Raw genomic sequence first — 72,089 nt, forward strand, 5'->3', positions numbered from 1 at the left:
CTGTGTCATCTTTATCGTTGAAGTCTTACCCTTTCTTATAGTCATTTGTTCATTCATGCATTCATTCAGTCAGTGAGTTAATAAGCATTTCCTTTAACTGAGCACCTACTATGTGCCAGGCACCATTCTAAATGCTGGAAGTGTAGCAATAAACAGAACAGCCAAGACAGCTCTCTTCCTGATCCTCTCTTGGCTTCCCCTACTCCAAACCCTCAAAGCTAAGAAGCAGCTCCCAAGATTCATTCCAGGAAGCTTCCAGAGCCTGGAACCTAATGTTTTCCAGTCTCCAACCAATCCTTAGCCCCCATCTTTCATCAGTATTTCTCCTTCAATCAAGACATGATGTGGGCATCCAAAGGGTCTAGAGGAAAGATGGACTCCAGAAGAGCTAGAAGGGGAGAACTGTGCTCTTTGCTGCCTTTCCCGCCAGGGTTGGCCTTCGCTGGCTAATGTATAGTCAGGCTTTCTCTTTGGGCCATCCCTAGGTGCTCTGGGTCCTTCCTCTGGCCATCCTGCTCTGTGCGTCCTTGATAGCCATCAGGCATACCTAAAGGAGGCTATGGCGAGGGAGCAGAGCAAGAGCCATGTATTCCACTTGCCATGGCTGGACCCTGGGCTCAGTGGAGCTGTGGGAGTGGAGAGGGGGATTGGGGCTCTAACTAGACAGCCTCCAGCCTGAGCTGGGTCTGAACTGGGAGAAGAAGACAGATTGAGGCTTCTCATTGCTGTGTCTTATTTCAGATGTTTCTTTGCACCCCCATGAGAAGGGAACTGCTGCCTCTAACTTCCTGGTTTGGGGTAAGGAATGAAAGAAAATCCGGAATGTAGGCCTTGTAAAGAGGTTGCCATCTTTCACCCTATTCTTCCCCTACTTTATGTCCTAGGTCCATATACAGCAAGAGTAATGATCTGTGGTAACTGTATTTCTTTGAAACCCTTTTTTTCCTGACTCTTTAGCTCTAGAGACTGCATTACAAGTCTCCTCACAGCTACACTAAGACTAACAGCTTTGTCTTTCAGTGAGGCTGGACTTTGGGACTCCTCAGTGTGTGGCTAAGGAAAGTCAGTGACACTGGTGCTACTTTGTGCATTATTAGGTGTGCTTTAAACCACAGAGGAGCTGGCCTGCTGAGGCTTGAAACTGAACAGGTCTCCTTAATATCAATCTCCATCATGTTTCCCAACTACTCAGACTTCCAAGAGTTGTGTGCATATTAAATTCAAATTTGTTTCTTGCTCTCTCAAGACTCACTGATAAACTCAAAGATTGATTTTGAGGCCGTCTCTTGCCAAGCCATAGCTAGATAACAAATCTCTGGGCAGCCTTTACAGCAATCCTACTTGACTCACATATAATTTGAGGTACTAAATAAAAAGGTTTTACTCTTATTTAGCTCTGTCTTGTGAGAAATAAATTGGCTAAAATCTAGAAAAATATTGCATTATTTTTCCCAAGGCATCATTAGGACCATACTAGTTCATTTCTTCACTCAACCAATAAAAAGGTATTAAAAGAGCACCTACTATGTATGTAGCCTTAATCTTGCAACAAGGACAGAAAGAATAAGACATTATCTCTGTCCTCAAAGTCGCTCAAAGTCTAGTGGCAAAAAGTTTCTTGGCTAGCAGAGTAATGGCCACAGTTCAGTTGGATAAGTGCCATAATAGTGCAAAGTGAGCACACAGGAGTATAAGGAAAACTAAGTTTTGAATTGTGAAAAGTTTCTTAGAGAGAGAAGTGATGAAGGGAAAAGGGATCTCCAAGCAGAGGGAACAGAGCGTTCAAAGAAAGTCACAGAGGTGTGGAAGCATATTATGCATTTGGGGCACTTCTAATGTTTCAGTGTGACTGCAGCAAAGGATTTGATGAGATAGAATGGTGGGAAACAAGGGTAAAGAGGCAGGAAGGTGCCTTGCATACCAGAATCAGTAGTTTGGACTTATCCTTAAGACTACAGTAAGCCACCAAAAGACTTTAATTAGGGAAGTGATTTGTGTTGTGGAAGTACCACTCTGGAAGCAATGTGGAGAAAGGATAAAAGAGGGGCAATAATGCAATACAGATATAGCAAAATCTGTGTAAGGAATGCTGAAGGTAGTAGTAGAAGGCACAATGAGAAGTACATAGAATTTAAAATCAACAACTGATTGCATATGGGCCATGACTGGATGTGGGGATGCAGGAGATGTTGCTAATATACAAGGATAAGTGGTGGTGGATGTATTTACAACTTAGTAAGTCTTCACATAAACAGGAAAAGAAAGTAGAGAGGAGAATTTCACCAAACCAAATCAATGAGATGAGAGAAAAGGAGAGAACAGATGGTCAGCAAGTAGAGATCAAGGGGCAAAGCTCTCAATAAGATCAAGGATCAAAGGTATGGAGGAAGTAGAAGAATGAGAGAGCTAGGAGAATAGCTAGGAGGTTGTAAATAAGTTCGTTTGTATTATTTCTTATATTCCACATATAAGTGATATCATACAGTATTTGTCTTTGTTGTTTCACTCCTTTGCAATTTGTTGAGACTTACTTTCTGGACATACTATGGCCAATTTTTGTAAATTCTACACATGTGCTGGGAAAAACTGTACTTTCAAGTTGCTTGGTAGAAAATAGGCATAGATGAAGATGTAGATGTAATTATAGCTATAGGTATAAGTATAGAAATAGATATTTAGATATAGGTGCATACAGATATATGACTCCATTAGGTCAAGTTTGTTAAATTGACTTTTTTCAAATATGTAGAGATTTTTCTAGTTAGTGCTTGTTACTGATTTCTAGCTTAATTCTACTGTGGTTAGAGAACATGCTCTGTCTGAATTCACTTAGTATGGCAATCTCTATGTCCATCCATGTTGCTGCAAATGGCATTAGTTTGTTTTTTTTATGGCTGAGTAATATTCCATTGTATATATGTACCACATCTTCTTTATCCATTCCTATGTTGATGGACATTTAGGTTGCTTCCATGTCTTGGCTATTGTAAATAGTGCTGCTATGAACATTGGGGTGCATGTATCTTTTCAAATTATGGCCTTCTCTGGATATATGCCCAGTAGTGGGATTGCTGGGTCATGTGGTAGTTCTATTTTTAGTTTTTTAAGGAACATTCATACTGTTCTCCATAGTGGCTGCACCAACAGTGTAGGAGGGTTCCCTTTGTAGCAACATGGATGGACCTAGAGATTGTCATATTGAGTGAAGTAAGACAGATAGAAAAAGACAAACATCATATGATATCACTTATATGTGGAATCTAAAATATGACAAATGAATTTATTTACAAAACAGAAATAGAGTCATAGATGTAGAAAACAATTTTATGGTTACCAGGGAGAAGGGGGGAGGGATAAATTGGGAAGTTGGGATTGACATATACACACTACTATATATGAAAGAGATAACTAAAAAGAGCCTACTATATAACACAGGGAACTCTACTCAATACTCTGTAATGACCTATGTGGGAAAAGAATCTTAAAAAGAGTGGATATATGTATATGTATATGTATAACTGATTCACTTTGCTGTACAGTAGAAAGTAACACAACATTGTAAAACAACTGTACTCCAAAAAAAACTTTTTAAGAATGTAAGAACAATCCATAAAAAGGAAAAACAATCGTAGCTGGATATTTTAACCTTCAACCCTTAGAAACTGAAAGTTTAAACAAACAAAAATAAGCAGCAATATCAAAGACATAGTAATAAATTTGTGCCAATAGACAATATAAAACTCTACACCCAACAAAAAGAGAACACAAATTCTTTGGAAGCACATTACCCATTTATAGAAATAAAATATGAATTAGGAAAAAGGAAGCCTCAATAAACTCCAAAGGATTAATATCATAAAAACTAGGCTCTCTGATCATAATGCTTCTGCAGAAGTTAATAATAACACAAAGATATCATTAAAAATCCAAAATGTTGGGACTTCCCTGGTGGTGCAGTGGTTAAGAATCTGCCTGCCAATGCAGGGGACACAGGTTCAAGTCCTGGTCCAGGAAGACCTCACATGCCATGGAGCAACTAAGCCCATGCACCAAAACTACTGAGCCTGCGTGCCACAGCTACTGAAGCCCGCACGCCTAGAGCCCGTGCTCCGCAACAAGAGAAGCCACCGCAATGAGAAGCCCATGCACCACAATGAAGAGTAGCCCCTGCTTGCAGCAACTAGAGAAAGCTTGTGCACAGCAATGAAGAACCAACACAGCCCAAAAATTAAATAAATAAATTTTATTTTTTAAAAAAATCCAAAATGGAAAATTGGTAGTATATGACTAACCCTTAGATTGAAGGAAATTAATAATTATTTAGAAATGAATAAAAAACACTCTATGTTAATACCCCATAAAGTTTTAAACATGCTTACGCTGAGACCCAGCAATACTACTGCTAGGAAAATCCCATTAACCTAGAGAATTTCATATGCACATGCCCTGGGGGACACGGCTCAGAAGATCCAAAGTGGCAGTGCTCTTAACAGTCCCAAACTGAACACAACCCAAATACCAAAACAAGTTGAATGAGTATACAAATGGAATATCATACAGAAAACTCAGCCACATACAACAAACTAGGTGAATCTTATGAACATAATATTGAGTCAAAGAAGCCACACACACAATATATACTGTATGAGGCTGTTTCTATAAAGTTAAAAGCAGGCATGTGTAAATAGGTGATACAAGTAATACACAATAACCAGGGGGCTGGTGTTGGGAAAGAACATGAGGGGATTCTTGGGGGCTGGTCATGTTCTCTTTGACTTAGGTAGTGCTTACATGAATACCCACCTTATAATTATTTCTTGAACCAGATAATTACATTTTATGTACTTTTCTGAAGGTATGTTATATTTCACAAAAATTGCTTTAGTATTGTGCAGTACTATGATACTCTCACAGTTGAATCCCTTTATTGGCCTGAGGTTGGGACTAACATGTTCCTTCATGCATTAGAGCAGGTTCTGTGTGAGTATGTGTGTTTTGGTAGAGATGGAAATATTGGAATTGGGTATAGTATGTGACATACCATTTTAAAATTTTTCTGATGAGAAAATGGTCTAAGAGGATTCCCATGGTTTGTGATTGACCCTATCCTTTAAAGAACCATGGTAGGCAGCTCTACATTCATTCATGATGGAAGACACATTCCAGAACTTTTCACTTGACAAATTAGCTATGGTCAATATCACTGGCTCTCAAAACTTAGTGCACACACAAATTCTTTTATGTGAAGATATCGTTAAATTGCAGAATCTTTGAATCCATTCCTAGTAAAGGATGGGGCAGTTAGAGGAAATCTTCATTTCAAACAAATACACCTGAAGATTCTAATGTAGGTGATCCAGGGACATGGGAAATCAACATTGCAGAACCTGATATTTCCTTCAGTTCTGGCTGCATGAATCAAGATGTCTGATCAATTCAGTCCCAAATGAGATTTGTTCATATGGACAACAGCACCAAGACAGTTGAATATTGCGTTGTTAGAGGGACTCAGCCACAGCCAATCAGTGATCCCAGAAGTACTCTCCCTGTGAAAAGTCTGCCTGAAAGCCACTACCATATCTGAACCAGAAAGAGAAGGATGAGAGGCTGAAGACAGATCAGGCAGCTGGAGGTTTAGTGACAGAAAATTAAAGGTATTCCCATTTAAAGTTTGGAGTTCTCTGTTCTTTCTGTGAAGTAGGAGCATAAGGTCATCTGCGGGAGAGGGTAAGCAGTGAGGATCCTGATGAAACTGGTGATTTTGAGTTTACAGTGATATAGTTAATGTGACAGTGGCTGGAAGCAATGAGCAAACAAGCTTTAGCCACATGAGGCCCTGGGCAGAGTTGGGAGACCGGGCATTGTCAGTGGTCCTGAGTAGTTCAGTTGATACCTGTTCTCTCAGTGGTCTTGCGGCTGTTGGTAGTAGGGGCTGAGAGGTTAGACATTGAATTCTGCCCTAGCTCCAAAGCATTTCACAGTCTCATGTTCACTGATACCATGGTTTCTGATTCTCTATCCTCCTGGCCTCTTCCCTCTCCAGAACAACCACCCCATCTGATTCCTGCAGGCCAATCTTCTCCTAATCAGTTCCCTGTCTCTCATTGGACAGTACCTTGTCTACCCTTCTTCTTTGCAGGTAGGATCTGTGGCTTATCTCTTTCTTTCTTCTATCCCAGAATGCCTAATGCTGGGCTGAATAAACAACAGAAGCTTGCAAAGTGGTTTTTTTTTTTGTCCCCTCAAAATTATATAAACCCAAATACTTTGTTTTTTTTTTTTTTTTTTTTTTACTCTTCAGATGACCAAACTGGACCAAGTTCATGGTTTTATAGAAGAAAATCCCAAATGAGCTGCAGAGCAGGTCATGAACAGTCCTTCTTATTGGATGCCTTTGATGTAATGACACTCATTACAGACACACTGTTCTGTACAGCTGTTCTTCACACTCCTTGCATATATAATTTCTATTTCACAATTGCAAGAATATTCTTCAGAGATTGCCACCTTTCTCAGGTGATTTGAGTTTTCAGTATTTGGTACTTTGCCTTCTAACACTCCCTAAACATCCCAGCAGTGTTCAGAAATGCCCATTGTCTTCCATTTCTTCTTCCTCTTCCTGAATTCCCAGCTATCTTCTCAATGTGTATGGGTCACTGCTTTTCTCTTGGATCCACTAAAATGATAATACAATGTCCGTACCCTCAAGTAACTTACAGTCTAGTGAAGAGAGACAGATGATGCACATGCGCGCATGTGCGCGTGCACGCACATACACATTCACATCAAATAAGCAAGATGATTTCAAAGAATGATGAATGCTCTGCAGAAAATCAAGAGAGCAATGTCAGGGAGTAAAGTTGGACTAATGTTAGAATACAAGGAAATGATTGGCATGAAGTGAAAATTTGAGCCATGCACCTATCTGGAAGATGAGTATTCTAGGTAGAGAGAACAGCAAATACCAGACCCTGAGGCAGCAGTGTGCTTGGTGTGTTTGAGGAACAGCAAGAAGGAAAGTGAAGTGAGACAGATAGCAGAAACCACTTTAACCCACTTAAACAGAAAAGGTTCAGAATTAGGTGCTGACAAAGTTGTTGAAATAATCAGAATAATATACTCTAGGTTGAATGTCCAGAACTGTTTCACTTAATAACACATAACTGGCACTATCAGGAAGGTGGAGAATCAGAGGACCACACCACCTCTGCTGAGATCACCACAAATCTTGACCACACTGCTTCATTCTCTTCCTAAATAAACGAAGTGGATACATCATGACCTGCCTTTTGATGCCCACAAAACTAGGAACTGCACCTTGAGACATCTGCTACTGCTCACGCAAAAGAAGCAAAAGCTTCCAAGACCATGCTCACTAGCAAAAACTAGAAATCATAGAAGCAGAATCGTGAACTTTGCCCCACTCATCCTTCCAAATTGCATGCAGTTTAATCTGCTTGGCAGAGACTAGGTCACCTGTGGAATCCAGGCTGTGAGGGATTTCTGGAAATATAGTCTTTAGCATTCCAACCTCTATCATTTAGTGAGGTATGTTACAATTGGGGTCGCAATGAGGTCAAGTGAGCTAATATACGATATTTGCTACAGGAGACAAGATCAGAAGTAGGGAAGCCACTTAGAGGCTGTTATAGTAGTCCACCTGAAAGATGACTTGAACCAGAGTGAAAAAGGTAAAGGTTTTGAAAGATGGTTGGATTTAATATTGTACTCTAAATATAGGACTTGTTTATAGATTGGAGCAGGAAAGATGCAAAAGATATAAAGGAGTGTACATTAAGACTTCTAGCCATCCCTGCCCCAGCCACCCTTGAGGACTTTTCCTGAATAATTAAGCCTGGTTTAGGAGACCCTCTTATGTATATCACAGCATTACACAGTGTTGGAATCCCTTGTTTTATCATCTGTATTTCTACCAAATTTCCATTTCCCCACCAGCAGAGCATGTGTCTGATAGTGCATGGCACTGTGCCTGGCACATTGAGCAATCTCAATAAATACTGTTCTAAGAACGGATGAAAGAGAGGACTGAGCTAATTCCTAAAAACACACAAACTACCAAAACTGATTCAAAAATAAGTAGAAAATCTGAACATACCTGTAACAAGTGATATAATCAGTAATTAAAAACAACCCAACAAAGAAACGCCCAGGACCAACTATCTTGACTGGGTAATTGTACCAAGTATTTAAAGAATTAACACCAATCTTTTTCAAGCTCTTCCAAAACATAGAAAAGTATGGAGCACTTCCTAATTCATTTTATGAGGTCAGCATTACCCTGATACCAATGCCAGACAAGAAAAGAAAACCATAGGCCACTATCCCTTCTGAACATAGATGCAAAAATCTTCAACAAAATACTAGCAAACTGAATCCAGCAGCACATTAAAAGGAGTATACATCATGACCAAGTGGAATTTATCCCAGGAATTCAAGGGTGGTTCTTCAATAAGTTACATGTAGATTTACCATATGACTCAGCAATTCCACTCCTAAGCGTATACCTAAGAGAACTGAAAAAAAATGTTTTCACAAGGCGTGTACAAGGTGAAAACTTATACATGAATGTTCAAAGCAGCACTTTTCACACTAACCGAAAGGTGGACACCACCCAAATGTCCATCAATAGATGAATGGATAGACAACATGAAGTATATCTATACAATGGAATATTATTCAGCCTTGACAAGGAATGAAGTACTGATACATGCTACCACATGGATGAACCTTGAAAACATTATATTAAGTGAAAAAAGCTAGTCACAAAAGGCCACATGTTGTATGATTCTCTTCATACAAAATGTCTATAATAGACAAATCCATAAGATCAGAAATCAGTTTAGTGACTGAAAGGGCCAGGGAGTGGGGAGGGAGAATGGGGAGGGACTGTTAATGGGTATAGGGTCTCCTTTAGGAGTGATGAAAATGTTCTATAACTAGATAGAGGGATGATTATACAATACTTTGAATATACTAAAATCCATTGAATTATACACTTTAAAAGAGTGAGTTGTGTGATATGTCAATTATATCTTAATAAAGCTGCTCTTTAAAAGAAAGAAAGAAAGAAAATAATGGATTAAAGAATACCATATCACCTTGAGTCCATCTATTCGGTGGCCTGGTAAACTTCTCTGTATTAAGATGTCATTAAGAGTTCTCACTCATTGCCAGTGTTGCTAGATGGGGTTACATCTTCCAGCATGCAATGTGAAATCCTTTGGGTAGTCAGAAACTGGAATTCAATGTCAAGTGAGGGGCATGGGATCCAGGCTTTTTCAAGCCAAGAAACACTATGTTGGGCTGATTTTGTCCTTTGCTCTCCATGAAGGTATTTGATCTTTTTAAGTACACTATACCTCATTATGCCAAACCAGAAATGAAAAGATCCTGTATTTTGCCCTTGTGCTTCATTGTGAACCATAGTCATATTCACATAGATAACTGAGATGAAGCTTCTAACAGTGGGGTATAAATGCTAAAGCTGCTGCTATAAAAACTGCCCTAGAAGAGCTTCTAGAAAGTAAAGGTGAAGCCTCGGTTAGTTCAACATGGATTGAGAGTTTTGAACAAAACCATATTTGAGACATTTAAATTGTATGACAATAGAACACCAAGTGAAATCATTAGAAATTCCAGGGTAAGATGATAAGTTTCATGTGACTTAGGTTTTTGACAACCCTACTGCATAAACCAGCAACTGTGTCCCAGGTACCCCAAAGAAAACCTATGATGAGTGGTCAGTTGCTTTGTAAATTGCCACATCTAAATTAAGAGGTAAATGAGTAGTTTTAAAATGAACTGTGATTCACTGAGGTTAGTAGTTTATTACTTGAGGTTCTACATTCTTCCTGGAGTCTGGTCCGTGTAGGAAAAGGCCTTTTCCTATCTTCTGAGATCCAGAAGCTTCAGGCTGGGGCAGACACATTTGGGACACATCCCAGGCACTGATTCCCCTGGCCTGCATTCTGCAACCCTTCTATACATCTGCTCCTGCCCCCTACCGGAGTCACATAGCTCATCTCAAGAACTATGGGTATAGTCAGTCTGCTCCGGTGACCGACATTTTTCCTTCTCTTCATCCCACTTGTCCTACTAGCTAGCTGGCAATGGCCACCTAACTCTAGAAGATCTCCCATTGCTTGCCCATTGAACATGTGCTTGGCCATTGTTTTAGGTATTTTCCATGGAGATGAGGAAACGGAGGCACACAGAAGCTAGGTAACTTGCTTGAGATCACACAGCTCTGACCTCCATCATATCCTCTCTACTCCTGGCTGAAAATCAGTAGCTAATTTGTGAGGATTAAATTATTATTATTAGTCCTCTGGAGCAGGGTGGCCCTTTCTGTCCAGTGGGCTTGGATTGGGAGTACATTTTGCAAATTAAGACCCAGACAGTCTGGAACAAGCATTTCCATCTATTTTAATAAACCTAAGTGAACCTAGGGTGAAGTTCTGCATAAACAGAGTTACATAATAATGCGTTTCACTGGAAAGGACATGTTTACATTTCATTACATTAACATGTTTACATTTAATGGAACACAAGAAGTGTCACTTTGACTTCATTTTCAAAGGTGATTCCTGAGTAGCATCTACAGCTTCACAGAAAAGCTTTCATACACCTAATAACTTGTGGAATAACGTTATGCACTTGAATATGTGCACACGCTGTTCTAAAAGCCTTTTCTCCCACTTTAGTAGTGTTGATGTTAGGAAGCATAGCCTTGGTCACTGTTCATCCATAAGGCATCTTGGCCCTTCCTGCTCCATCTCAACTCAATAGGCTCCACAGGAGAGAAACGAATCTAGAGGAACCAATTCACTGTAACGGGCAATGTTCCCATAAACAACATCAGGAACATGAGAGCTGTCAGAAGCACTGCAGTGGGTTTCTGTCATCATTTGATGGAAATTCATGCCACCCAAATAAATGCTATATTCACTTCTGGTTTCTATCCTGTGTAAATTCAGAGGATTAAATGAATTCAATATGTTCACATCCTGAAGAGCAAACTAGAGAATGGCTCAATTCATAAAAACCCCATAATCCCCAAGAACAAACCAAAGGCTTAAGATAGTCAAGCTAAGAAACTAAGAAATGAATCAAATAAATACATTAAGCAAACTTTCCCTTGGGTGTGTCATTTCTAAAAGAGAGAAAAGGGTGCCACGGGCTCAAATGTGGCTCCTTCTTGATTACTTAAGAACACTTAGGCAACTTTCAGTGGAATCGATCATTTGTAGCCTGAATGCTTTTTTTTTTTCACTCAGACTTCCACATTGTCAATTAGTACCTAAAACAACTTATGTAATTTGTGCTTTTAGAATGTCAGGCGTTAAATTATTTTTCAGTACAACCCACGCAAATCCTGATTGGGCTTATTTGTTTATTTGTTAAATGAGGTAGGGATTCAGGGGAGAAATCATGGTGGGCAAAAAGGGTTTGATTTTAAAATAAGAAGAGTTATAGAGAGAATACAGCTAATGATGAGAGAAGTGAAGCTTACAGACTTTTAAGGGGAATAAGCATACACAGAGCTCTAATAAAAGGCTCTGTGTGATCAGGGCACAAAGTCAGAGCCCTCACAGGTGGCTTTGTGGGGAAAGGTATATGGCCTTGGGTTTAAAAGATAAGTTGGATTTAGGCAGATGAAGGCAGCAAACTGAATATCCACCAAGAGGGAGTTAGTTGCTCAGGAAAAGGCCAGTAGCCCCTTTGGACAGGACCTGAGCATGCATGACAGGAAGGAGGGAGAGGAGAGAGCTAGAAGAGTCGGTTGGAATCACATAGTAAATGGTTTGAATACAGAATGGATTAAAGAGGGAGCAAACACTAAAGGAGAAAACCAATTAGAAGACTATTGCAAGAGTCCAAGTCAGGCAAGAAGGCAGGAACTAGGGGTGGGAGCCATGGTGTGAGGAGGACACTGTGGGGAAAAGCATCATGGAGATAGTCTCGAAGGTCAAATTGAAAAAGATATGGTGACCCACACAGAAAAGCCACGATAACCAATAAACACTCTTTCTCCCTGTACCAACTCCTGAAATCTTCTCCCAAATGGGAGTCAATTATGATAAATCTGCAAAGGAGTAAATGAGAGATCAGTATGGAAAGCCTCAGTTGACTGAGTCAAGGAATAAATGAACATGTAGTCGCTTCAGGGACTTATTTGATTATTGGAAAGAAATGTAGTGCTGAGGCAAGATGCCAGGTGTGCAGCAGCAGGCATCACAGCTGGCAATGTACTCTCAAATCTGACAGTACCAATTCCCCCCTGAACACTGCTGCACACACACACAAGTCCTTGGATAGCATGTATTCACATGCTTAGGACAATTGCTCTAAAAAGACCCTATCTGGACATAAGCACTCTACATTAGCAGAGTGGTCTCAGTACATACTTTTGTGTCTCCATTTCTATTTTGGGGGATTTTTAGAATTATAAAACTCAAAAATGGAAAAGACCTCAATTTTTTTCAGCTGGGTCCAACCATTAGTATTCTCTCCATAATATTTTCAAGAAGCAGTCATGTAGTCTGTCCTTGAACATCTCCAGCGATAGGGAGCTCATTCCATCTTTTGATTGCCCTGAATAGTGTGTCTCTTTTATCCACTCTTCCATAACAATTACTGTGTCAATAATTACCCTAGGTGCTTTACCATCTTGATCTCACTTAATCTCCACTTAACCCTCAAATTTTATAGATGAAAAACCTGAGGATCAGATAGTGTGACTGGTCCAAAGTCATACAGATGGTGAGTGGCAGAACTGGGATTCAAGTCCCTAAATCTGTCTGACTCTGACGCTCCCTCCATTAGAGCTAAGTCTAAGCCAAAATCTGTCTGCCTCTAAATACCCCCCACTGACAGAATTATAGCATCCCTTCTTGGAAAGAGGACTGTACCTCTTTGAGGTACAGTTAGAGAAAGAAATCTTCTGGGTCCCTTTCATCAAAATGAAAGCCAAACAATGGGGATATATGTATATGTATAGCTGATTCACTTTGTTATAAAGCAGAAACTAACACACCATTGTAAAACAATTATACTCCAATAAAGATGTTAAAAAAAAAGGAAAAAAATAAGAAAGCCAAACAAGGCCACAGAGCAAAGCCTGTTCCCCAACATGCGGTACTTAGGCTTCTTCTCTCTCAGGTATCATCTTTGAGCATTTCTAACCAATAAATATGATAGCCACTTCCAAGCCCTCATCCTGCATGAGCTCCGACTTTGGAGAAATTTTCTCCTCTGTTTATTTCTGGGATGCTTCTTTCAACAGACATCTCTTGAGTTCTCACTATAAAGGAGACTCTAGACTGAGTTCTAGGCAGCCACATGATGAATCAGAAACAGTACCGAGACTACAGGAGCTCCCAGTCCATCATGGAAGAGAGGTGAGAGGCAATGATGACAATATAGGAGGGAAATGCTGTTCTAGGGGACTGTTGAAGGCACCCTTGGAGCATGAAGGAAAGAGTCACTATCTCTGCCTGGCCAGTTGGAAAAAGCTTCATAACAGCTGGGCTTAGTCTTGAAAGATGAGTAAGAATTCATTGGGCAAAGAGGGGGGATATTATATATTTAAATTCCTACTCAACATTATTACTGAGGCACCTAATAGTCAAAGCAAACTTCTAATGTTCAAAACCAAATCCTTGACTTCCCACATACCTCAACTTCTTCCCAGAGTCTTACATAGCTCTGTAAATGGTAAGCCCATTATCCCCACTGGTCAGGCTCAAACTCTTGGAGTCTTTTTTGACACTCTCTTTCTTTCATATCCAGTTAGTCAGTGAATCCTTTTGATTCTACCTTGAAAAGATATCCAAAATCTGACCACTTCTCACCACTTCCACTGCTACTACCCTGGTCTGAGCCCATCATCTGCCACCTGCATTATTGCAGTAGCTTCGAAACTGGCCTCCCTGCTTCTGCCCTTGTCCCCCACAGAGTGGTTGGAGGGATCCCTCTAAAACATTAGTGTGATCGTGTTACTCTTATATCCAAAATCTACCATTGGCTTTCTAGCTCACTCCATGTAAAAGTCAAATTTCTTACAAGGGTTTACAAGGCCCTACATGATCTTGCCTCCCTGTTTCCATTTGGACCTCATCTCCTATTCCTGTACCCCTCACTCATTCTCTTCCAGCCTCATTGGCCTCCTTGCTGCTCTTTGAATACACAAAGCATACTTCTACCTTCATGCCTTTCCATTTGCCATCCTCTCTCCTGGGATCCTCTTTCCCCAGATGTCTGCATGGCTTGCATTCTCTCCTCTTTCCAGTCTTTTTTATTCAAACACTACCTTATTTAAAATAACATCCTCATCCTCCAACCACCACCATCCCACTCACCAAGGGTTCTCTCCCCCTCCTAGAATGTAATTTCCGTGGTGGCAGGGATTTTTGACAGGTTTTTATTTTTCCTACTATTATGTCCCAGTTCCCAGAAAAGTACTTGGCACATAATAGGTACTCAATAAATAGCTGATGAATGAATGAATGAACATGGGAGTGGAGAGATAGAAGGACATGGAATAGATGACTTCTAGGTCACAATCAGGTAACAACTGAATATTAATTCACAGGAATTGAGAATACCCCAAAATGACCATATTTGCTGGGAATTAGGATAATCTTGGAACACTTTGGATTCAAGCTACCTATAAAACATGCTGAGAGAATTGTCCATGGGCCTTTATAATAATAGTACAGGCACTGGGAGGAGTGTGGGAAAAAGAGTATATTCATCAAGATAGGCTAGGCTTTGCTGAAATAATAAGCATCTCCAACTTTTAGCAGCTTAGCATAACAAAACTTGATTTCCAACTCACACAAGATCAGCTGCAAGTTACCAGCTCTCTCTTCCACCTGAGGACTCAGAGTCTAGGTTCCCTCCATCTTCGATGTCACTATTTCAACACCTGGCTTTCAGCATCACCAGGGCAAAGGAAGAGAGAGCTTATGGATTATACACTGGCTTTTAAATGCCTCATCTGGGAAATGGTATGTGCCACTAAAGTTTGCATTTCATTGTCTAGAACTAGTCACACAGCCCCAGCTAACTGAAAGGGGCTGGGGGTGTGGGAAGCACTTGAAATACTTGGTGAGCTCTACAGACTCTGCTGAGAGATCATGGAGAAAGGGGCTGTTTTGAGAAATTTGTGCTCTGGGAGTCATATTTAAGAAAGGAGCCCTTCTTACCAAGAGCACCTCATATAGCCACACAACTCCAGGAGCTTCCTATTTACCATTTGTACAGGATCCCCGCTTCTCACTCCCTGGGAACAAGAGCAAAGGTGCCCAAGGCCAGACATCAGCAGCCCTCCTGAGGTACTGGGTAGCTAGTGGCAGCTAGGACCCCAGTGTAGAAGTAGAGGTTCATCCATTTGTGCACTAAAACCTCCTCTCTCAGAAGGACCTTTGCTCCCTGTGCTTATCACCCCTCTTTTTCGCCGAGCTGAAGGGTTTTTTTTTCGTAAATGTCAGCCTGGCTTCCCTGGATTCGGGGAAACAATTAGATATAGAGTCAGCCCACAATTAGACCAAGAGAACTGAGGACCCCTGGTGGCTACTAGTGGTAATGACCGCAGTCTTTTGAGAAGGAGATTATGAGAAACCTGATGGGGCTGAGGGATTAAGGGAGGTGACGCCCCAGAGTTAGGAAGTTGGGATGGACAGGGATTTCCCTCTGACTATATTGTTCCATGAACAAGTATGCATTATTATCACCCCATAGTTCAGATGAGAGAACTAAGTTTCAGAGGCAATGACACATGCCTAGGTAGCTGGTGACAGCACTCCAATCTAAATCTTCAGATTTGTAGTCAAATCCTTCTTAGCACACTATGCTACAACCAGTTCCGGGGGGAAAAACCCTTAGAGTTAGTGGATCATTCTCCCTATTCCTTCTCTTCTATGCAAAGGGAGTAAAATACTGCTTGAACATGCTATATATCAAAAGTCAAGTTTCTGCAGACTTTGGGGGGAAAGCTGTGACCTATGCAAATTGTGAATTCCCAGCAAAAGTGAAGAGAAGCCCTGCAAACTCAGAATCAAAATTCTAGCAACTTCTCTCTTAATATTTGATCAGAATTGGTGTTGACATATTGCATGCCACGAGTGAATGTTGGTTTATGTCTTCACTGTTGGACCACTTTCTGATTGGCTTGGCGTGAACCAATAGAGAAAGCTTTCTTGCTCTCACAAAATTTTCTCTTGGAGAAATGGTTTTCTAGGGAGGAAGGTCAAGAGGGTATATAAGAATGTTTGTCTGTCCCTCAAATAGAAGAAATACATAAAGGAGTTTATGCAAAAATACTTGAAATTCCTCTTAGAAGACATCATAGACAGATGTTTTCAGCTTAGGTTGTTGTCAGGGAATTTCAGAGGTGCGGCAGACCATAGAAACTCTGATGCTCCTATTTGGCCATCCCTGACAGGCTTTATATGAACAGCTCTAGTAACAAGTCAGGACTTCACTGTCTCAAAATACAGTCTATTGCATTTTTAGCTCTGTTTGTTCCAAATATAAACCCCTACAGAAATTCAACTGCAGTCCAGCCTTATGCAGACCAGTGAGTGAGGGCACATGGTCAGGCCTGAGGAATGTAATAAGACATCCTGGGAAGCACAGAATTATTTATTTTATATACTTTTCCTTAGAAACAGAGTGAAAGTTTGGGGGAGGGTAAGCAAAAGGAAGCCTTTCTACAAAGATTCACTTTTATTCTGCTTACTCTTAGAAAGCCTTATATAAGCACATTTCTCCAGCCTTAGAAATCAGCTGCAACCAGCATTTCAGACCCATGGAGCATGCTTGCCTCTTTCATGGCCCATGAGACAAGAAATACATACTTATAGGAAGATGGCCTTTCAAACATGACAAATGTGAAGCTCCTACCTGTCAGGTTGCTCTAAATAATCCAATTTTTAACAAGTATATTTTGTTAATTGGGAATAAAATGGATAACATTTTTATTAAATTGTTTTTCATGGAAAATTTTAGTAAAATGCATTTTGCAAGCCAGGGCCTAATGCCCATCCTCTTGTTTCAATCTCTCTTACTAGTGCCTTTGATTAGGACCTCATCTTTAACTTGAACCATTAGCATAGTTTACTTTGTCTCTGATTTTATGCACTTTCACTATGATGTCTCTAGGAGTAGAATTATTTTTATTTATTCTATGTAGGATTCACCAGGCTTCTTAAAACTGTGGATTCAAATTTTCAGCCATCTTCTTCCCCATTTCTCTCTCCTCTCTTTCTGGGACATCAAGTAAATGTATGTTAGATCTTCTCACTCTATTCCTTATGTCTCTTATCCGCCTTTTTCTTTTTTCCACATAATTTGTTTCTCCAGGCAGAATTGTGGACAGTATATTGTAACTCGCTCTTCAGTTGCATTTTGCCTTCTGTTAAACCCATTCATCCATTAAATTCTCAGTTTTCATTATTATATTTTTTAGCTCTAGTTCTATTTGATCCTTTTTTAAATCGTCCATATGACATTTTCTGTTACCTGAAAATATTTCCAAGCTTATATTTTATTTTTTGAAGTATGATAAATTAGTTATTATAGTCTATGTCTCATAATTCTGATGTCTGAAATGTCTGTGAATTTGTTTTTGCCATCTATTCTTTTCTGCTGGCTGTAACTCACATTACATATTTTTCTTTGTATGCCTAGTTTCTTCTATGTGCTGACATATTATTGAAAAATTATTTGTAAGAATGATTTCAGGCCTAGGATGACAGTACCTGCCTATAGAAAGTATTTTAATTTGCTTCTGACAAATGCCTGGGGAAACTACCTGTCCAACACTACTTTAATCCAAATTCAAGGCTTCAGATTCTTGGGACCATCAAGGTGATGGGTATCTAGGCTACAAGTCCATGCAAAGGCTGGTTGCTACTGGTTCACCATTATCCTGAAAGGGTAGCTACTCAGTCTCAGTTTAAAGTGGCAGGAAGTCTTATCAAATTTCCCACTTGTCCCCTTTTCTCAAGAGGGCACCACAACCAGAGCTCAGTTTCACAACTCTCTTATGATTCATCAAATGCCTTCAGGGCAAAATGACTTCTAGTGCCAGACTTCCTTCTCTGGGTTATTTTCTTCTTCTAGATTTTAGCCTCACTATTTTGGGGTGGTTTTTTTTTTCAGTTTTTTCGAGATATTATTGACATATGTAAGTTACATGAGGATTTGACACATGTTTATATTGTGAAATGATTACCACAATGCAGTTAGTTAACATCTCCAGCCCCCTCACAAAATTACTTTTTTGGGGGGGGAAGGGTGGTAACTTTCAAGATCTACTCTCCAAGTTTATAATACCTTATAATTAATTATAGTCACTATGCTGTACATTAGATCCCCATAAGTTATTCAATTTATAGCTGGAAGTTTGTACCTTTTAACCAATATCTCCCTATTTCTCCCCACCCTCAGCCTATGGCAACCACCATTCTACTCTGTTTGAGTTTGGGTTTTTTAGAGTCCACATATAAGTGAGAACATACAATATTTGTCTTTCTCTGTCTGACTTATTTCACTTAGGGTAATACCCTCAAGCTCCATCCATTTCATCGCAAATGACAGGGTTGCGTTCATTTTTATGGTTGAATAATATTCCATTATGTATATGTACCACATCTTCTTCATCAATCCATCAGTGAACACTTAGGCTGTTTCCATATCTTGGCTATTGTGAACAATGCTTCAGTGAACGTTGAAGTACAGATATCTCTTTAAGATCCTGATTTAATTTCCTTCATATATATACCCAGAAGTGAGATTGCTGGATCATATTGTAGTTCTGTTTTTAATTTTTTGAGGAACCTCCATGCTATTTTCCATAGTGGCTGCACCAATGTACACTCCCACCAACAGTGGAGAAGGATTCCCTTTTCGCCACATCCTTGTCAACACTTGTTGCCTCTTGTCTTTTTGAAGATGGCCATTCTAACAGGTGTGAGGTGATATTTCACTGTGGTTTTGATTTGCATGTCACTGATGATTAGTGATGCTGAGCATCTTTTCATGTGCTTGTTGGCCATTTGTATGTCTTCTTTGGGAAAATATTCAGTTCCTCTACACATTTTTGGTCAGATTGTTTGTTTTTTTGCTATTGAATTATATGAGTTCCTTATATTTTTTGGATATTAACCCCTTATCAGATGTGTGGTTTGTAAATTTTTTCTCCCATTCCATAGGCTTCCTTTGGATTTTGTTGGATGTTTCTTTTGCTATGCAGAAGCTTTTTAGTTTGATATAGTCCCACTTGTTGATTTTTGCCTTTGTTGCTTATAATTTTGATGTCATATCAAAAAAACAGTTGCCAAGACCAATGTCAAAGAGCTTTTCCCCTATGTTTCCTTCTAGTAGTTTTACAGTTTAAGGTCTTACATTTAAGTCCTTAATCCATTTCAGGTTAATTTTTGTGAGTAGAATAAGATGGGGTCCGATTTAATTTTTCTGCATGTGGTTAATCCAATTTTTCCAACACCATTTATTGAAGAGACTCTTATTTCCCCATTGAGTCTTTTTGGCTCCTTTGTCAAATATTAGTTGACCATATAGGCATGGGCTTTCTTCTGGGATCTCAATTCTATTCCATTGTTCTATGTGTCTATTTTTATGCCAGTACCATGCTGTACTGATTACTATAGCTTTGCAATAAAGTTTAAAATCAGGAATTGTTATGTCTCCAGCTTTGTTCTTCTTTCTTGGTATTACTTTAGCTATTCAGGGTATTTTATCATTCTGTATGAATCTTAGGATTCTTTTTTTGTATTTCTGTGAAAAATGCCATTGGAAGTTTGATAGGGATTTCATTGAATCTATAGATTAGACTCATTATTTTTAGCTTTTTAAGAAGCAGAAGTAAACAATACTCTCCTAACTACTGTCATCGTCCTCAGTTTCTCTTCCTTCCAGTTTCTCCTTCACAAAGTAACCAGGCATTCTTCCAAGGCACCGTTCTGATTGAGTCATTCCCTTGCACAATCCTTTCAAAAGCATACAGTTGACTCTAAAATAAAAATCAAATTCCTTTGTTTGGACAATTAGGTCCAAAACTCTCTTGCTCCATTTATTTATTTTACACTGAGTGTGGGTGCTCACTAGGCCAGGTTCTGCCTAATCTCTTGCCTCTTACCTCTCTTACCTCTTGTCTTACTCCAAACATAACCTACACTCCAGCCAAACTGGAACATTTACTGCCGTGTGGCAGACTTGGATCCAGAACACAGATGGGCTAACTTCCAGGTCAATGCTCTTTCTCCTACATCATGATCCCATAGGTGTAAGCCCATTCAATCTGGATATTTATGGATATTCTAATAAATTAACTAGACCAAAGTTCAACAAGTACTGATGCAAATTATAGTGGCATTTTTGTATTTCTTGTTGTTTTGTGGGCTATTTGTCTTGTGAGTTAGAAATTTCAACAAAGCATTACCTCTAGGGAGAGCAGAAGTCGGGGAGGACCCTCTGGGATGTAAGGCCTGGAAGTGAATTCTTCATCATCAACTTTTTGGCAATCTTCATAGTCACAAGGGCACCTAGGAATAAAACTTCAAGCTTCAGGCTTGTTTTCCCCTGACAAATGAGGGACCAATTGCCTGTGGAATTTGATTCCAGGATACTGGGAACATCCTCATCTAAATAAATTTACTCCCATCTGCTGGCAGTTGCCTGAATTTCCAGTGGACACTGAATCACACTAAAACAAAACAAAACAAAACAAAACAAAAAACATAATGTTTTGGAAGTAGTCAAACCTGGAAATAGGATTCTAGTTTGGGCCTCTACTGTTATGTGACCTCAGGCCAACCCCTTTTCCTTCTCTGGGCCTCAGTTTCTCCATATTACAATCCAGATGGTTGGACAAAATGACCTGGAATAGCCATTCCCACTTTTATCAAGCAAGGATTGTCTCTACAAGGATGCCTGGATGACCAGAGACAATGGGGGCAGAATTAATAGCAGTAGGGATGAGTTTTATTGATCCATTCCTGTATGTAATAGCCAGTGACATGCAGTTTCCACCATCTTCTTTTATTTCTACACTCATGTGAGAAGGAGACCATTTGCTGCAATAGTGGGGCAAAGGGAAAGGAAGGTGCAAGGGTGTTCTGCTCGTTAAAAAAGGCAGGGGACTATGAGACACATTTTTTTAAAGTTTGGTTCTAAGATGGTTAAGAAAGTGGGGATAAAGAGTTAAACACTTAAGTGTGGGAAACACTCAACCAACCAGGCAACTGGAGGTTTTCTGAGCACAAGTAGTCCCAACTCACTTCACCAAATACTGAGAGAAAGGAGAAGAGGGCTATATCTCTGTGTAAATGTTTTAGCTAACCAAGAGTGAACCTAAAATTCATTTTCATTGAAACTCTTCTCAGTGGCATGCCTTAGGAAGTTCAGCATTGGTGAACGTGACTGAGATCTATTTATCGATTGCCCATCTGGCCCATGTGCTCTGAAGGACGTCTTTCTGAACTTCATTTGTCAAGGATCTGAGAAGGGAAGGAAAGAGGGGATTGGGTGAAGGAATTTCCCTATCCTCTGAGATCCTTTTGTTTCATAGGAGAGTGTTTGAGGTAGTGGAAAGAATAGTTAAAATTCCAGGCTTTTCCACAGGATGGGCCCAAAATGCAGGAGCATTAGAGTTGCCTGCTCTCCAGGGACTAACTCCCTTGAATATCTGAAACACTGGTCTTTGCCTTCTTCCCCTTCCACGGTGTCAGCCCTGGCTATGGGACAGTCACATCTCAGCGTGATCCCAGTTGGTGAACCCTTCCAGTTCCCTGAGCTTTGTCCTGGGGACCCAAATGTGTCCAGCTCTATCAGAATGTAGATTCAGCCAGGGCAGTCTAATTACCTCACTCCCTCACCACAAAAAACAAACTCCTGGGCACACGGTCTTCCAAAAGAAACGCACATTTTGCATTTTTGCAGAGAGAAAGAGCAGGACCCACCGGGTGCCCTAGGTGCGGATGCATGCCCAGCCCCCCTGCAGCCGATTCCCCTCCCCCTCCCCCGGGCCGGCCCCGCCCCTGTCTGTGTCTGTTGCTAGCAGGGGGACGACTGCAGAGGTCTGAAGGGGCGGGGAGCGGGCGGTGCGCTGGCTGCGGGCGGAGGCAAGAGCGCGCGCCTTTTTGTGCGGCTCCTGGCACCTGCCGGATTGGTTCTGCCAGTGCTACCGTCGGAGTGGGCGGAGCCAGCCGGGCTCCAGGCTGGGTGCCCAGTCGCAGCCTGGAGCGGCCGCAGACGGAGCGCACCTCGCACCTGCTGGGCGCGTCCTGAGGGCGCTGCGTCGGGCAGAGGTACTGGAGGACTGCTCCCCCTGGGTTCTGGGCTCCGGTCCGAACCCCGCGCTCCCTGCTCCCCATACTCTCGCTACTGTCTCCTTAGAGGCGACTCCTAGCGACCCCCCAGCTCCCTCTCTCCCCGCACTGCCCACACCCCGTCCCTTTCCCCGGCGGCTGACGGCAGTCTCTCGCGCCCTCCGACCCCCGGAGTGCCGTAGCCATGGGCATCCGTGGGATGCTGCGAGCCGCTGTGCTTCTGCTGCTCATCAGAACCTGGCTCGCGGAGGGCAACGACCTCAATCCCACCCCGAAGTTCCACTTCTTCGAGCTCTCCTCCACCGTGCCCGATGTCGTCCTGGACCTCTTCAACTGGTAAGCGGGAGCCGCCAGCCTGGGCATGGCGGTGACAGGAGAGGATAGGCAGCCTCGGACCTCTTGGACGGAGCGGGCTGGGAAAGACCTGGACCCGGGCTCGCCGAGCCCTGGCGTGCAGGCCCTGCCTATAGGTCCCTGGAGGTTGGTGGGATGGGAGTGGGGGCCGCGGGGGGCCCTGTGCTTCAGCCCACCTGTTACTGCGGCGCCTGACCTGACAGAGCCCCGCGTGTGCCCAAACTGCAGCCCCAGGGGGTGGGGGGGAAAGATGCTCTCACCCCAAGGTCTGCCATCCATCCCCCGGGGACCAAGGCCCCTAGTAGCTTTTCCCAGTCACGTCCTTTGGCACCTGTAGGATTGGGGGAAGGGGGTACAGGGTGATGAGAAATTCACAAAACATAGACAGTAGAGACACCTGTTTGAGTCCGGATTTTTTTTCTATTCCATGAGGTGCGTGCGTGTGTTCCTGAATGCGTGTGTTGAGCAGTGAGGGACCTTTTCCGATGCTGCAGATAGAAATTATTGACTCAACCTCATCGTAGCCCAGACAGTGCGATCGGCGGCTGTATAGCATATAACCTTGTGGCCTGAGATGGGTGCATTTTTGTACTTGCTTCCTGTGAAAACATTTGAAGATTAGCTGTTTGATTTCAAGTTTGTTTGGGTCTGCAAATAACTGAAGAGATGTTAAACAGTCAGCCTTTACATGTAGATCACATGGAAATGTGTATTTGTGGTGGCCACAGATCCAGCATATGGATAATGTGTGTGTGGTCCTAAACAGGCAGAAATGCGTTGCTTTAATTCAGGAATCATGTCATTAAAGATGATGAGATTTTTTTTAAAGATGATTGAGAATAATTTTTAAAATGGCAAACCAGAAATGAACATGTATTAGGAAAAGGGGGCATAGTTGGGCAAGGTTCCAGCAGACAGCTCTGCAATGTCCTCAACCCAAAATACCAAACTGCGCTAGTGAACACACACATACACACACACACACACACACACACACACACACACACACACACACACGAGAGAGATTTGCAGAGGCTGACATTCCATAGTCAATGCATCAAAGATCCTAAGAGTCATAGTGATGCCCAGGGCCTATTCTCATTCACAAGCCCCTTTTGGGGAAAAGAGCCCCCCATGAAGGACTAGGTGAATTGGGAGGGCACATCAGAGACTTCTGGAAAGGCCAGCTCTCTGCGGGGTTGCGCTGGGTCCATTTACATGTGCTCACCCAAGACATGTCTAGGCTGGAAGCACATGCTTAGCCAAAGAGATCCCTGCTCCAAGAATACATGTGTTTTTGAGGACAGCCCTGAACCCCAAGAATCAAAAATGATGATTGATGAGGGTCATAAAACTCTGCTACATGAGCAAGGCTGTCTCTCTGTGTCATATGTAATATGCCAAGTCTTAGAGGTGTACAAAAACAAGATTCACATAGACGTGACAACAAAATGCTGGCCTTAGCCTAGGTAGGGGAAATGTGACTGAGCTAGAGAACATAGACTGGTGGGATCAGCTCATGGGAGTACTGAGGGTGAAAGATGACCTTTCCTGGGGCAATCAGGTGCCCCCAGAAAGAGGACTCCCACCAACCTGGAAAGCTGCATCCAGGCTGATGGTAAAGTGGGGCTCCTTAGGGGGCTGAAGTAATACATTATGTGAGGGCTCACACCTGCCCACACCCTCTTCTCTCCACTTCCCCTACAGTTTCCCCCCATCCCCCCAATTCTGCCTGGTAACAAGAATCCAGTCTTGAGGCCCCACCCTTTGGATAAAAGCTGGGGAGGAGGAGGGGGGAAGAGGAGTCTGCGTCGCTGCTGTGCTTCTGGCTGACTCACTGCAGGGATGGAGGGGAGCGGGGAGAGACGTGTACATGTATGACTGTATATGTCTGCATGTGTGCAGGAGGGAAGGCCCTGGCAAGTTGATGCTTAGGGTGCTCTTTGTTGTTTGTTTTCTGAGAAGCAGTGTGGCATTCACTGATGACCAATATTTACCAATGACTTCTCTTTCAGCAAAAGTTGTGCAAATGAAGCTATGGTTCACAAGATTTTGGACAGGGTGCTGTCGAAATATGATGTCCGTCTGAGGCCCAATTTTGGAGGTAAGACACGTCCAGATACTAGAGCTGAGATACAACAAGCCAGCCCCACCCAGTGAGCTGACCAGGAGCAGTCCTCTAGACCGGACACTTGTGCCTCTCCAAACCCCACCTTCCCGACCCTGCAGAGACCTGTAGCAGAGCACTCCCAGGCCCCCAACCCACAGGCCTTTCACTCTGCCCCTGGAATTTCTCCCATTTCTCCGCCTTCTAATGCAAGAGGCCTCTGCCCCCTCCACACTCCTTTACAGTGGCACGGAGCCTGAAGCACACTCCCTGGGGTGGCTGGAGAAGCACTAATCACAACAGGTGTGCTTCTCATGCTAGAGTTTTCTGCTTCATCTATGGGGAGGACACGTGTTCCACCTGTGAACACATTCTTTGCACCCTGGGCACTTACCCCATTCAGCTGGCTTATAACTAAGGGCATGGACTTCTCTGCCTAGTTTACTTCACCCACCTGGGTCCCAGGCACTTCTGCTTCTGCTCCCCCTCCCCAAGACTTCAGCTCCTACCAAGTTCAGTTTATTCAACACACTGCAGTCAGCATGATCTTTATTAATCCCACCTAACCACCTCAGGAACTTTTGATGGCTTTATTTAACTGCAAAATAAAATCTAAACTCCTTAGCCTAGCACTCAGATCTTAAACACAAAGGTGAGAAATGACAAGGAAACTGAAATACAAACCTCCAGGAAGCCAATACATCAATTTCTCCTCTTATTTCTGCCTAGCCTCACCTACCCCTACCCCTGGCTTTGGAAAGGGTGACTGGCTTCCATCACACAGCTTTAAAGTAACAGGCAACCTTCCCTGACCCCACAGAACAGGAATAGCATTCTCTGGCTGAGGGGACACCCAAGAAACCCAGACCAAGGACAGACAAGAGGAAGGGTGCATTAAATAGACATTAGTCACATTTTGGCTCAGAGGAAACAGAGAAAGAGCTAAAAAGTAGGGCGGCTAAGTCAGAGAAAGCACTCTCCTTCCTGCAGGTGGTAGAACTAGACACCCAATCTAAAGGGTTAATAAATGCTAATATTCACATTTGTACCTATGAATAGAGGTCTTCTGAATACACAAAGCCTCCACCCTAAAGGGCACACAGCTGTTAGCACTTGCCTTTGTGCTAGACCACTGGGGGGCTCTGTGATTTGCTTAGGGAGCCCCCTTGAAAACCAAGTTGATCGCCCTATGCCCTAAGGTTTGGAGGTTGGACATTTGACTGGTATCCCATTGGCTCCTTTGCTTCCTCCGAGTGTGAGGGCAGAAGGCCGTGCTGTCCCTGGATCCAAGGTGAGTGTGCACTGGGGAGTGGGAGGCTGGAGTGGAGAGGGCAGAAGGTAAGTTCTTTCATTATAGAAATTCAGGTGTTAGGGCACAGCCAGCACTCCATTGCATGACACTGGTTTTAGACCAGTTGCACCAAGCAACAGTGGGTGTCAAGGGTGTAGCTGTTACATTTTCTCAATTCATTGTTTTCCTGTTTCTCAGCAAAGGCTAACCAACAGCCATTCAAGTATATCAAGCACGTTCTCCTCGCTGCTTCAGGTTGCCATCTCTGCAGGCATCCGGGGCTATGGGGACAAAACAGGGGCAAGGACCACCCTCTGGGGATTGTCAGGTGTGGCTGGCCCATGGTATCTCCAAGGCACCTCACCAACATTTTTTGAGCTAACTTGGATTTGTTTACACCTGATGCCTAACCTCCTGGGTTACCTAAACTTTATGGGCATGCAGACCTGGGGAGTATCGGAATAGCTGGGTCCCCAGTTTGGCCAAACAGTAGATGAAGGTGGGAGAGCAAGGACAATGCAGGACCTTCTAGCATTTAGACAGAAGGAGGAACTACAGACTCTAAGTCTGGGGCTGTTTTATTGGGTTGGGGGGAGGCAGTCAGTTGGAGAGCTGGGCCAGGGGGTTTAGAGTTGGGGTAGTCCATGACTCCCACTAGACACAGAATCAAATTTCCCTCTGTGTCTGAAGTGAAGTAGAGTTTCAGAGCTTAACACGCAGGCACACATGCCCCCCACATGCAGAGACATGACCTAACTGTGGTTGGGTTCAAATGGGAGACATTCCTTCCTTGAGAAGAGGAGGATGAAGAGGAGGAGGAGGGACCAGGGAAAGTTAACAAAGCTGCTTCTTTCTGAGCACGTGCTGCAAAAGGCAGGTCCCTAAGGCCTTTGCTTAGCCCATCACCTGGTATGACATAGGTGTGGAGTGAAGGAATAAATGGGACATCTTCATCATTCCTTCATTTACCTCCTCTTCCTCTGGTACTCTGATGGATGCGAGGGAGGAAGTAGAGTTGGGTAGCAAAGTTTCCAAGAGGGAGGGAAGTGATTACCCCCTTCCACTTTTTCTGCCTTCCTGAGTCCATCAGGAAGGACAGCGATGGGATATGGGACAGAGGCCATCATCCCCGAGATAGCATTTAGATACCTTACCTGGAAGCATCTTGTTCCCCTCTGTTATCCTTGTAAGGATGTGGGATATCTTAGCTAAGCTCTTGTTCTGACCACTACTAGCACATAAGGTATTTCTCCTAATTTAGGTGGATAAATTAGAAAAAGATCCCAGGTCTCCTTCCTCCAGGCCACAGTCCTGGACCAAGACTCATGCCTTGGTGAGGGGAATGTGGACTGCACTTCAGTTCCCACTTGCCTCTTCAACTGGGAATCGTGGACAAAGCTGAGCCCTGGCACTTTAGGGTTCGGGTCCCCAGGATTCTGCTGTAAGTGATTGGATTGCCTGAATGACACAGAATGGTCTAGGATTATAAGTTTGACACTAGAGTGAGGTAGTTGAGGGGATGACTGCCTGGCCCTTCTGGGGCTTGTTGCCTGCGTAACACAGCCTCCATCCTCATCTAAACGCATGTGGGGAGCCTGAAAGGCTGTAATAAAAAAACTGCCTTTCTAGAAACCCCTGTCACTACATAGCGATCATTCACAATAGCTGTGAATGCTATGCCTTCACACAGAGGCCCATTTACTTCTCAGCTGCCATTCATACGTGGATTCCCAATAGCACTTTGCAGCTCAGCTTCTAGGCAGCCAGCCTGCAGTGAAGCCAGCAGGCTGAATTGGAAGCGTCACACGTGTTTCCATAACAGCTATGTGATGTAATACACATAGAATAATGGCTTAGCTGTGAGGCCCGGTGAAGAATTTTGAGTCAATGAGGAAACAACTAAAATGTATTTTTCCACAGTACTTTATAGTCTAGTACATATTTGCACATCCATTATCACATTTGAATGGGCAGCACTAACACCTAGTCCTGAAAAAGAAAGCCAGGAGGCAGAAACAGACAGACAGACAGACAGACAGACACACACACACACACACACACATGCACACATGCACATGTACACGCACAAATTCAATCACAGTTACATATTAACACACACAAACACCCTCACCCATGTACTCACTCACATGAACACACAAATTCACTCACACACATATACACCCTCACATACACTAACACACATGCTCACACATTTGCATACACACATGAACATGTTCATACATTCATTCTCACACAAACGTGCTCACATACACAAACACACTCACAAATTCATTCAAACACACCCACATGCATCCACATGCTCATGCATTCACTTATACTTGCACACAAACATCCTCAGATATACAAACACAAATTCACTCACACACATAGACACACACACTCACACATGCTTTGTCATTCACACACATGAAGATACCCACATGTTCACTCACACATGCACACATATACAAACATGTCTACATATTTGCCAACTCAGAAACACACGCACCTGAACATGCTCACACATTCACTCATACCTGTATAGTGACATGCTAACACATATGGATATGCTCATGGGTTCACTTGCACATCAGCATGATCACACACTCACTCAAACACACACATTCAGCCACACACACATGGACAAGTTCACAGATTTTCTCAAGCACATAAACATGCTTACATACACCCACACTTACACACTCACAGTTGTAAGTGTGATGGGTGTGAGTGTAGAAGTGTAATCATTTATCACACTTATCACTTGCATGTGAACAAGGTCACACACACATATATGAATATATGAATATTCATATATTCATACAATGAACTTGCTCACTCACACATACATACACCCATAAGTTCACTTACATTCCCAAACACAACTTTACACACACAAACATAATCATGCATTCACTTACACATGGACATGCTCACAGATACACTAAGTGAACAGCCTCACGCAAATAACCTACATATTCACTCCCACACAATACACTCAAATACACACACATGCTGACGCATTCATTCACCCAGAAATGTGCTCACACATTCACTTATACAGAAACATGCTCACATACATGAAAACACTCACAAATTCACTCACACACATACAAACAAGGTTACAAACACACCCATGTTCACACATTCCCTTGCACATTAACAAGCTCACATACACTCACACAGTCACACATTCTCTCATACATGATCACACAAACACATTAACTCATAATTCACTCCCACACAACACACTCAAGCATACAAACATGCTCAAATACACTCATGTGCACACTGACACATTCACCTGCACATGAATACATGCACAGATTTACTCAGGTATGTGAACATGCTCACATACACTCATGCACACAGCTCACGCATTCATTCACACAAAAACACACGTTCGTTCCCACATGGACACATTCACATGAACTCACACAAATATGCTCATGCACACCACAAACCTTGTTTTGGGGCTCATTTCTCTTAAGTTTTTTATCAAGAAAACGTTTAGAAAAAGAGTGCTTCATTGCCTTATTTTTTTCTTCATTTTGGCCTGACTCTTTCTTTTCAGCATATTGTGAGCCAGGCCCTACTCTAAGTGCTTGGGTTGCATTAACTATGAGATAAGTGCTATCATTATCCCCATTTTACTCATGAGGAAACTAAGCTCAGAGAGGTTAGGTAGCTTATTCAAGGTCACATAGCTAGTAAGTGCCAAAATGGGGTTCAAACTTCAGGCAGTCTGGCTCCTGAGTCCATGTTTTACCCTTTTTCCTACACTGCATGTAATAGTGTCTTCCTGTATTGTAGGTGCCCCTGTGCCAGTGGGAGTATCTATCTATGTCTCCAGTATTGAACAGATCTCAGAAATGACTATGGTAAGTGTGTCAGCTCCAGCCATGAGACAAGGAGCAGGGTCATAAGCCTATTGTTCTGACCTGCAGCAGAGGCCACATGGAGGGCACAGTAGGTTTTGGAAACTACAGCCACCTGAAATTAAAAATAAATAAATCTAGATGTATTACAGACATTAAAGTGAAAGGCTTATGATGGTTTTAAAATATAATATAGGATATTCTTTTAGTGTCTTTGAGATAGGTAAGGACTTTTTAAAAAAGACACAGAAAACACAAACTATAAAAATAAATACTGGTAACTAAACTATATTAATATTCTCTTTAGCCAAAACTTCTGGCACTTCTGTTTTGCAAAATAAAAAAGCAAAGTGAGCATGACAAGTTTGAAAGGATAGTTCAGATTGGACTAAAATATTTGCAACACAAAGGACTGGTATTGAAAATACACATAATTCCTGTGAATTAATAAGAATATTTTTATTTTTTTAACATCTTTATTGGAGTATAACTGCTTTACAATGGTGTGTTAGTTTCTGCTTTATAACAAAGTGAATCAGTTATACATATACATATATCCCCATATCTCTTCCCTCTTGCGTCTCCCTCCCTCCCACCCTCCCTATCCCACCCCTCTAGGTGGTCACAGAGCACAGAGCTGATCTCCCTAGGCTATAAGGCTGCTTCCCACTAGCTATCTATTTTACGTTTGGTAGTGTATATAAGTCCATGTCACTCTCACAGAGTGAGAGTGAGAAGAATATTTTTAAAGCAATAGAAAAATGATCAGAAAATTTAAACAAGAACTTCACTTTTGTGAAGAAAACCAAGTAGCAGATAAACTTATGAAAAGATGCTTGACTTTATTATTAATCAGTGAAATGCAAAATAAGACCACAGTGAGAACCCATTACATATCCACCAGACTAGCAAAAAGTCAAAAGTCAGACAGTACCAATGTTGGTAAGGCAGGAGCATTGGGAGCTCTTATCTGCACTTTATAGGGGTATAAACTGGAACTTTTGCTTTATAGTTTTTATTTCATTGTGATTTTGATGTGTATGGTGTCATCACATAATAATACACATAGTATATTCATATAAGGGAATAGTATCCAGCAATGCAAATGAACAAATTTTAATTACACACATCGACCTGAGCAAACACACAAACATAATGTTGAGTGAAAGAAGCAACTTATGAATACATAGTGTGATTCCATTCAGAAAAAAATTTTAAATAAGTCCAACTAAGCAATATGTTTCTTAGAAATACATAGACAATAAAACTTAAGAAAACATAGAGAAAAAATAGAAAAAGCAAGGGATTATTATCATTAAAATCTAAGATAATGGTTACTGCTGGGAGGTGTGGGAAATATGTTCTGTAAGAGACACGTTGAAGATTGATAGTTATTGGGAATATTCTATTTCTTAACCTGAATTTTAATTTTATGGGGCTCATTTTATTATTCGTAACATTGAACACTCTTACATATGTTTCGTTACACATCTATATTTAGGATGTATTTCATACACCTGCATACACACAAACACTGAGGACAGAAAGCTGGGCAACCTCACTTACAACTAGGATTTACCTTTCTTTCCTCAGGACTATACTATTACAATGTTTTTTCATCAGACCTGGAAAGATCCACGTTTAGCATACTATGAGACCAATCTGAACCTGACCCTGGACTATCAGATGCTTGAGAAGTTGTGGGTCCCTGACTGCTACTTTCTAAATAGCAAGGATGCTTTTGTGCATGATGTGACTGTAGAAAATCGCGTGTTTCAGCTTCAGCCAGATGGAACGGTGCGGTATGGCATCCGGTGAGTTCCCCCAGGGACCTGGGGGTCACCATGACAGCCTACCTTCTTCCCATTAATTATCCCATGAACACACTCCAAGGGACACACAGAGGAGCCCACTGCTTTCCAAATCTCTCTTTCACTGCCCCCCTCACTCAGTAGTCAAAGTGGAACCTTCAGAGTTTCCCACAGCCATCCTTGGCTGTCCTGTCCCCACACCTTGCCTTATGCTGTTGCTTCTGTCTGGAATGACCCGTTCCTCTTTCCACGAGTCTGAAGCTTTCCTATCCTTCAATCCCTAATTCAAATGCCCTCTTTGTCAAGAAATCATCTTTGATACTCTCAACTGGAAGAGCTCTCCCTTTGCCTTAGCATTGAATGTATATTCTGTTATTTATTTGTGTCTTTTCTCTCCCATGCAGTGAAGGAGGGGGACTGGTCTCTGCCATTGATCATATATGCAACATGCAGGGGCCCCAAGGGTGCGCAGTGTGCGTATATTGCCTATGGCTTTGTACAAACAGAATGTGTGCACACTGGAGCTCCCCACTGGCCTATTTATAGCATAGCAGACAGTCACCAAAGCCCTCCGCACAGCCTCATCTCTTACAAAAAGTCTCTTAAGACAAGCATGAGACATAAATTTAGCTCAGAAAATGTCTCCAAGAGGGAGCTACTAGGGTACAGCTCTTTCTCTGCGGTTCTCTTGCTGAATCCCTTTGTTTCCCTCTTCTTTCTCCATCCACTTTCCCATGGACCCAGACACTGGAGTCAGAGAACAACAAAGCTTACAGGGAACAGGTCACTGGTCACAAAGGGGGCCTCAGCTGATTAATGTTCATGTAGAATTCACAGAAAGGAGATAAATACACACACACACACACACACACACACACACACACACACACTACCCACTGTACAAAATGGAAATCACTTCAAGAGTTGAAAGGGACAAGGGTGGTATAAGCAACTGGGAAAGGCAGGACAAGGAAGGGGCCAGAGCTTCCCAGCTGGGGCTGCAAAGACCTCTTCTAATTATCCTCTTCCCCATTGTTCACTTCTCCCACTTCCCCAGGTCTTCCAAGATCCCTCCTCAGATTCCTCTCTTGGACCTACCACATGACAACTTGAAGCCCCATTCCATAGCTCACCTCAGATATATTAATCCCTCCTATCCATTTATACCCACTGGCATTTTGCTAAGCCCCAGTACCCTCATAAGCAATGCACAGAGATGGGATTGCTGCCGGAACAGCTCCCATGGCCAAAGGTAGGCCGGGGCCACTGCCCACATCGGTACCCGCACACCACACACAGGCACTCCACAACAGATCTGGTGTTTCAGCTGCTTCAGTGTAGCGGTTTCCTCCTGACAGCTTTGCTGCTCCTTCAGCAAGAAAGTCCTCTTTCTGCCTCTGCATTCAGTTTCCTCAAGGACCCTTCCCGTTCTGACACCCTGAGGCTTCCTGACATGCCATGTATCTGTTGTCATCTGTGTAAGTCCTACCAGACTTTTGGGTGTCTGTCACATACAAATTCCCTCTCTCCTCCTTACACAACTGCAACTCATCTTTCCTCTAGGAGGGAAGGAAGCGTGCGGGGCGGGGGCAGGGTGGGGGAGGAGAAAGAAGGAAAGAAGAAAGGGAGGGAAGGAGGACCCAGCTCTAATGTGGCCAGTGTGGGAAGGTGTTAGGTGGGTCAGTCCTTGGGGTGCCTCTCCCCACCCCACCCCTTCAGTCTTCTCAGGAACAGTTACTTGCCTGGGCTTGACTCACTTTTCTGTTCCTTTTGCTTTTCCTTTGCAGGCTCACCACCACAGCAGCTTGTTCCATGAATCTGCAAAAATTCCCTCTGGACAAGCAGACCTGCAAGCTGGAGGTGGAGAGCTGTACGTATGTCTCCCAAGTCCCCTTTTTTCCCTACGCAGCATTGGGGCCGTGATGAAGCCAAAGGCAAACTTGACAGTGAGAGGGCCTGCATATCTCCCCTACTCCCTCCCTCCCCCATTTCTCTCTCTCCCAGGTAGATAGATGATAGATAGATAGATAGATAGATAGATAGAGACAGAAAGACAGACAGAGAGGGGTGTATATACGTATGGTATCAGGGAGAAGGTGGCCTTTAGGCTATAAAGAGTCCCATAGGGAAATGTGCCTAGCTATGGGAAAATTGTGCACAAGCTAATGGGTAGGAGCATATCTCTTTGCTGTGCTTTCCTTCCTGGATAAGAAACTTCAAACTGAGAGTTCTCTTTCCACGTGACCCCCTTCCTTATGCTCAGACCCACAAAACACAAAGGTACCCCAATATTGCAGGTTCCAACTACCCTTTGGTTTTCACAAGCTCCTCTGGTGTGAAATCTGCCTATGCCTGCTTTCTGAGATTAACTCTGTTTCCTTCCCCCTCCTAGATGGCTACACAGTTGAAGACATCCTATTATACTGGGAAGGCAATGGGAATGCCATCCAGGGTACTGAGAAGCTGCACATCCCTCAGTTCAGTTTCCTAGGAAAGACGATGACTAGCAAAGAGGTGTTTTTCTACACAGGTGGGTCTGACCCCCTCCTTCTCTCCTATCTCCTGTCTCTTTTGTACCCTAGGAAATTCCTGGTAACCTCTGCCTTTGACCTCTAGACTCTCTTCTTCCTTCTTTCCTATTCCCTTCTTGTTCTGGATACCTTCCAAAGCCCCCTTCATAAAGTCCCAATGGCTTACCCTCTGCCAATGAGGAAATGTGTGTGGAAGCAGTTGGCCAGGTTTGACACTCCACAGGCCTCCTTCCAGGGCCAGCCTCTCCCCTTCCATCTGTTGTAGCTTTGAAATATCTCATGTCTTTCCCATTTCAACTTCAGTTGACATGGAGAAAGTGAGGAAGGAAGGAAGAGATAGCAGACTTGCTACGCCATATGGGCCTGCTGACACATGCCATTGTCACTGGCCTTAAGGCAGCAAATGGGGTCAGGTCTACATACTGCCCAGACTGTAATATTAGAGACTGAACTGGCCATTGGTTTCCCCCCCACCATCGTGTACTTTACTCGGAAAATCCCCTCACCCCTACCACCCTAATACCAGTATGTCTACCTGCCAGGTTCCTATGTGCGCCTGATAGTGAGGTTCCTGGTCAAGAGGGAAGTCACCAGCTACCTTGTGCAGATCTATTGGCCTACTGTCCTCACCACTGTTGTTTCCTGGATATCATTTTGGATGAACTATGAATCCTCTGCAGCCAGGGTGACAGTAGGTAGGTCCTGTTCCCATCCCAGGAAGGAACTTGGGTTGTCTTGCTCAGAAAAAAGTTGAAAGTAAGGAACAGTGTGTGACTGCACAGGCAAGGAAACAAGATGGGACCTAACAGGCACACTACAGGTGCCCAGCCAATCCACAGCAGAGAGACCAACATTGGAGACAGATGTGAAAAAAACATCAGGGTTGGGATCTTGGTATATTGGGTCCAAAGTACCAGAATTCATTATTTGCTGGATACATAAATGAATGGACAAGTCACAAATTTAGATCAGAAATGCAACACAATAAACATTGATTAAGCAACATATCAAAATGCCCAATTAGGCAGCAGAGGGCTTCTAGATGAGCTGCTCCTGGCAAGTGTCTAATGGAATGCTGAGACAAATGCTATCAGAGTCCAGAGGAGGAAATGACCCAGGTAATGACCCAGATCTTATCGGCTAAAACTGCACCAAGAAAGTATTGCTCAAACTGGGTTTTGAGGACTTCCAGGAGGGTGCCTGGAGCACAAGCTGGGGAAGTGGGGAGAGTAGCAGAAAGGCAGCTTGGGCTGACTTGGGAAGAACATGAAATTCCATTTTAAGCAGTTGGAACTTCATGTATAAGCAATGGGGAGCATCAAAGGCTTTTGAGCAGTACTAAGGAGGGGCCTAAAGAGATCAGCTCCCAAATTTATTTGGTCCCACTCTGCAGAATGTCTGTGTATCCCAGACCCTCGTCTGCTTTCTCCTTCACCATCTTTGGGGCAGACTTTTCAGCCTCCTTCTTTAGAAGCACACACTAGGCTAAACCTTTATATTTATGTAATACTTTAGGGGTCACAAAACTTTCTGAGGGATGGACTACAGGAAAGCTTACATACTAGCAGGCAAAGGGGGAAAGGACCATCATAGGGCAAAACGGGGCTGGACATGTAAATCACTATGAAACCATGGCTGGAGATTTTTGACTTGATCCTAAGAGCAATGGGAAATCACTAAACTATTGAAGTACAGGTTGGGTGTAAAGATGGGGGAGGAGAAGCAAAGATAGCAATTGAGCCAGGGCCCTAAGCCTGGTAAGCTGAAGGCCTTTTGCTGAGGGCCCTCTCAATCTCAGAGATGGCCTTTGCTCCCTTCCAGTGGGGTGTGGGTCTGATGGCTTGCCAAGAACTTCAGCCACCTGAGGGGACTAACCCTGTGCTATGTTGTTTATAGGTTTGACTTCAATGCTCATCCTGAATGCCATCAACTCACATCTGCGGAATAAACTCCCCCAATTTTCCTGTATCAAGGCCATTGACATCTATATGGTCGTATGCTTCTTCTTTGTGTTCCTGTCCTTGCTAGAATATGTCTACATCAACTATGTTTTCTACAGCCGAAGAGGACCTCAGCGCTCTCAGAGGCAACTCAGAAGAGCCCAAAGAGTCATGACCCGCTACCGCTACCAAGAGGCGATGCAGGTTTGGCTTTTTGACTGACAATCTGCTTTCCTTGAGCACTTCTTAAACCTAAGATTAGCACTTGACCCTTTCAAATTTCTTAGCTCCTTTAATCTTCATACAACACACACATGCGCACACATGCACGCACACACACACACGCACATGCACACACACGCACACACACACGCGCTCCAGGTAAGAAAGAAGTAGAACAATTTATCATCACTCCTTTATAGGTTGAGTCATTGTCCAAGGTCATAAGTGGCAGAGCTATAGATTTCCCAAGACCTTTGGGCTTCAAATCCAGTCTACTTAGCATGCCTCCAGTGGCAGGCAATGGAGCCAGAGGGAAAGGGAACACAGGGAAGCTGAAAGGAAGAGACACCAGAGAGGCTGACCTAACCCTCCTTCCTTTGCTCTTTTGACTCCGAAAGCCATGCTGAGCATTTTGCTGCTGGCAGTACGTTAATGTCCCTCCTTTACAGGGAACTTACCCCCACCTGCCTGAGGAGGTCTTGCCTCTGTCCACTACACAGCACTCCAGAGGGAGCAGCTGCCCCAGAGGGGCAGCAAGAGCCATGAACTTCCCTTGCATGCTAACAGCCTCTCGGTCCTGTTCCTCGGCACCTTGCGCACAAGAGACCCCAGGAAGAAGAGGTGGCTTTCTCAGTGGAAGAGCCCATCAGTCATGTTACAAGTGCTCATGAGGAAAGTCCCCCCCCCCACGCTCCCTAAAAGTGATTGTACATGCAGCATTCGACCTCATGAGTCTATCCACTGTCTCCTTAAAGGATGACCAGTTGCACATAGAAGATGAAAATGGCTCTCCTCCCTCCAGACGGGTGTGGGCTGGCCTAGCAAGCCCAGAAAGCCTCGGCTCTCTAGCCTCCATCTCAGAGCAGGCACCTCTGGCCTCCTCAGAAAGCCTCAGCTCACTGTCTTCTCTCTCGGACCAGTCCTGGCTGGCCACTGCAGAAAGCCTGAGTGACCTGCCATCCACCTCAGAGCAGGCCGTGCCCAGCTATGGCATTTGCATTAATGATATTGATATTGATGACAGTGTTATTCCTACTGAAATCCGCAACTGTGCAGAGGCCCATGGCCGTGCTGAGACCTGTGACCCAGAAGACCCTGAAGAGAGCTCCAACTCCGATGAGAGCCAAGACCATGGCCCCAGTAGGAAGCATCTGCTTGTCCACAGCCAGAGGTGTGTGCAAGAAGCAAACTACAACCTTGAGGAGATCCATAACACCCTTGATGAGACCCATAGCACCCTTCATGACATTTGTAGCTTGCCTGATGACGTCAGAGTTGAGAGTGGCTGCCTTGACCTTGAGAAGCAACTCAAGTATAATGTTGACAGTACCTGCAGCCTTTATGGTAATGTTATGGGCTTTGATCCAGACAAGAACACTAACTCGGAGTCTGATGACAGTTCCCCCCCAAGCCCTGGGTGCTCCTTCAGTAAAGGGTTCTCTTCCAAGCTCTTTCACCCTGACTACATCCCTAAGGTCGACCGGTGCTCCCGGCTCCTCTTCCCTCTTGCCTTTGTGGTGTTCAACATTGTTTACTGGGTGTACCATATGTATTAGTTCCATAGTGTCCCAGAGTGACACTATGCTCCTTTCATAGTTCCTTTTGGTTCCGTTTTACCTTCTTTTCTTTTGTCGTTTTACTTTGTGGTTATTTGGGCAGTTGAATCAGTTCCACCTTTCTCTTTACAAACATGAGGTGGGGAGTAGTTGGAAAGGTTGTGTTCTGGCTGGAAGTAAAGGGATTGAGGTGGAGTTGGAGGTAAATGGCACATTGATTTCCCATTTCTTCTGAATACTATCACGTTTTCAAAGCCTTCTAACACCTAATAAGCACAGAAAAGCCCCCTGGAAATGGAAATGTTTAGAAAACAGAGAGGAGCCAGACTGGGGGACAGAAAGGATCCAAGCCCTGTACACAAAAACATTTCTGGGGGCTTTTCTGTCCCACTAAAGTGTTGAGTTTTCTTTTTCATTACTTTTTTCTTCTGTTTTTTTTTTTTCCCCTCCTAGGGATTATGGTCCTTGCTCACCCTCTGCTTAGGGTTTTACAGGAGAAAGCCAGACTGGGTTGGGGAAGGGCTAGCCATCTCTTGCAAATGCAGGTGGCTGGCTTTGGGGAACTTGGGGGATTTTGAAAGTGCCTTCCCCCCACTATTTTTGTTTTTTTCTTGCGGTACGCGGGCCTCTCACTGTTGTGGCCTCTCCCGTTGCGGAGCACAGGCTCAGGACGCGCAGGCTCAGCGGCCATGGTTCACGGGCCCAGCCGCTCTGTGGCATGTGGGATCTTCCCGGACCGGGGCACAAACCCGCGTCCCCTGCATCGGCAGGCGGGCTCTCAATCACTGCGCCACCAGGGAAACCCTCCCCCACTATTTTTTCTGTTGTATTTTGAGTGTGGTGTTGTGGTGCGGGGTTGGGAATGGAATGTGGGTGGGTGGGTAGGGGTGCTGAGTGAAATGTCAGGGTAAATGAGAGAGCATGTTCCCAGCAGGAGCTCGCAGAGGGTGAATGATGTTGGGTTGGAGATTACTCAGATTAGGCAGCATCTTTGGAGGGATTGGAACTTCTCTTGCGTATATTTCTGCTTCAGAATGTTTGACAATGGGGACTCAATACATCTGTCTAGGTCACATGCTGAGTTGATCACTAGACACAGTGCAAGCACTTGGTGAATGAAGACTAGGGTTTGGAAAGTTCACCATCTGATCTAGAATAGCTGTTGTGAATCAGTATACTGATTCTTGCTGTTTGTCAAGTGCATAGTAAGTGTCAACGAGCTTACCCACACATCCCATTGTTGAACCCTCACAAGAGTCCTGTGAGCCAGGGAAGGCAAAGTACATTGTCCCCAGTGTTCTGAGGGGGAAAAAATGGAATTTATGTACCACGCTTGAGGACATGCATCCAGTGAGTGGTGGAGCCACCCCACTTGCTCTTCCTTCTTCTTGTCCTCATAACTCTGTCAGCTGAGGTGCTCCCCTGTCTCTCCTCCCTTTTACAAAAGGGGGGTGCTCCATCAGGTTCTGCTTATGTGCCAGGCATCAGACCTCATCCTACAGCACCTGGAGCATCTCTGCAGAAAGAGACCAGTGACCAGCCAATGAGTGTGAACCGAGCACATTGAACATAGGCACTGCTCACCCGATGGGGCTCCTAAGGGAAGTGGGCAGTAGCCTGCATGCCAATTTGCCAAGCAGCTCCATTTCACTGACAGAGGAGGTGGGGGAGCAAGATTTGCCAAGCACCCAGCTTATGTTCCTCCTTCCTCCATAGGCAGAGCCTCTACTGCAGCCCCTCAGCCACCTACGCTTTTAACCGTGTTCCTATATTTGTGTTTCTGTGTATACCTGGGTGTGTGTCTGCATCAAGGTAGTTCTGCGTGCACATACAACCACTTGAGAAGCTGTATAGTTCTATGTACATCAGTGTAAATCTATATTGGTGTGTATAAGATTGTATATATAAAAACATGTAGATGCACATATGTGTGCATGTGTGCACCCCTATGAAAGAGTGTGTAAACTTACAACTTACGTATGTGTGTGCTTGTGTGTACACACATGGGTGTATTCTGCATGCATGTGTATAAGTGCATGTGTGCATACCTCTGTTTATTTATCTGATTTGAATAGGTGTGAAAGGAAATACGTGTGAAAGCATATGCATTCCTTTTTGGTGGCTCTTCTTGAACCACCAGAATTCCCTTGGCCTGTTCCCACATAAGGGGGGCCGTATTTGGCCGGGCTACTTAACTGACCATTTCTTTCCAATTCCCTTGTTCCAGGGAGCGGTGTCTCCCGGTCCCCATCCACTCTTCTCCTCGTCCCTCCACCCATCTGTGCTGTCTCCTGGACGGAAGATGCAGAAGAAGTGAATGTAGTCCCAGGAAGAGATAATTTAGTGCCTTGAGGTAGGAAATGCTCGATCATGGGCTAGGATGGGAGTTCAGAGATTTTGCTTTGTCCTGGAAGGACGTGTTTGGCAGTAACAAAGGTAGGGGTTGGGGTGGGGAAGCCTTGAAGATGCAGTAAGAACAAAAATATGATGTACACAATGGGATGGGAGAGCTAAAGAGCTGGAGAGGAGGTTGTATATAGCCTTTATGATTCATCCTTTTATTATAATCACCTTGTAAGTCTGAAACGTGTCAGGGTGGAGCCAGCTGCAAGCAGGTGGGTGGTATGAGGAAACGGCTCAGGGGATTGGCTGCTAGCAGTTGGAGGCAAAGAACCAAAGGGCACTTTGGTAGCCCATCCTGGGATGGTTGTTAATTGCACTTCAGCCTTGGATTTGGATTTGTAGTCCAGAGCTCCCTACTTCCACCCCCTCCAGGGAAAGAATAATCAGAGGGGTGAGAGGGCTGACCAAGGAGAGAAGTGCAAAGGAGCCCTCAGGGGCTGACTACCTCGATCAGCTCAGCTTGTCTCTTCTTCTTTTCTATACACACAGCATACAAATATAGCATCCTAACACACCCACAGAGACCTACACAGTAACACATACATGTATACACACATGGGCACTCACCTTCAGCAGCATATACATATATACACACAGATATGCACAAACACATACAGCCACACATACGTAAGTTCACACGCAAAATCACACGTTTACCCTCATATCCACACACAAACACACACATACACACACACAAATCTTATGAGACAGCTAAAAACAAGAAAATTGCTGCTGGAATATCAAAGATAGCCTCTTTCTTTTTGGACACCCCTCACAGAGAAATCAGGTTTGTGGGGAGAGCAATGACCTCACATCTGAAGCTCCCATCATGCCTATTGAAAGCCTTGCTTCCTGGGGCCTAAACATTGGTTGATTGATTTGGATTTGGGTTTCCAGGACCCAGGAGTGCCTTTGAGCCCTGCAGGAGGCAAGCAGTTCATTTGGGAGGAGATCATACAGATAGATTGGAGGAGTGGGGACAAAAAAAGAAGGTTTTAAGATGTATCTGGTAGAAATGCTCAGGAAGTCTTCAGAGTGCAGAGGAAGGGCAGAGAGGCCAGTTGTAAATATCTCTACAGATCCATGTAGCTAGATATAATATTATACTTTAAAAAAAGAATACCCTGCCCTAGTGTGCTGCAATGAGAGCAGTTGAACTACTGCGGCTCACACTGTGTGAGAGTGAGTGTCAAGGTGGAGGCGGAGGTTTGGCAACGACACCTTATCAGAAACTTGAACCTTTGAGTTTGCCATAGAATTGGTCGTTTTAGCCTGAAAATTGCCAGATCTCCCCTGTGTCATTCTCTGTGTGTTCTGTCGTCAGTGTCGTGGTTGAGCCCCACTCTTAGCTGCCCCCAGCTGTACAAGCACGTCGCCCTCCAGCTGGCTGCCTACACCCCCCACCCCTGCACTCCTCATCTCACACCCACTAACTCAATCAGGGTCTGTGCTAACAGAGAATTTGGAGCTTGGGCAGAGGGAAGGGTCTTGCTTAGTCTGGGATGGAGCAGCCCAGACTTTATTTGTCTACCCACCTTCTCTTTCTTTACCCCCGAAAATTGCTCCTCTACCACTACCACGGGAAGGAGACCTCTGTGTCTTTAATGTGTCAGTTTGTTGTGGGGATGTGTGACACGATTCCTACGAAGTTCTTGCATGTGCCACTGTGGGGCACCTTTGCAGAGATAACAGACAATCTCTTGGCTCTTACTGGAGCTTGTCAAATGTATTCTTACAATCCATGTCATCTTGTTAATAGCAAGGCTGCAAAGTGTTTGCACATTTAGAGCTGAGTTTTGCTGAGACTGTGGCCATTCCTAATGAAGTTTCCTTATTCTGTACATAAAAGAGCTAACCCTTTGAGCTATTAACTAATGAATGCATTCACTAAGCTATCCACCTGCATGGTACCCTGCTGTGGTGATGACCACCAAAAGAAATCATGACTTGTCCTACTGAAAGTGCAGTGTGTTTGTGTAGGTTGTATCATGTCCTGTGATCAATATGAAATCTTTATTATCAGTGTTAGGTTTTCAGGGTAGGGAGCGGGGAGGGCGTTACAGTGTCTCCCTGATATACTTCAATTATGAAATACCCCCAGTTGGTCAGGGTCACCTCTGTTGACTCAACATATGTAAGACTTTGTACCCACCATCTTGCCGGACTGCATCTCTGGGGTCAATAGTCATCAGTGGAAGCGAATTCTTCAGAGGGCAGCCAAGGCAGTGCCATTCTGGAAGCAGATGAAATACAGTAAAATCACACACGTGCAGGGCTTCAGGAGTGGTGCTGGGCCCAGGCAGTGAAAATCAAGAAAGAAGACCAAGACCCATGTGTCCTGGATGGTCTGTCTGGCAAAAGGGCCCAGAGCAGCAGAGAGCCCCCAAGATGACCCAGTTCCCTCTTTGTCTTCATTAAATGCACATTTTTGCATGAAAAAGACCTTGACCAATCCTGACTTTTAAAAAGGAAAACATGAAGAAACATAAAATTATGCTTCTGAAAATATGCTGAAATAAAGGTTTGTAAATAGCCAAAAGGGGAAAATAAATGTATATAATTGCAAATACACATACATATGAGTCATTGCGTTTCCTCTCTATTATGTTGGAAGGGACCTTCATCTGGGTCCAGGAAGCCTCTGTCTTCCATTCATCACCTTTGCCTCCCCACAGCTTTGCACACCCACCTCCCCATACCCTGGGATATCTGAATCCATAGTTTTCAAGAGGAGGGGAAATAATGATGTCACAGTTGAAATTAGTTTATGGTCTTGCAAAAATCATTCTAATTATTTAAGACAAAAATTTTAAAACACGGCAAGTCATTGTGGTGTCAAATACAATGTGCACACTTATTTCCATTCAGGGGGGCGGCTGGAGGAGAAAGGTCTTCATAAAGAAAATTTTTTTAAATCTCCATTACCAATGTGGATGTGCAGAATAAAAAGCAAGACAACCCTGTAGAGGTGGGAAGAACGGTGTGCTCAGGTTTTAAAAAGTTTGCAGAGTCACATTAAAACATCCTGCTGATGCTGCAGAAGGTCATTGCTGTGGCCCACATTTGTCAGTGTGCCCGCCTGCAAGCACCTTTTGTTGAAAACCTTGGACTTGCAGCAGGAACCCAGACCTAATGTCTCCTCCTCTGTGGTCCCTTTTGTACCCAAAGCAGGACAGGAGAGCTGTGCATTCACACCCAACAAGTCTGATCTGCCCAAGGGTCTGGGGGCTGGTGTTGTCACAGGGACATACAGAAAGAGAAAATGCAGTTGGGGGTAAAAGGGTAGTTTTCACAGTATGTCTGGAGTAGGCCCTTAGCTACTGAGTTATTTTCTGCTGGCTAATTTATTGCCAATAACTCAGGTTCTGAAACTGGCCTGCAATCCCAGGTGGAGTTGTGACCCTTGAATCGTCCTACTGTAACTTGCTACCCAACAACTATACAACCACCTTAATGGATATGGCGTAAGAGAAGGGGGATGTGGTCTCCCTCCCCATTTACAGCTTCCCTAACTCTCAGGGTGAAAGAACCCTTGCTACAACTTCTCCAGGCTTTCAGCAAGGTCTCTTCCCAGCCTCCCATGTTGGCTCAGCTGCCTCTGAGCCCTGGCAGGGCCTCCAGGGACCCCTTAGTACTGCCATGGTGCCACTTCCCCCAACCAGGTCTCTCCCAAGCTGCCTTCCTGATAAGACTCTCAAGGGAATTACTAAGGTATACAGGACTGAGGAAGGATTATTTTACTTTTTAATAACCTTAAGCACATTTTTTATACTGATATGTTTAATAGCAATAGGGGAAAATGGGGGGAAAAAAAGTGAAGATCAAAAAAAAAAGTAATGGGGGGACTTCCCTGGTGGAGCAGTGGTTAAGAATCCGCCTGCCAATGCAGGGGACACAGGTTCGATCCCTGGCCCAGGAAGATCCCACATGCCACGGAGCAACTAAGCCCGTGTGCTACAACTACTAAGCCTGTGCTCTAAGCCACAAGCCACAACTACTGAAGACCGCACCTAAAGCCCCTGCTCTGCAACAAGAGAACCCACTACAATGAGAAGCCCGCATGCCACAACGAAGAGTAGCCCCCTGCACACTACAACTAGAGAAAGCCCGTGCACAGCAACGAAGACCCAATGCAGCCAAAAAAATAAATAAAATTTGTTTTAAAAAAGTAATGGGTGATGAGGACCTATTCCTCACGGGACTCAAACAAGTTTCTCTCCAATGGTCTAGAAGCAACTCAGGGACTGTACAGTGAGCAAGGGCCATAATTTGAACATAAACTCTGCCAATGGCCAGGCTAAGAGTTGCTACAGTAGAATGCAGTTCTGCATCCTTGACTGTAAATCTCTCAATTTCAATTACAAATCATCTTCTTAGAGAGTCTCCCTTTAATATCACATGAGGGATGGAGGTTAAAAATTTATTGGAAATAGTGGACCCCAGCCCTCCCTTCTGTCTGGAATTCTCTGTGTGCCTTTAGGCAAGACCCTGTTCATTAGGGGGCCTCTTCGAATCCTCTTCTTTCCCAGCCCCAACCAAGGAGCCAGCCCATTTTCACCCCAGGCCAGGTGCACTGCTTAAATCTCTGCCTATTAGGAAGATTTTCCATCCCTGCTCTCTTTCAATAGCACTATCCATTTTCAACTTGTACCCACATACTGCACCAGCCCATGCTTAAACCAGCCAGGGCCTAAAGAAACTCTATATGGTCATAGGTGCAAGCTGGGAAAGGGGTGCTGGTGCAACTGTAGTGGGTGATATGGGGATCTGAGCTATCTGCTCATATAATTATTTGAACCCTCTGGTCCTGCTCAGGCTGGAACAAGCCAACACTACTATCCCTGCCATGCTGAATCACTGGATGAGAGCAGCCCAAGGGGGAAGTGTGACCTCATTGCAAACTCAACTGGGGCTGGCAAGCAACTCTGCCCCCTACAATAGGTTCTCTTGCTGGAGATCTGAGTGGCATATCTACATCACCACAAGACAAACACATCTTTCTATTGTTAATGTTGGTCTACCTCTTTCAGGATACAATTTTGCACCTACCCAAAGACCACCTTGTTACTATGGTTGTAGTTTGGTGTATGCCAGGGATCCAGGACAGTCCCCATCCTGACACTATCTCCATAGAGGAATACATGAATGCTTTGCTAAGGAAGTGAGACACCCACCTTCCTTTCCAATGAGCAGAAAACACTCTACCCCATCACACAACCAGACAATAGAATAACGAGTGAACCACAGAGAGTAAGGGTAGGTATTCTTTCATGAAATTATATATATACATATATATGTGTATATATGTATATTACATATATACATATATATTCTAAAAGTACACTTGGTAGAGATATAAAATGTACTATTTACTAGAAAAGAGGGTTCAGAAAAAAAAATCATTTCAATGGACAATGTAAAGTTAGACAACCTGAAAACAACAGGACTTCCCCAAATCCCACCACGCAGCCTCTTCCGTGTAGAAAAGAAACCTTGTGAAACAACAGGTTTCCAAAGTCTGCTGGCTGGTGAGGAGCCCCGAGGGGAAGGTGTGCGGTTCTCTGTGCTCCCCCCACGGTCATGGGCACGGCAGCCCCCCTTCTAGCATCTGTGCTGGGACTGCAGCCTTTCTCTCAGGGGTTGAGGAGGACCCTCCTGAGTGAGGATGGAGGGGTCCAGCAGGCCTGGAACAGAGGGTCCCCCAGCATGCAACTCCACCCGTACTGGGACTCCTGGGGCACCCCGGGCCGGGCTATCAGGCTGCCCATCCCCCCCCCCCGCCGCCCCCAACTCCTCAGGGATCTCGGGGGTTCAGAGGCTCCGTCTGAGGGGCACAGTCTCAGGTGGGCAGAGGGAGGGGCCCAGGTGCTGCCTGGAGTCGAGGTGAGGACCAGAGGAGGACTGAGGGCCCCCAGGGGGATGCATCTGCAGCCCTCCCGACAGCCCTGGGAGCCCCCCCACCCCGGCATGCTGTCCGGATGGGACTGCACTGATCCCCCTGGGAGGGGCAGGGAAGGGCCTGGGTCAGGGAGGCCGGGGCCAGGCCGGCAGAGGGAAGGAGCCCAGCCCCACCAGGAGTCAAGGTACAACCGTGAGGGGGACTCGGAGGCCGCAAGGCATCCAGGTTGGCCCTGCTGTCAGCCCTGAGAGACCGCTGGCTGGGCTGTGGGAATAAGCGCCACCCCCGACCCCCGCTTCCCTCTCAGGGGTCCTGGCTGGGGAGGGCCTGGGTCTCAGGGGACCAAAGTCAGGTGGGCGGGGGATGGGCCCTACCATCTGGGAGGGAAGGTGAGTAGCCAACGGAGGGCTGAGGGACCCCCGTGGGATCATCTCAGCCCTGGGAAGCCCTGGGCTTGGGGGCCTGATGTGTTGTCCATAGATTCCCCCTGGGGGTCTCAGGACAGTGAAAGCCTTGGTGTGAGGGTCCGGCCTCGGATCAACACAGGGGGCGTCCAGGACCTGCCAGAGATCCAGCTGAGGACTCTGAAGGAAGACAGAGGGGACCCCACAGATCCCTGCCCCTGCCATCAGCCCTGGGCGGTCCCGGGACGGAATGAGCACTTGGCAAGGAGTTTTGACTTCCGCATCTGGGTCTCAGAGACACTGGGGACCTGGTATAAGGGGGGGGGGCCTAAGGTGGGTGGAGGGGAGAATCACAGGTCCTGCTGGGAGTCAATGTGAGGCCCCTGAGGGAGGACAGAGGGGACCCTGGGCCCCAGATCAGGGTAGGCCTGGGAGGTCATAGGGCAGGAGGACCCCTTGCAGCACTTCCTGACATCCGGGTCCCAGAAAGAGTGGCGCCCCGGTATGAGGGACGGGGCCTCAGGTGGGCAGAGGGGAGAATCCCAGGTCCTGCCGGGGGTCAGGGTGAGGACCCTGAGGCAGGACTGAGGGGACCCTGGACCCCAGAATAGAGGGGACCTCAGAGGAGCTCGCCCATGCTGTCAGCCCTGGGAGGTCCCGGGCAGGGCTGACTGGACGTTGCAGGCTCTCACCTCTGCCACGTGGTTGGGGATGGAGGCGTCTAGGGATGCGAGGACCTTGGTCTGAGGGGAAACATCAGGGCAGCGGAGGACGGAGTCCCAGGACCTGCCAGGGGTCAAGGTGTGGACCCCGAGAGAGGACTGGGGGGAGCCCAATCCCCGGAACAAACGGGGGCCCACAGACATCTGGCCTGACCCAACTGTCAGCCCTGGAAACCTCGGGCAGGACCTGTCTCACTGCCCCCTCCTCATTTCCAGATGAGTGGGCTCAGGAAGGAGGAAGCCATGCTCTGGGGGTCTGGCCTCAGGCCCCGGCAAGGGTCATGGAAAAGACTGGGGAGACCCCTCCTCACACAGAGTACTTGGAGCCCAGCCGGCCCTGCCCCTTTTGTCACCCATGGGTGTCCCAGAATAGGTGGGAGCATTGACTCCCCGTCACATCCTCTCCTGGTGTCTTATGGAGGTGAGGCCTTGGCTGAAGGAGATTGGTCATAGTCAGCAGAGGGAGCTGTCCCAGGCCCTGCAGGGTGTCAAGGTGCAGACTGAGTGGACCACCCATCGTCCCAGAACAGAGGGACCCCACGGAGTTTGGCCACCCCTTTTTGTCCCCTGTGACCCCTGTTAGCCCCTGGGCAGGTGTGGCCAGTATTCGGGGCCCCTCACTTCTTGTCAGTGCAGGGAATTTGTTTGAGAATTTTGACTCAGACAGCAGACAGAGGGCCCAGGCCCTGCCAGGGGGAAGGGGAGGCCCTGCCCTGAGTGAGCACAGAGGGGGCCACCCATGCCAGGACAGTGGGAACCTCACAGAGTAAAGCCCAGTCCTCCTGCCAGCACCGAGGGGCACAGGGCTGTGCCACAGTGTACACAAGAGGTGCGCCCTCCATTCCTCTTACAGGGGCTCCAGGAACCGGGAGGCGAAGGCCCAGGTCTGAGGACCGTGTCCTCAGGGCACAGAGCAGAGGAGGCCCAGGCAGCGCCAGGAGCCAAGGGGAGGTGCGTGCCCTGAGTGTGTACCCAGGGGCTCCCCCTCCCAGAACAGAGGGGACCCCACAACACCCAAGTCACCCCACCGCCCTGTCAGCCCCAGAACCTGGGGCCGTGCTGGCTGCACCCTGAGGAGCCCCCTCACTTCCTTCTTCAGGTTGGCAGGGGACAGGCCACCCAGGAGGAGCGCCCCTGTGAGGCCCGAGGGCAGCCCTTAAGACGAGACCTGTAAGTGGCCTTTGTCAGAGCTGCCCAGGGTGCCTTTCTCTGCCGAGGCCGCTCACACCCCCTCTCTTCCCCAGGTACGAGGTCCCCTGCCCACACTCCCGTGGGCGGCCCGACCCCAGTAATCAGGCCCCTGGTCGAGATGAGTGAGCTCCGCCAGCCTGAGGCCGACCTTGAGGCCCCAGTCCCGGCCCAGGGTCCTGTGGAGGCGCCGCTGCTGGGGGCTGCGGGGGAGGAAGCCGCATCCCCCTCGTCCTCCGCCTCCCCCTCGTCCTCCGCCTCCCCTGGCGCCCCCTCCTTCTCCGCCTATGCCGAGCCCTTGTCCCGCGAGGCACTTGTTGCGCTGATGGCTGACCTGGTGGGGTTCCTGCTCGTCAAGTTTCGTACTGGGGAGCCGACCTCCGAGGCGGAGATGCTGAGTACAGTCCTCCGGGAGCATCGAGACCACTTCCCCGTGGTCTTCCGCCTCGTTTGCGAGTGCCTGCAGCTGCTGTTTGGCGTGGACGTGAAGGTGGTGGACCCCCGCGAGCGCACCTACGTCCTGGTCCCCACCCTGGGCCTCACCTGGGATGCAGTGCTGAGGGCCGGGCAGCGCACGCCCAAGGCCGGCCTCCTGGTGCCGGTCCTGGGCGTGATCACCCTGTTCGGTGACCGCGCCCCTGAGGAGGAGGTGTGGGGAATGCTCGGCAACATGGGGGTGTGTGCCGGGAGGGAGTCCTGCATCTATGGGGAGCCCAGGGAGCTGCTCACCAAAGTGTGGGTGCAGGAGGGCTACCTGGAGTACCGGCAGGTGCCCCACAGCGACCCTGCCCGCTACGAGTTCCTGTGGGGTCCCCGGGCCTACGCGGAGGCCAGCAAGTGTCAGGTCCTGCAGCATCTGCTCAGGAGCAATAGCATGGCTCCCAGGTTCTTCCCATCCGTGTCTGCAGGGAGTGTGAGCGATGAGGAAGAGGGAGCCTGAGCCAGTGCAGCAGCCAGTCCCACGTCCAGCAGCTTCTCCCGTGGGGCAGGAAGGGGGGCTGATCCTTCACTCTGAGTTTGAAGAGGGAGCGGTCAGCCTTCTAAGCAGTGAGAGCCGGGCGAGTTGGGGGAAGCCGGTGTGCAGCATTTTGGGTTCCTGTTGTGTATGTTGACATGGACTTCCATGTCTGTTTTCTTTAGGAATTTTTCACATATTGTCTCATTTAAAAGAAGGCTTAATAAGCTTCAGTATCTAAGTTTGCAAATGACATTAATCACACATGTATTTGCACTAATTCAGTTCAATGACAAGAGTTTTGCAATTGTGTAAAACAAATTGTAAGATTCCCATATTATTTTGTGATGGTGAACAAGATAACATGGCATTGGAATAGGAGTTTACTTGGAAATGTGAAAGTAATTAGCAGTACAACTGAAGGCCACCACGTTGTTCCTCGGGACACCCCGTCGTCCACTCAGTGGTGGGTACCCTGCTGTGGGACTTTCCTGTTCCAGCCATAGGGCAGGGCCAGGCCCCGAGCATGTGGGCCAGAGGGGGAGTGGCTGACCTGGGGGAGCAGGCATTGCTGGCACCCATCTTCCTGGCGAGACACCACCCGCAGGGCCCTCAGGAAGGGAGGCAGTGGGGGGATGGAGGGCCGCCAGGTGGGGTGTAGTGGAGGCACATTGTTGGGGACACTGGTGGGGGGGCCGTGACCCCCAGACTCTGGTGGCTGTTACAAGTTCCTCTCTGTGTTATCATGCCCTCTGTTCAATGGTTTCAGTCAAAGTTTCTCTTAGTAAAGTTCTCTGAAAGTTTCAGCTGAGTCTGGCCTCTGCTGTGGGCAATGGAGGGAAAGGGATGCTGCAGGTGAGGGCGGGGGTCAAGAGTCCGATTCCTGCTCAGCACCCGTGGGACACCCCTCCAGTGAGAGGGTAGGGTAGGCACTTTGCAGACCCAGAGATGGTGAGTGCTTTTTTCCATTTCATAGGTGAATTGTAAAGTTTTAGCAAAAACTGATAATTGCCTAAAAAGGCAGTAGAGAAGTTAAAATGTAAATGAAAACCTTGATTATCTCAGCAGGAAAAAGGGAACATAGGAGCAACAATAGATGGACAGACACTGCTATGGACTGAATATTTGTAAACCTCTCCCCCTCATTCACCTGTTAAATTCTAACCCCCAAAGGGATGGCATTTGGAGGTGGGGCCCTGGGAAGTGATTAGCCCATGAGGGGGAAGCCCTCATGAATGAGATTACCTCCCTTATAAAAGAGGCCCCAGACGGCTGCCTCATCCTCTTGTGCCATGTGAGAAGATGGCTAGTTGATACAGCTAGACAAGAAACCAGTCCATATAAAGAAGAGCTTTATTACTATTATTTATTACTCAGCCGTACAAAGGAACGAAATTGGGTCATTTGTAGAGATGTGGATGGATCTAGAGACTGTCATACAGAGTGAAGGAAGTCAGAAAGAGAGAAACAAATATCGTGTATTAATGCACATATGTGGAACCTAGATAAATGGTACAGATGAACCGGTTTGCAGGGCAGAAATAGAGACACAGATGTAGAGCACAAACATATGGGCACTAAGGTGAGAAAATGGTGGGGGCGGGCGGGGGGTGTGATGAATTGGGAGATTGGGATTGACATATGTACGCTAATAGGTATAAAATGGGTAACTCATAAGAACCTGCTGTATAAAAAAATACATAAAATAAAATTCAAAACAAACCAAAGAAATAAGAATAGTTTTATGACATTATCAATCACAGTAGAAAACCACCTGTAAAGACAAATGGACGTACTTGCCACAACGGGCTCTGCATCGCCAAGTTCGCTCCCCCAACTCCGCAGCCTCGCAGGAGGCCTTCCTATTGGTGGAAGGCCAATGGGCGTGTCTTTTGCTTCCGGAGGCGCCAAGCCTTGGGACCTCAGGCCCTCAGTGCGCATGGCTACTGCTGCTTCCGTAGCAGAGCGCCTCCTCACGTGCTCTTCTGATCCAACCAGTTTCTCGGCAAAGAGACGTCTAGAACTTTCTCCCTCATCTTCCTGGGGCTTCCGGGAGCACCCGGAAGCCCACGTGGCGTTCGCACAGAGTGCCTGGGACAGTCGGCGGCACAGTTCCTGGCTGCTCTGCTGAGACGAGCTCTTCAGCCCCTCGTGAGCGGGACTCCGGAGCCATCCACAGAGTCAGAGCGAGTCAGGAGACAGGCGGGGGCTTTGCCGGGGGCTGGACTCCGCAGGTACCGGGGGCCCCGGGAAGGAGTGGAGGTCGGGGGAGGGCTACGGGCTGCTCGGTTGGGAGTGGGGGAGCGGCGGCGGAGGGTAGCGGGCTGAAGGGGGGCTGAGGGAAGGGTCCCCCAGTGAGCGGGTCAGAGGGGAGGACCGCTGGCTTCCGGGGTGGCTGGTGGGGGGCGTTCTGGAGTCGGGGTGCAGAGGGTGGGGCTAATGGCTAAGCGTGGGGGGGGGCCTGAGCGGAGGGCTTCCTACTGGTCGGGTGGGGCCGGCTTTGGGGGCCAGAGGAGAGGACGACTGGCTGCGGGGGTGGGGAGGACGGGGAGGACGGGAAGGGCGGGCCGCACCCCCGGGGCCGAGACGGGAGGGGAGGGCTAACGGCTGCTGCGTGTGGCGGGAGGAAGGGGGAGCTACTCCTGGCTGAGGCGGGGGTCGATGGGGAGGACTCCCGGGCGCGGGTGCGGTAGGCGTTAGGGGAGCTCCCGCCGGGGCGGGGCGTGGGGTGGGTGGGGAGGACGCTCGTGGCAGTTAGGGGGCTCCGGCTCCCGGGTGGGCGGGGGCAAGACGGGTGGGCTCTGCGTCTGGGGTACGAGAAGCGAGAGCCCCTGGCGCTGAGTGTGCTCAGGGGAGGACTCCCCGGTGTGGGGAGGTGAGAGAGGCAGTCTGACCTCTACGCATGGCGGGGCGCCCGGCTTCCAGGGCCCAGAGCGGAGCGCCACCAGCTGGTGGGTGGGGGAGGGTATATGGAGGGGATGTAGTGCGAGGGGTCGGGGAGGAGCCGCCTGGCCACGGGGGGGCGTAAGTGAAGCTGAGAGGGGGAGGCGCTGGGGCTGCTGTGATCTGGTGGAGGCTGTTGGCCATGGCAGATGGATTTGTGGGGGTCCAGGGAGGAGCTCTGGCCCACTGCATGAGGCATCGAGAGCTTCAGGTCGCCTCTGTCCGGGTGGCACAGGAATTGCAGAGGTGGGTGGGCAGGGCAAGGCCCTGGCCTCCACACACAGTACACAGATTCTTTACGAGGGTGCTTTGCACATTCACCCGGACACGCCATACCAGAGTTGTAAAACAGTCTCCATAAATTTAGCAGTATTGCAAGTTTCCATGATAAGTTTTCTCATCACGGGGGAATTTTATTTGATGGTACTAATGATAATATATCTTCAAATATTGGGAAACCCATGGATCAAAGAGAAAAATCACAGAGGGACTTAGAAAATATTTCCAAGTGAATACTAAAAAAGCACAACTTACCAAAATTAGTGGGAGGCAGCAAAAAGCGACAGGAGGAAACTGTATTCCTCTAAATGCTTCTGTTAGAAAAGAGTCAGGACATAAAATCAGTGAGCTAACAGTCCATTGAGAGATGCTAGAAGAAGAAGAGCAAAGGAAACATAAAATGAAGTAATAAGAGAGCTAAGAGAGGAAATCAGTGATAGAAAGCAAATTATGGACACGGTGAACAAAGCCACGCGCTTCTTTGAAAAGAGCAAGGAAACCGAGCAAGTCCTAGAACGATGAATCACGGAAACATAGAAAGAACGCTGATCCCCAATATGAGGAATGAAAGAGGGCCAACGTTACGGATCAGATGTACATTAACAAAGAGGATATAGGGGAATATTATGGGACATTATGGAAATGTTTATGCTAACAAATTGGAAGACTTGAAAAATTCCTTGGGAAAAAGGCAGCTTCCTAAAACTGAGGCCAGAAATGTAGAAAAGGTGACGAGCCTTCTATCTGTCTTTTTTTAAAAAATTATTTTATTTTATTTTATTATTGTTTCTTGAGTCGTACGCAACAAGTGCTCTTTTGTTATTATTTTTAAATTTTATTTTTACTTTGGGCTGCGTTGGGTCTTTGTTGCTGCGCGCGGGCTTTCTCTAGGTGCAGCGAGCGGGGGCTACTCTTCGTTGCGGTGCGCAGGCCTCTCATTACGGTGGCTTCTCTTGTTGCAGAGCACGGGCTCCAGGCATGTGGGCTTCAGAGGTTGTGTCACGTGGACTCAGTAGTTGTGGCTCGTGGGCTCTAGAGCGCTGGGTCAGTGGTTGTGGCGCGTGGGGTTAGTTGCTCCGCGGCTTGTGGGATCTTCCCGGACCAGGGATCGAACCTGTGTCCCCTGCACTGGCAGGTGGATTCTTAACCACTGCGCCACCAGGGAAGTCCCTAGCCTTCTATCTTGTAAATAAATGTAATTTATAAAAAAAGTTTCCTAAAGTCAAACAAACCAAACAGGGCAGGGAGGTGCTCCAGGCTGCTGCTGTGAGGGGCACTAGGGTGGGCTGTGTGGCACAAACATGATTCTCTCCTCTTTGCACCCACAGGCCAATTCCCACACTTCAACAGCCTGTGCACACCTGTTTGATCGCTTCCCCCCACCCTCAGGTCCTCGAAGATGGCGATGGCTCTGGCGGTATTGCGGGACTGGTGCAGGTCGATGGGCGTGAACGCTCAGCGATCTCTGCTCATCCTGGGAATCCCAGATGACTGCAAAGACCAGGAATTCCAGGAGGCTGTGCAGGCTGCCCTGCGTTCCCTGGGCAGGTACCGAGTGCTGGGCAAGGTCTACAGAAAGGAGCTGGGGTCGAGTGTTGCCCTGGTCGAGTTTGCTGAGTGTTTAAATCGAAGCTTGCTCCCCCGCCAAATACCAGGCAAGGGAGGGCCCTGGACTGTGGTCTGCCTGCCCCAGGCCCCTGATGCTGATTCACAGGATAGACCCAGTTGCCCTGCGCAGCCCCAGGGACAAGCAGTGGTTGGCAGGGCGGGTGAGGCAGGAACTGCAGGTCACTCAGGAACTGCAGGGGAGGAGGAGGCTGCAGGGGAGGCGGGAGTCGCAGGTATGGAGGGAGACACAGGTGAGGAGGAAGCCTTAGGTGAGGAGGGAGCTGAAGATGAGGAGGGAGCTGCAGGTGAGGAGGGAGCTGAAGGTGAGGCAGGAGCTGCAGGTGAGGAGGGAGCTGAAGGTGAGGAAGAAGGTGCAGGTGAGAAGGGAGCTGCAGGTGAGGAGGGAGCTGAAGGTGAGGAGGGAGCTGAAGGTGAGGAGGGAGCTGAAGGTGAGGTAGGAGCTGCAGGTGAGGAGGGAGCTGAAGGTGAGGAGGGAGCTGAAGGTGAGGGAGGTGCAGGTGAGGAGGGAGCTGCAGGTGAGGAGGGGGCTGAAGGTGAGGCAGGAGATGCAGGTGAGGAGGGAGCTGTAGGTGAGGCAGGAGATGCAGGTGAGGAAGGAGCTTCAGGTGAGGAGGGAGCCTCAGGTGAGGCAGGAGCTGCAGGTGGGGAAAGATCTGAGGGTCAAGCAGGAGCTGAAGGTGAAGCAGGAGTGTCAGATGAGGAAGGAGCTGCAGGTGACGACGGAACCTCAGGTGAGGCAGGAGTTGCAGGTGAGGCAGGAGCTGCAGGTGAGGAAGGAGCTGCAGGTGAAGCAGGAGATGAAGGTGAAGCAGGAGCTGAGTCAGATGAGGAAGGAGCTGCAGGTGAGGAGGGAGCTGAAGGTGAGGAGGGAGCTGAAGGTGAGGAGGGAGCTGAAGGTGAGGAGGGAGCTGCAGGTGAGGAGGGAGCTGCAGGTGAGGAAGGAGCTGCAGGTGCGGAAGGAGCTGAGGGTCAAGCAGGAGCTGAAGGTGAAGCAGGAGCTGAGGCAGATGAGGAAGGAGCTGCAGGTTACAGAAATGTTGCAGGCGTGGCAGGACTTCTGAGTGTGGCAGGACTTCTGAGTATGGCAGAACCCACGGGCGGGGCAATGGCTGCGCCTGAGGAAGCAGTTGTGACAGCGGCAGGCGCCATGGGTGAGGCAGGGCCCGGGACCCAGCAGTGGAGGCAGGCCTTGCAACCCGTGCTGGACAGCATGGGCTACCAGGAGCTGGGAACCTTCTCTGGGATGGAAGAGCCGGGCCACGGGGAACAGTCCTCTGAGAGCTGGCTGGAGCAGGCCAGCCACACGCTGCACCTGTGGCGCCACGTGTCTGAGAGGGAGAGGAGGAGGAGGCTGGTGGAGAGCTTGCGCGGCCCCGCGCTGGACCTCCTGCGCGGCCTCCTGGCGGAAGATCCCGAGCTGGCTGCCCAGGACTGCCTGGCCGCGCTGGTGCAGGTGTTTGGGAACAAGGACCCCCGGGGGAGTGCTCGGCTGAAGTTCGTGACCTGTGCCCAGCGGCCCCAGGAGACTCTCTCTGCGTACGTGATGCGCCTGGAAGGCCTGCTGCAGTCGGCCCTGGAGAAGGGGGCCATCCACCCGGCCATGGCGGACCAGGCGCGCGCCCGGCAGGTGCTGACACGGGCCCAGCTGAACGACACGCTCCGGGACACGCTGAGGAGGAGGCGGCTGATGAGGAGGCCTCCCGGCTTTGCGGGGATGCTGCGGCTCATCCAGAAGACCGAGGCCTGGGACGCCGACCCGGCTAGCAGGGAGCACTTCCCAGGGCAGGAAGAGGCCCGTGTGGACGTTGCAGTCCTGGCAGCAGCCGCCCAGGCCGCCCCGGCCCATGAGGCCATCACCGCAGGCACCACTGCACATGGTGAAGATACCACCGCCCAGGCCGCCCGTTCCAAGGAAGGGAGCGTCGAGGACCACCCGGCACGTGAGGAGGCCAGTGCGGCAGTTGCCGGCACTGCCAAGGCTGGCGAGGCGGCCCCTGAAGACCATGGTGCCACCAGGGCAGCCCCTGAAGACCATGGTGCCGCCAGGGCAGCCCCTGGCCCTGGGGAGACCAGCAACGCGTCCACGGCCACTCAGGAAGATGGAAGTGCTGCCGCCCCTGCGGGCCTAGGTCAGGCAGGACCCTCAGATGCCCCCGGAGTCCCCATGCCTGGCCGGATGGGCAGTGCTTCCCCGGTGGCCCCAGGAGGTCCTGGCTGGGAGCCAGAGGGCCTCGCCCAGGCAGAAGGCCAGGAGGCCGAGGAGACCCCCGAGGAGGGGCTCAAGCCCATCCCAGAAGAGCCGGGAAATGAGGACGGGGCTGCAGAGATGAGCCCCCCGGGGTGCACCTCAGGCCAGTAGGCTCAGCAGGTCCCGGGGCCCCCAGGCTTGGAGGCAGGGGGAGGCCAGGCCTGGCAGCCTACTGGCCCCATATTAGGGACCACTCCAGGTGCCTGGGCCTCCCTCCTGAGAGGGTCCCCTATTCATCATCCCCTGGGGCAGGTTGCTCCCTGTACTGGCAAGCCCAAATGTGTCCCTGTAGGCCCCAGAGGGACCCAGGTGTCAAGGAACCCCCCAGCCCCCGCTCCCCTCCCACCAACACACACACCCTAGCCATCGTCCCCCCGCAGAGCCCTGAGGTGCGCCACGTGCCAGCCAAGGCTCTGGTCTCTGTGGGCCAGTGTCGTGAGCTCAACGTGTGCTTTCTGGGCATAGATTCAGGCCCAGCGCTGCCTGTTGTTGTGGAAATGTGCATGTGTTCTCCTCTGAGCAGTTCCCCCAACCCCTGCGCGGCGTGGAGACCCCGAGCCCAGTCCCAGGAGCCGGCGGGAAGGACGGGATGGACGAGGTCACAGCCAGCGCCCACCCCAGGACCTGGGAGCCCACCTGCGACCTTCAGAAGGAAGACCTTGACCAGGGCTGCAGGAGGTCTGCGGGAGGACCCCAGGGCTTGTGTTCTGCTGGGCCACCCCGTTGTTCCTCGGGACTCCACGTCCCCGGCTTGGTGGCGTGCGCCCTGCTGTGGGACTGTCCTGTGCCCGCCATAGGGCAGGGCCAGGCCCCGGGCATGTGGGCCAGAAATGGAGGGTCTGCCCTGGGGGGAGCGGGCATGGCCGGCGCCCATCTTCCTGGCGAGAGGCCACCCGCGGGGCCCTCAGGAAGGGAGACTGTGGGGAGATGGAGGGCCGCCGGGTGGGGTGTAGCGGAGGCACCTTTTTGAGGACCCTGGGTGGGGCCGGGACCCGTGAGCTCCGGTGGCCGTTAGAAGTTCCTCTGTGTGTTGTTATGCCCTCTGTTCAATGGTTTCAGTCAATGTTTCTGTTTAATAAATTTCCCTGAACGTTTCATCTGAGTCTGGCCTCTGCTGTGGGCAATGGAGGGAAAGGGCTGCTGCGGGTGAGGGCGGGGGTCCAGAGTCCGATTCCTGCTCAGCACCCATGGGACAGCTCTCCAGGGAGAGGATAGGTAGGCACTTTGCAGCCCCAGACATTGTGAGGGTTTTTCTTCCAGTTCACAGGTGAATCGTAAAGTTTTAGCGACCTTGACCGTGGGCCGCGTCTCGGGCGATGCTCGTGCTTGAAATCATGGGTGCTGTGCACGGCCCGGAAGGCCAGGGGACACACAGGAGGACTTCTGACCTCGTGGGTCACACGTGGGTCCGTGCACGTCTGCCTGGCCCGGGGGCTCCGGGACCAGAAGGCCGTGGCCGGTTTGCACGAGCGCTCGGCCTGTGGCTCTGCACCCGTGCACGAGTGTCTTCGTGCCCTCTGCGATGACGGGCGTGAAGCAGGAGGCTGACATGCTGACGGGCCTGCCCTTTATGATGTCACTTCCTGGCTGGGCTGTGCTGTCACCCCCGAGCAACCGGAGCACTTCTGTGAGGGGCTGAGCGGGAGTGTGAGCCCAGGGTGCTGCCGGCCGCGCTGCACTGTCCCGTTTACGTGGCGGAGGGGCACGCCGCGCTCCGTATGGCTGCGGACGAGAAGGGCCCCGCCGCGGGCAGGGCGCCCGGCTTCGGCGAGGCGCCTCTTCCTCCCGACACAGCGGCTCCGGCCCTCGGCTCAGGGAGCTGCACCCCCCAGTCCCTCGCCCTGGACCAGCCCGTGCCCGCGGGGCACCCCGACCTCAGGCTGCTGCCTGGAGAAGCCGCTTTCCAGGATTTGACGGAAGAGCCTTTGTTGAAAAGGCCTCGCACCGCCTGCGAGGCCGTGTGGGAAGGCAGCCTGCTCTTCCACCCCTTTCCCAGGAAGCTGTGGACGATCGTCCACAGCAGTCGCTTTGCATCCATTGGGTGGAATGAAGACGGGACTTGCATAGGCGTCAACAGGCCGCTGTTTCAAAAGGAGGTTTTGGACAGGGACGGCCTAGACAAGGTGTTCAAGACAGAACGTGTGGAGAGCTTCATCCGCCAGCTTAACCGCTATGGATTCAGCAAAGTGTACCAGGACATGCACACGTCCCTCTGCATGACCAACCTGTCCACGAAGGAGCGGCCCGCCCACGTCCTGAGCGAGGTAAGGAGGGCGGGGGACGGCGGGGGAGGAGCCCTCTCCAGGGGCTGAGCCGCTGGGCCCGGGGGTGGGGGGCGGGTGCCAACCCCGGGGCCGCCTGGGACGGTTGCAGGCGTGTCGGGAGAGCTTCCTTTAAAGGTGGTACTTGGGCACCGGCGTGACGGCCGGAGCTGGCAGTGCCGCGCGCTGTGTTGGGACGTTGTTATGGGGGGACCCGAAGCGTTCTCAGCACAAGGACGTCACTTCTCTCCCTCCTCCTTTTCCCTTTGCTGTGTCTGTGTGAGGTGATGCGTGTGAACTGGACCCCCTGTGGTGATCATTTCACAGCACACGCGGGCAAGGCGTCATCCTGTACTCCTGACACGTGGGCAGTGCCGCTCGTGCCTGACACGCAGTCACAGCGGGGGACAAGAGGACACTGCTGCAACGCTGGCCCTTCCCGTCCTCCTGCTCGGGGACAGTGGCCCGCCGGGGGGAGGGGGGAGGTCTGTGTGCCCCCTTGACTCCCATAGCTCCAGAGCATCACTTGAGTGGGGGCGCAGGTCCTTTCCTGGGAAGCAGTCAGCGTCCCCGGTCTGGCCCCTGGAGGTGCTGGCCAGGGGGCGATTCGGACACTTCCTTAGAAAGCTACCGAACCTTGTTGCAGTCTCGTACCTGCAAACGCCAAGTCCCCTTTCGTGGGCCTTGTACTCGTCCTAAGGGGCCATTTTCAGTCATTTTCCAAGGGCGAAAGGTGATGGTGAGTGAGCGAGTCTCGGGGATGTCAAAGCTGGGGCACAGCGTCCTGCTGGGACCGGGTCCCGCTTTCTCCAAAGAGGCCCTGGGTCGGCTGGGGGAGGGCGCCCAGGGGCCCAGCCAGGCGGCTGCTGCTTGCGAGCAACTGTTTTGTGACTCGGGGTTTCCTTTTCTCTCTCAACTGCGACCTCAGTTACACTTCTACCACAGTCCCCTGTTTCAGAGAGACTGCCCGCACCTCCTGGTGAGGATGAAGCCGAGAGTGCACACTAAACCAGCATCCGGGCAGGTGGACGGCGAGCCGGCAGCCCCGGGGCACCTCCCGGCGCCCAGCGCCGCGGAGCCGCAGGACGGCCTCCCACCGTATCCTGAGCACATCCAGGGGACCCCGAGCTACCCGCAACTCGACCATGCCTCCGCCCTGGCCAGGACTGACTCTGTCGCTCCGGCCCCTCCTCGGACAGCAGCCGAGCCCCCCACGCCGGATCCCAACGCGCAGGTTCTGGTCCCTCTAGTCCCTGTCCTGGCAGAGGTGGCCCAGCCAGCCGAGGTCCCCTGGCTCTGCTGCGCCTGGCCTCCCGCCCAGATGAGTCCTCCCTGGCCCGTGCCGGGCCTGGCGGCCGTGCCCTCCCAACTCCTCAGCCTGCCCCCCGCGCAGCTCCCGGGGGCCGCGCTGCTGCCTCTTGCGCACCCTGGATGCCCGAGGCGGCCGCCAGGCCTGCCGCCTCCCTGACCTTGATCCGTCGGCCGCTGAGCCACTTCTGCCATCGCTGCGTGGGCTCCCGCTCTTTCCTGGAATACCCGACCCCTCCAGGCAGACCCACAGAGGACCCTGACCAGGCAGACCCTGCAGACACACGGAGGTGGTAACGCGGCCAGAACCTTGCAGGGCAGTAAAGAGCACGGGGACATGAGAGTGATGTTCCACCCAACACGTGTTTGGCGCCTCCGTCCTGGGCGTGGCTGAGCAGTTGAGTCCCCTCAGCAGGAAACGATGACAGGTGACAGCCCACCCCCGGCCCAGTGCGGGCACCTAGCAGGTAGCCAGTGAAGCCCCTCAGATGACGTGCCTCCACTCACTAGAAAGACCCTTGAAGGGCTGGACAAGCACAAGGAAGGGCCTGGCATCCACGGGTTCATGGTTGCGGGGACACCGTGTCCAGCAGAGTCTCGATTTGACAGATGAGAAGAGCTCAGGCCTCCCCTGGTCAGAGGCCTGAAAAGAGCCCTTACTGTCCTGAGACGCACAGGTGTGGAGGTGACGGTCCCTGGCAGGGGCCTGCGGGTGTTCAGTTTGGGGGTGCTCTCTGGTGTCTGGACAGCAGGATTGAGGTTTGCTTTTCACTGTGGGTCCTGCGTCTGGAGACATTTTCCTGGTTCTCTTTTCCTTGCCTTTCGAGCTAAACACTTCAAGGGCGCCATGCTCCACCACCCTCTGGGCGCTGGGGTGTCGCGCTTATACCGCGAGTCCTTGTGGTCAGCGCCCAGTGGTGTGTACAGAGCACTGAAGGCCAGGGCGCACCCCCAGCTCACAGTTGCTGCCTCCACGTGTGGGGGATGGGCCGGGGGACCTGGCCAGGACTCTGTGGCTGTCACAGCGATAGGGCGACATCCCCTCCCAAACACTGCTAAGGAGGGGGCGGGGAGCGGGAATTGCCTGGAGTTCCAGGGGTTAGGACTCTATGCTTTCACTGCGGTGGCCCGGGTTCAATCCCTGGTCGGGGATCTAAGATCCCCCAAGCCTTGTGGGGTGGCCAGAAACACAGAAAAGAAAAAATAGGTGGGTTGGGGGAGGAGGGGAAGTAGACCCAAGGTACCAGGAATGATCCAAGCACCAGCAGCCAGAGGAGCCCCGGGTCTGCCCGGGTGAGGGGTGGTCCCATCTGCCGCTCCCGTCTGTCACAATGCAACAGCTAGTGCACGTCAGGGGGGTCTCTTGAGCAGCCCAACAGCAGCGCCCCAAATGAACGATGCCAAAATGGACAGAAGGGACGGAAGAAACCGGTCTACAGTAGAAGTGGGAGACTTCGGTCCCCCCTGTGATGGATTCAAATGGATCCCCCAGCTCCCACCCCAACCATTAAGTCCACCTGTTGCAGTGCTAATCCCAAGGTGCATGTATTTGGAGATAGCACCCTTGGGGAAGTCAGTAAGGTTAAATGAGGTCACAAGGGTGGAACCCCAGTCCGACAAGAGCGGTGTCCTTTGGCAAAGAGGAAGAGACACCGAAGATCTCCCTCCCTCCCTCAGCCTCTCTTCCACCCTCCCAACTTCCCTCCCTCTCTCTCCCTCCATTTCTCTCCCCCCCCCCACTCTCTCTCCCTGCCTCCCTTCTCCCCCACAACCTGTTCAGAGAAGCAGCCAAGTGAGGGACCAAGAGAAAACCAGCTGTCTGCGAGCCAGGAAGAGACGCCTTCCCTCACCTGAGACTGCACTTTCCAGCCAGTTGAGGTTGGACTTCTAGCCACCAGGACTGGCACCCAGTACATTTCTGTAGTTTTAGCCACCTCCTCTGTGGGACTTTGCTATGGCAGCTCTAAGCAGACTAACACAGACTGCTTTCATTATGGGTACAGCGACCACACAGCACCGCAGTAAGGGAATCACAGATTTGAACAGCACTGTACAAAGACTAGGTCTCATGACATGTGTAGACTATTAGCCCCAAGAACAGAGTAGACACGTGCTCGTCAAGCGTACCTAGAACGTTCTCCAGGGTACTCCACGCGTCAGGCCACACAGCATCCCTCAGTAAACTTGGGATACAAACAAAAGGGCTGAAATCATACAAAGTATGTCCTCTGGCCAAAATAGAGTGAAATTAGACCTCAATAACAGAAGGAAATGTGGGAAATCTGCAAAGAGAGGGAAATTGAGCCGTGCGTCCCCAAATAACCGCATTAGTCTGGGACGATGCCAAATCCCACAGCACAGGATGAGGGGCTGAAACAGCAGACACAGATTCTCACGGTGGTTCCGACCAGGAGGCCGAGAGGGAGGGTCCAGCAGGGGTGGCTTGTACTGCGGCCGGTCTCCTTGGTTGCAGGTGGCCGTGCTCTTACCGCCCCTCACGTGGTCACCCTCTGTGCACGCACCCCCAGCCCCTGCCTTCTCTCCTTGTGTGTGCTGATCCGCTCTTCCCTCAAGGGCACCAGCCATCTTGGATTAGACCTCATCCTAATGGCCTCATTTCAACCTAAGAACCACTAACTCCAGTCACAGTGACATTCTGAGGTTCTAGGGGATTGGGGCTTCAACATGCAAATTTTGGGGGGACGCAGTTCAGTCCATAACAATAGCCCAGGGAACGTACAAGACATCACAAGGGAAACTAGAAAATACTTTGAAATGAAGAAAACACATACCAAAGGCCCCAGGACTTATGGCACGCGGCCAAAGAGGCACTTGGGACCTAAAGCTGCAAACACCCGTGTTCCAATGGAGGCGACACCTCAGATCAACCGCCTCATCTTGAACGGGGACAAGTGAGAAGACGAGGAAGGCGAGCCCAAGCATTCTGACAACAAATGTTCACGAGAAAAGAAAAACTGCGCTAATCCACGTACGCGGGGATCCCAAGACGTGCACTGGTCGGGAATCCTCACAACGTGGGGGAGGGCGCATCCTTCTTACACACTCAGTAACAAGAGCTACAGCCACCGACCACTTCATTTGGCCCAGGCTTTTTACAAGCAGGTCACATCATGGGGAAACCCACACCAATGCTTTTGCCTGGTACTGTTAGGAGGCCCATTTTACAGATGGAGAAATCGAGGCGTAGGGAGTCTCCATGATTTGATCAGCTTGTCACTAGAAGGACTCTTATTCAAGCTAAGCATCATATGCGTGCAAAGACCCATCCCCGCACTGGCCTGACCTGTCTCCCCAACAGTCAAGGGGGATTCAGCTGTCCTCCACGGGGTCCTACTACCTGACGCCTCAGGCCACATAATGGAGAAAACACAGGGAAGCCAGGCATTAGTGCCCATGAGAGCCTGACACTGGATTCTGCCCACGTGGCCTCCCCAGCCCCATCAGGTCACCATCTCTCGTGAAAGGGACACGAGGGCCAGGGAGGAGGGTGAGGGTCTAGGACTGAGGGCGTGAGGATGGAGAAGGGTCCCGGACGTGGGGGTCCGAGGCACGGCCCTCTGAAGGCGGCTCCTATGCTCAGGCTTGGGCCCTGCTCTCTCCTTCCACTGCCCACTCTGCTCCCTTCTGTCCCAGCGGCGTGGTGGCCCCACGTTCTCCTGCAGGCTCACTTCCCCGGGCACACTGGCTGTCAGGCAGGCGGCAAGCCTGCATGCAAAGCACGGGGACCGCCGGGCTGGAGGACTCTCCGCATCCCCACGGGGCGTGAGTGTCTGTGCCCGTCAGGGCCCTGCGGACGCACCTCCTCCTGGATGCTTGCTCACACGTGGCTTTACACCCTGCTGCTGTCTTGTGAATGTCACTTGGCTTCACACCCTGCATCCCGCCACCAACCCAGCCCTATCCCTGTGCCCAGTCCCAGCTCAGGGACCACGGACAGGCACAGGCCCAGGCCCGGGCCCCCGCACTTGCTCACAAAGGCCCCTAAAGCAGCAGCCGGCGATATTTGCCACAGAGGAGGGTAGGCGAGAGCCAGGCGGGAGGTCAGCCCTTTGCCAAGGAGGCTGGAGCTCAGAGCAGAAGTTAGCTGGGGCTGGGGAATGGGGGCTTCTCGGGAAACAGGGCCACGGCTGAGACAACTCACACCAGCCCCTCAGGGGGCAGGCTCAGCGCACGTAGAGAGCGTCAGAGCTTCCCGCTGATGGGCAGCAGCTCCCGTGTGCCCTGCCCCGCCCTGGTCAGGACTGGCTGTGTGCCGGGGTGGTGTGTGCTTGTCCAGAGTCTACTGGGGAGGGTGCTGCTGCCCCCCTGAAAAGTGCCTCCCTGAATGTCCCTGGGGCGCTCTTGGCGTGTCCCGGCCACTGCTGCGCCGCCTGCCACGGCCGTCCCTGGGCTAGCACTGCCCCCCATCAGTCAGTTCACTGCACGAACGGGCACTAGGAATCCCTGCTTTCCCCCGGTAGTGCCCCACGAGGTTCTGCTCCTGGAGCACCCGTTGTCCCAAGAGCACCCATTTCCTGCTGGGGTCCAGGGCTGCAGCTCACCGGCAGCGGCATCTGCTCTCACCTGCCTCCCCCGGCCAGCCCAGGGCAGGTCAGATGGGATCTGGTGGGTGCTGTTCCTTCCACCTCTCTGGGGCGGCTGACCCTCTTCACAGCCTGCATCACCGGGACCCCAAAGCCCTCTCCTGCCTGGCTCCTTTCCAAACCCTCATGTGGGTCTGCAGGTGGCTGGGGCCTCGGGGAGCGTCCTGGGGACCACCCCTGCCATCTGCTACAGCCTGTCCCTCTGCTCAAACACCCTGATCGGGGACACCAGAGTCCTAGCCGGCTCTGCGGGTGGCTGACAGGACACGCCTGTGCCTCTCGCACTCAGGCTCAAAAACCAAAACCTCACAGTCACATTCAGAAGGCCATCAGCGTACTCAAACATTTGGGCATTACGTAGGGAATGATTTCAAAGTAAGTCGGAAGCACAGAGATTCGCCCCACATCCACGCGGCAATGATTATCACTTACCAACCACGAGGAGACTCGCCGAGTGCCTACATCACGTCCTGCCAGCTCCACCCGAACCATGATATTGTTCGAGGGGGGATGCTTCTCTGGGACTTTCAGATAAACATACATGCACGAGGTCATCAGGACCGGGGCCTAAGCGGCTCCTAGTCGGGGGACAGGCAGGGCAAAAGCCAGGCTGTGCAGACCGAGGCCAGGTTCCGGAGAGAGTGGGCGCTGTGGGCAGCAGGGTCACCCCTGAGGGGGACTCGGGGCTGGGCCCCACGAGGACGCCCCCAACCCCAACGGGGCCGTTCGGCAGCTGGCGGCTGCCCTCCTGACAGAGACTCAGCACAGCCCCGCGGGGACGGATGGGTGCAGCTCAGGGACCGAAGGGTGCGGGTTGCTTGAGGGAAATGCCCTCCGCCAGCTCCCTGTGGGGCAGCCTCTCTCTGGAACACCTCCAACCCTGCCCAGGGCCTTAAAGGCACAGAGTCTGGCATCTCACATCTAAGGGTCAAAGGTGCAGGACTTAAGACCCTGGGGGAGGAAACACAGTGGTCTGTGTCTGAGGTTTGAGGACTAACCCCCGACCCCGGTGTGCCTTCGATACAGATGGCCGTGACAAAAATGCTTCTGCTCAGAATTCAGTGGCAGAGGGTCATCACATGACCCCTCCTAAGTGAAGAGGACTCTGGCAGTGCTGTGTCCCCACTTGTGCGGGGAAGAGAGGAAGACAAGATGGGGACGAGCACCTGACGGCTCTCCAATGCCACACTGCCTAGTAGAGGCTCAACAAAAGCAGCGCTTACCATTTGTGATGACAAAATCCCCTTCTTTTCCGGCAGGAGTGTCTGAGCAGGTTCCATTGGCCCTGAAATTCTCCACCTTTTCCAAGTGCCCACCTGCTATATGGCAGGTGCTTCAAATCCAGGATCCCACGTAATGTTCACGTTGTCGTACGGCGCTCAGCAGGGAGGGCTGCCTCTTTAGCCCCCGGCGCCGTCTGCACCTCCCACTGCAGTGACCTCCCAATCCCATTAGGCCCAGGAGTTGCCTCTTCCTTTCGATGCCAGGTCACAGCCCAAACCTGTGGGTCTCTGATGCCGCCATATTTCTGCACCTGCCTGAACGCGGGGACACTGGCGGACGTTGCTTCTTAGTGGCTAGGACTTATTTCTAGTATTATTCTGATCCCAGACTCTGTCCTTCTCCCCTCTGGAAATTGCTTTCTTTTCATGACATCTCAGAGAATTTGCAGCTCCATAGGAAACGGAATAGAAAACCAGTCAAAATTGCTGTTCTGTGTGTTTTACTCCTGGAGGATATATTATTCAATTTGGATGTGTGTGTGTGTGTCTGTCGGCATGGAGGGAAGGGTGGTGATTTCCCCAGCTGGGTGCAGCTCACGCAAAGCTCCCAGGATTCCAGTCGCACGGCCACTCCTTTCCACTTCGGCAGCCTCTCTTCTTTCCAACCCCCTATTTTCATTCATTTCATCCCACTGAAATCTAGACCTTGCTCACAAGTGGCCAAAGTAAACTCCAGGTGACTAAAATGGTCGTTTCCATACAGTTGGTAATTGGCTCCCCCAGGGCAGGGAGAGGAGGGCCAGCCCCGGGAATACCGAGCAGGGCTTCAAAGAGCAAGACCCTCATTTCTCTGGAAATCCTTGCAGATGGCGGCTATGAAACACCTACCTCTTCACTGTGGCCCACTGCAATGCAACAAGAGCCAGCACCCCTTCCTTCCTGCCCCAGGGCGAGATTTCTCTCGGCTTTATCCACGACCCAGAAGGACATCTCACAGCAATGTCCCATTTCAGACTTTCCCCTGCAACCCAAGACACACCCTCTGCATGTCTGGCTGCTGCCACCACCCAGCTTCATCACCATCACCTCCCACAGAAGGAACCCCCACTTCCCAAAGGCCCGAAGTGCCCTGGCTCGGGGCACTTAACACTCCAGGGCTCGCTCCTGGAGCCCCACCGCCTCGTCCCATGTTGTCTTATTCTGTGGGACTTAGGGGACGTCTCACCACCTTCCTCATGTGACAGTGGCTCCTAGACCATCACTCTAGGTGTGGGTGTGTCCTGCTTTTCCTAGCGTTCCCGCTACTAACACAGGCCCTTCCGGAGAGCAGAGGCTCCGTGGAGGTCTGCGGAATAAACAAGCCAGTGGGCAGGGGGCTTATTGACGCAGATGAACCTTCTCCTACTTTCTTAAAATACCCGTGCAAATCCAACTCAACAGAGATAGTTCGTTTTATTTACAGAATGACAGACAAGACAGGGAAGCAAGAATTGGAACAACAATGACTTTTATTTTTCTATTTCTTCCCCCATCTATATCACTGCTAAGGACTTCCACATTTCCAGAGCAGTTCTGATTCCAATTCCCTGTTATCTTGTACACGGTCACAAAACGAACTGGGAGATTTCCCAACCTCTCTTACAAAACAGCAAAACTCTTGTTCTTGAACTGAATTAGTGCAAATACCTGTAGGATTAACGTCATACACAAAGTTAGACACTGAAGCTTGTTTAGTCTTCTATTCAAAGAACCAACATTTGAAAAATTCCTAAAGAAAACAGACATGGAAGTCCATGTCAACATACACAACAGGAACCCAAAATGCTGCACACCGGCTTCCCCCAACTCGCCCGGCTCTCACTGCTTAGAAGGCTGACCGCTCCCTCTTCAAACTCAGAGTGAAGGATCAGCCCCCCTTCCTGCCCCACGGGAGAAGCTGCTGGACGTGGGACTGGCTGCTGCACTGGCTCAGGCTCCCTCTTCCTCATCGCTCACACTCCCTGCAGACACGGATGGGAAGAACCTGGGAGCCATGCTATTGCTCCTGAGCAGATGCTGCAGGACCTGACACTTGCTGGCCTCCGCGTAGGCCCGGGGACCCCACAGGAACTCGTAGCGGGCAGGGTCGCTGTGGGGCACCTGCCGGTACTTCAGGTAGCCCGTCTGCACCCACACTTCGGTGAGCAGCTCCCTCCCGCCACAAAACCCCAGGGTGCCTAGCTTTCCCCACACCTCCTCCTCAGGGACGCGGTCACCAAACAGGGTGACCATGGTCAGGACCAGCAGAGGGAGGCTGGCCTTGGGCGTGCGCTGCCAGTCGCTCAGCACTGCATCCCAGGTGAGGCCCAGGGTGGGGACCAGGACGTAGGTGTGCTGGCGGGGGTCCACCACCTTCACGTCCACGCCAAACAGCAGCTGCAGGCACTCGCAAACGAGGCGGAAGACCACGGGGAAGTGGTCCCGATGCTCCCGGACGACCGTACTCAGCATCTCCGCCTCGGAGGTCGGCTCCCCGGTACGAAACTTGACGAGCAGGAACCCCACCAGGTCAGCCATCAGCGCAACAAGTGCCTCGCGGGACAAGGGCTCGGCATAGGCGGAGAAGGAGGGGGCGCCAGGGGAGGCGGAGGACGAGGGGGATGCGGCCTCCTCCCCCGCAGCCCCCAGCAGCGGCGCCTCCACAGGACCCTGGGCCGGGACTGGGGCCTCAAGGTCGGCCTCAGGCTGGCGGAGCTCACTCATCTCGACCGGGGGCCTGATCACTGGGGTCGGGCCGCCCACGGGAGTGTGGGCAGGGGACCTCGTACCTGGGGTAGAGAGGGGGTGTGAGCGGCCTCGGCGGAGAAAGGCACCCTGGGCAGCCCTGACAAAGGCCACTTACAGGTCTCGTCTCAAGGGCTGCCCTCGGGCCTCACAGGGGCGCTCCTCCCGGGTGGCCTGTCCCCTGCCAACCTGAAGAAGGAAGTGAGGGGGCTCCTCAGGGTGCAGCCAGCACGGCCCCAGGTTCTGGGGCTGACAGGGCGGTGGGGTGACTTGGGTGTTGTGGGGTCCCCTCTGTTCTGGGAGGGGGAGCCCCTGGGTACACACTCAGGGCACGCACCTCCCCTTGGCTCCTGGCGCTGCCTGGGCCTCCTCTGCTCTGTGCCCTGAGGACACGGTCCTCAGACCTGGGCCTTCGCCTCCCGGGTCCTGGAGCCCCTGGAAGAGGAATGGAGGGCGCACCTCTTGTGTACACTGTGGCACAGCTCTGGGCCTCGGTGCTGGTAGGAGGATTGGGCCGGACTCTGTGAGGTCCCCCCAGTTCTGAGTTCTGGGGTGGGTGGTCCCCTCGGGGTCGCTCGTCGTGCTCACTGTTCCCCTTAAGGGCCTGGACCCTCCCCTTTGCAGGCCGGAGGGGAAACTCAGAACAGGACCCCGAATCTGAACAGAAAGCAGTGAGGGGGCCCCACAGGTGGCCGCACCTGCCCAGGGCCTCCCGAGGGTCCTAGGAAGGGGAGATGCTGGGTCCTCACCTCCTCCTCACATCCTGCCTGGCCTCCCAGCGCTGACCACAGGGGCAGGTTTCTGTTGAGGCCCCTGTTCCAGGGCTGGGGGTCTGCTCAGTCCTCCCTCGGGGTCCTGGGAGTCCACCTTCTGTGGACCTGAAGGCTCACCCCTCACACCAAACACCTGACCTCCTGAGGACCCCGACCCAGAGGTCAGGAGACATCTCATCTGCTGACCGTGCTCTGGCGCCTCCAAGGCCCCCGCGGAAGGGCAAAGGATCCCTCCCTGTGTTGGGGTCTAACGTCCTCAGTCCTTCCTTCCTCGCGTGCAGGCTGGACTCTGGGCAGGACCTGGGATTGTCCCGTCTGCCAGTGTGAGTCCCTGCTCCTTATACCAGGTCTCCAGTCTCTCCGAGACCCTGACGTCAGGACGTCAGGACAGGCCTACCGTGCTCATCCCACCCCGGGGCCTCCCACGGCCACCTGCAAGGGCGGTGATCTGGTGGGTCCCTTTTGTCCTCCCTCAGGGTCCCCTCAGTCCTGCCTAAGGGCCCTAACCTTAGTCCACCAGGGACCTGACATTTTACCCTCTGCCCTCATGAGACCCCGCCCCTTATCCCAGGTCCCCAGCTTCTCTGACACCCGGATGTCAGGAAGTGCTGCACGTGACGGCCTCCCAGGGCCAACTCAGTTCTGGGTTGCAGGCTGCCCTCAGTGCTCCCTCAGGGACCTCACCTTGACTCCACACAGGACCTGGGATTCTCCGCAGTGCCCACCAGACACCCCGCCCCTTATACCCCCTCTGCAGCCTCTCTGATACCCCGCCCCGTGCTCCCCCTCTCCAGGGTGTCTGAGACCCGGATGTCAGGAAGTGCTGCACCTGTTCATCCCGCCCTATGGCTGGAAGGGCCAACTCGGTCCTGGGATCCAGGTTCCCCTCAGTCCACACTCAGGGCTCTCACCCTGACTCTACATAAGACCTGGGATTCTCTCCTGTGCCCGCCTAGGATCCCGCCCCTTATACCCCCTTCCCAGCCTCTCTGAGACCCCGCCCCGTGCTCCCCCTCCGCAGCGTCTCTGAGACCCGGATGTCAGGAAGTGCTGCACGTGCTCATCCCGCCCTTTGGCCTCCCAGGTCCAACTCTGTTCTGGGGTCCAGGCTCCCCTCAGTCCTCCCTCAGGGCCCTCACCTTGACTCCACGGAGGACCTGGGATTCTCTCCCGTGCCCAACAGACACCCCGACCCTTATACCCCCTCCCTAGCCTCTCTGAGACCCCGCCCCGTACTCCCCTCGCCACCGTCTCTGAGACCCGGATGTCAGGAAGTGCTGCACGTGCTCATCCCGCCCTATGGCCTCCCAGGGCCAACTCTGTTCTGGGGTCCAGCTCCCCTCAGTCCTCCCTCAGGGCACTCACCTTGACTCAACGAAGGACCGGGGATTCTCTCCCGTGCCCACGAGACACCCCGACCCTTATACTGCCTCCCCAGCCTCTCTGAGACCCCGCCCCGTGCTCCCCCTCCCCAGCGTCTCTGAGACCCGGATGTCAGGAAGTGCTGCACGTGCTCATCCCGCCCTTTGGCCTCCCAGGGCCAACTCTGTTCTGGGGTCCAGGCTCCCCTCAGTCCTCCCTCAGGGCCCTCACCTTGACTCCACGGAGGACCTGGGATTCTCTCCCGTGCCCAACAGACACCCCGACCCTTATACCCCCTCCCTAGCCTCTCTGAGACCCCGCCCCGTGCTCCCCCTCGCCACCGTCTCTGAGACCCGGATGTCAGGAAGTGCACGTGCTCATCCCGCCCTATGGCCTCCCAGGGCCAACTCTGTTCTGGGGTCCAGGCTCCCCTCAGTCCTCCCTCAGGCCCTGGGAAGTGATTAGCCCATGAGGGGGGAGCCCTCATGAATGAGATTACCTCCCTTTTAAAAGAGGCCCCAGACGGCTGCCTCATCCTCTTGTGCCATGTGAGAAGATGGCTAGTTGATACAGCTAGACAAGAAACCAGTCCATATAAAGAAGAGCTTTATTACTATTATTTATTACTCAGCCGTACAAAGGAACGAATTGGGTCATTTGTAGAGATGTGGATGGATCTAGAGACTGTCATACAGAGTGAAGGAAGTCAGAAAGAGAGAAACAAATATCGTGTATTAATGCACATATGTGGAACCTAGATAAATGGTACAGATGAACCGGTTTGCAGGGCAGAAATAGAGACACAGATGTAGAGCACAAACATATGGGCACCAAGGTGAGAAAATGGTGGGGGCGGGCGGGGGGTGTGATGAATTGGGAGATTGGGATTGACATATGTACGCTAATAGGTATAAAATGGGTAACTCATAAGAACCTGCTGTATAAAAAAATACATAAAATAAAATTCAAAAGTTAAAACAAACCAAAGAAATAAGAATAGGTTTATGACATTATCAATCACAGTAGAAAACCACCTGTAAAGACAAATGGACGTACTTG

General features: G+C 49.6%; 2 protein-coding genes across 2 annotated transcripts; both read left to right on the plus strand.

The window, feature by feature from the left end:
* Positions 1-22,560: 22,560 nt before the first annotated feature.
* GABRQ (gamma-aminobutyric acid type A receptor subunit theta) lies at positions 22,561-38,066 on the plus strand (the record flags this gene model as incomplete). The annotated part of the gene is given in 10 exon segments (XM_082681501.1): positions 22,561-22,712; positions 24,746-24,834; positions 29,942-30,009; positions 31,600-31,820; positions 33,605-33,687; positions 34,210-34,347; positions 34,891-35,043; positions 36,245-36,492; positions 37,099-37,189; positions 37,192-38,066. Coding segments are annotated over 10 exon segments (2,118 nt in total).
* A 10,737-nt stretch (positions 38,067-48,803) lies between these two features.
* Positions 48,804-49,622, plus strand: LOC309817662 (melanoma-associated antigen 4-like; the record flags this gene model as incomplete). The annotated part of the gene is made up of 1 exon (XM_082646926.1): positions 48,804-49,622. The coding sequence occupies one exon, from the start codon at positions 48,804-48,806 to the stop codon at positions 49,620-49,622; it is 819 nt and encodes a 272-aa protein (XP_082503052.1).
* Positions 49,623-72,089: the final 22,467 nt, after the last annotated feature.

This window comes from Grampus griseus, assembly GCF_964374135.1.
Source record: "Grampus griseus genome assembly, chromosome: X".
NCBI lineage: Eukaryota > Metazoa > Chordata > Mammalia > Artiodactyla > Delphinidae > Grampus > Grampus griseus.